The sequence below is a fragment of the Panthera uncia genome, chromosome B1, assembly GCF_023721935.1.
Source record: "Panthera uncia isolate 11264 chromosome B1, Puncia_PCG_1.0, whole genome shotgun sequence".
In the NCBI taxonomy this organism is placed as follows: Eukaryota; Metazoa; Chordata; class Mammalia; order Carnivora; family Felidae; genus Panthera; species Panthera uncia.
Genome location: NC_064811.1, coordinates 39,433,276 through 39,505,364, shown reverse-complemented (window position 1 = coordinate 39,505,364; position 72,089 = coordinate 39,433,276). Strand labels below are relative to the sequence as shown.

Below are 72,089 nucleotides of genomic sequence, written 5' to 3'. Positions count from 1 at the left end.
TTGACAATAAATTTCATATATTGAAAAAAAAATAAAATAAAACGGGTAATAGATCTATTTTCTTTTCCCTACAGTGTCAAAGAATGCTTATTGCACAGTTGGGTAAAGAAAAGTGACACATTTTGAAGATTTCATATCTTTTCCGAGTTAAATTCTCAAACAATTTCTTTTGTGTATAGTTGACATTATATTCGTTTCAGGTAGACAGCATAGTGATTCAACGTCTCTGTATGTTATGCTGTGCTCAGCACAAGTGCGGCTGCCATCTGTCACCATACATTGTTATTACCATATCACTGACAATATTTCATATGCTCCGCCTTTTATTCCTGTGACTTATTTATTCTACAACTGGAAGCCTGTATCTCCCACCCCCACCCCCGCTCTCCAGCAACCATCCATTTGTTCTCTGTATTTATAGGGCTTCTGTAAGAAACCTCATTTTGTCATAGGAAATTCCTCCAGTACCTCTCTAGAAGACGGCTTGCTTTTCTCCTAAGAACAAGAGGAGGCAAACACTAGAGAGCCAAGCGTCACCTCCAACTCCCATTATTTCTGAAGCCCGGGGTTTTAGATTCAAGATAAAAATAACCACGGTCATAATTAAATCTTAATTCCTCGGGCGCTGTTCGTAGGAATGATTGGAAATGTGTCTTGATCATTGTGAGCGGTTCAGAATTAGCGTAGGAAGAAGGGTGTGGCAGAAGGCACACGTGTTGTCATCGTGAGGTTTCGCGCTGGGAGTCTGTCGTCTGATATCGCCCTACCCTGCGTCGTGGTTCTGCGTTAGGATTCCCAGTAGATTGTAAGTTGCCGTGTGGCAGCAGTTGTGACTTTTAAGTCCTAGTTCCCTGTTCCAAGAATGATGTATTTGAGTGTCAGTGGTACTTGGTCCGTGCACTGAAATGATGAGCATCCAACGCGAGAATGGCCAACTTTGGTAATTCAAGTGGTGGTCTCGGAAATACTTGTGTGAGATCCCCTGGTGTTTCTGAGACTATCAGACCCTTTTTCCTCATGATCTGGGAGGCGAGACAGGGCTCCCACTGCTGAGATCTTAGGTCAAATAAGATAACGCAGACGTTACGTGCAAGAGGGCGCGAGACTATCAAACCAGCAAAAGCCAAGGCCGGGGGCAAGATTAATGTTATGGCAACAGAACAGGACATCCAAATGCTGAAGAGTTAGGATTGACCACAGGGCATCCCGCCGTCACGATCACTGCCATGCAGGGAGACGGAGTTCAGAGACGGAGTGAGTCCAGAGAGGAGTCCTTCCTGGAGGTGTGATGGCAGCCGCCAGCTCTCCTATGAGCAATCATTGGTGGTGGTAGGCAAGCTCTATTCCTTTTAACACTTCATCAGAGCGTGAGATACTCAGAAACAGAAGTAACTGGAGATAACACGTATGTAACTGAGGTGCCAGATAATGGGTGAATTTGGAATGTCTTTTTGTTTTTAATGTTTATTCACTTTTGAGAAAGGGAGAGACAGTGGGTGAGCAGGGGAGGGGCAGGCAGAGAGGGAGACACAGAATCCGAAGCAGGCTCCAGGCTCCGAGCTGGCAGCACAGAGCCCGATGTGGGCCTGGAACTCGCCAACCATGAGATCGTGACCTGAGCCAAAGTGGGAGGCTTAACCAACTGAGCCACCCAGCTGCCCTGAATTTGGAATGTTTTTAGACAGAGATTCATCGTTCTTTGTCTAGCAAAAGAAAAAATTTCTTAAAAAAAAAAAAAAGAAAGAAAAAATTTCTTTAAAGAAGTCACAGAACTTCTCTTAGAAGGGAACCCTGTTTTGTAAACAATGGTAGTATTTGTTCTTGTGAGGAGTTCTCTGTGGATAGCTTAGTTTGGGGTGAGACAGCGCAACAAACAACTCTGCATAACAAATGAACAGGCAGGTTAGGGCTTGGTCGCCGAGGAGAGCCCTAAACAAGAAAAGACAGGAGCTCAAAGGAGCGAGGGAAGCTCTGAAACAGACGGAATCTGCAGGCCAAGCGCAAAATATGTTCAGTGTAAATACTCATCGGGCAAGAGTAGCCAAAGGGCTTTTTTTGTTTGCTTTAGTAAACTTTTTACTGAAGTACAATACATGGTTGTCCTATTGTGTGGGTAACATGCTCCACCCACAATCAAACTCACAGGACCCGATAGCATTTCATTCAGCACTATGTCTGCTCAGTTTTTAAGATGGATTAAGGGCAGGGAAGAGCATGCGCAGCCCTTCTGTTTCTTTTGTTCTTTTTTTAAGCTTATTTATTTTTGAGAGAGAGAGAGAGAGAGAGAGACATGCGGAGCATGAGCAGGGGAGGGGCAGAGAGAGAGGGAGACACAGAATCCGAAGCAGGCTCCAGGCTCTGAGCTGTCAGCACAGAGCCCGACGTGGGGCTTGAACTCCTGAACAGTGAGATCATGACGCTTAACTGACTGAGCCACCCAGGTGCCCCACAGCCCTTCTGTTTCAAGGGGGGGGGGGCCTATCAACTGCTTGTGTGCATAGATGCTTGGGTCCCTCCTCACCCACCTAGAGAGTATGATTGCTGGTGATAAGGTATGTGGAGTTTGTCCTTAGGCAAAGAAGGTTCTATCTCGGTTTCCCATCTGTCATGTAGGCCTACAATTCTCAGGTTTCCCAGCCCACGTGCTTTCTCACAGAGCAGAGATTTTCGCAGCATACAAAACACATGTCTGTCCCTGGGACCCAACATTCCAAATGTATCTTGGGACATATTGAAGGCACTGTGCCATTCATTTGCCATCCAAGTGCTGGGAGAACGCAAACCTAAAATCCAGACAGATCTAGGTCTGGGATAAAAAGAGTACAGGTCTGCTGTTAACACCTTGTTCACATACATAAGGTACACAAGTCATGTGTACATGGCTTAGTTTTCATAAAGTGAATATATCCGTGTAACTAGCACTCAGATGAAGAAATGGTACATTCCAGAATTTCAGAATCCATTCTCATTCCCTATTCGAGTCATTCATCCAGCAGTAATCAATATCCTGATTTCCAACACTGTGGATTGGTAGGGGCTTTCTGGAATTTTATGTAAATGGAATCCTATGATATGTACTCTCTTGTGCCTGGCTTCTTCCACTCAATATGTTCATTTTCCCCATCCATGTTGTGTGTAGTTGTGTTTCATCAATTCGTATTTCTGTATAGTCTCCCACTGTATAATTATACTGCTGATTATTTGTTCTACTCTTGATGGACTTTTGGGTTGTTTCCAGTTTGGCTCTTAGGGTCGGTGCTGCTATGAACATTATCCTACATGTCTTACAGTAAAAATATGTATGTGTATCTGTTCTGTGGATGCCTAAGGGTGGAGTTGCAGGACCAACAAGTATGTGTATGTTCAGCTTTTGGAAATAGTGCCAAGCAGCGTTCTAAATGCACATTACCAAGGACACAACCAGCCGCTGTGTATGAACGTTCTAGTCGCTTCACACCCTCAACGGTATTTGGAGTTGTCTTATTACAACGGCCAAAGGATTTGTATGGGCAAGGACGTCTCCTCTTAACTTTTGTTTGTTGAGCCGCAGTAATCTCAGCCCCCTACTCTTTGTGGTCAGCATAGCAGGATGCCCTGTGCACAGCCGAAAGTAAATAGTATTTGAGGGGCTGGAAGTGATTTGGGGTGATACAAAAGGATAATATTAGAGATGAAATGCAGAGAAGGGGAATTTGATAGAAGCAAGAACTTGTATCTGGAGATATTTTGAAAGATCTGGGTGTCTCACCATGTGTGGGATGAATACGTACACACACACACACACACACACACACACACATTTCTTTCCAGGGAGTGGGGGTCTTATTAAATGGAAGTCCATGATTTGATGAGAAATTTCATAGGTTTGTCTAAATAAGTTTGGGTGTAGGCATCAGAGCCAGATGCATTGCTTGACCTGGAGAGAAACTGGAAAAAAGAAGGGGAGGAGAGAAGCAGATCAAAAAGCTAGAGGGAGGAGGACATTGCCTGATGGCAGTAAGAGACTTGGGGGAGCAGGAACATTTGTTTTCTTATGTTTGTCCTACCCCTATCCCTATAACCCCAGCTATTCCTTAAAGTCAATTGGCCTCATGAAGGCTGTTTGGATTTTAGTGTGTGTGTGTGTGTGTGTGTGTGTGTGTGTATTTCGCATGGTGCAGGGCAGGGACCATATGGAACATGCCTGGGAAGAAGAAACTGGGAGGCAGAAGAAACTCTAAGCATATAAGCCTGCAGAGAATTTGTCTAAATCTTGGGAAAGACTTTGGTTGTGTACAGTTGTACAACAGCTACACTGAGGATTTAACTTGGTTTTGAAGATAAAAAGAACCCCCCCTAACATCTGGGCTACAGACATGTGACTTCATAGCAATCTGGGTAACTGGCAGAATCAAGGAGTTCTTCTCTGGTTGACAGCTGCGTTAGCGGAAAAATCCAATATAAATGGTATGGGAAACAGAAGGGAATGTGTAACAGAAGAGTATCAGCCAGTGACACAATGGAAGAAGGAAAGTACGGACCAGGGCGGAGCCATGTCCCTGAGCCACGCCCAGAGAAGAACTGGATGTTAAACAGAGGACCTCATAACACACACACATGTTCACACATAGCCACTGTAAATACACTGCCCAACACTCAGTGTAAGAAGCATAACATTATTTTTCTGAATCAAATTAAGCCTGATTTGGGGTCTCTCCCTTGCTGTGGTTGGTGAGAAATGTCTTATGTGAGAAGACACTGTGCCTGACTCCCCAAGGCAGTATGGGAACCGTGGAAGCTTATGTACTACATGGAAAATAGAGGTGAGGGGTAGGCATGGAGGGAGGGCTGTCCTGAGCCCTACGTGTTCAGTGGTTCCTCTTTCAGGTTGTAGCTGTCCCTGGTCCTCTGCTTCTGTCAGGCATACAGATTCCCCTTGTAGGAGTCCTCCCTGCTCACATGGGCTCGGCCACAGAGAACCTCAGCCCCGCTCTCTACGGGGGCCATTTTCATTAGTGCTCAGCTCCCTCCATATCGTGTGGCCACTCCCCCATTCTCAGCACTGCAGAGCTTGGGCCTTGACTATTAGAGAAAAGATATTTTAACATGTGTTAAAACAGTAAGGAAGACTTTATTCAAGACTATTGCGATAGGGAAGAGAGACGGAATTCAACTCCAAATACAGCAAAGACAGTTGGGACGTACAGCCAGAGTGAGGGGCTCAGTAGATGGACAGTTACCAAATGGAGATATCAGGGGTAGATATCAGGGGTAGATATCAGGGGGATTCTTGCTAAACTGGCTTGACAGGATTCTTACTAAGGGTAGACCATGGATGGGCCCGATGATGAGGCCTAGACAAGAAGAGGGCTCAGAGGAGCTGGACTGAAGTTTGGTCAAGGAGGAACTCTGTTGCCACCTAACACATTAGCCCCAGTGTTGGGAATTCAGCCTCTCAGTCCCAGAACAGCCCATTTCCATACCTCATCTCTAGGGGCCAGCTTCTTCTTCCTCTCCTTTTGTTCCATCTGGCGTAATGGCCCTCATTGGATCTAAGCCTCAAATGCTATTTACTTTCATCCCAGGAAGTCTGGGTGTCCTATGGAGCACATGCCTTTAGAATCACAATCCTGTCTCTTTCTCCTGGGATGAGAGTCGGGGAGCAAGAACTTTCCTATAGGAAACCAACCAAAACAAAACCAGAACATGAATGCCTTACACCAGTCGGTTGCCTTTCCCCCCTTGCTCCCTTGCCCATATTGTCCTGCTCTGTCTTTGTGTCTGCCCTGAATTGTGTTTCCTGGGAAGCTTCTTCTAAACACGACAGAACTTAGGATAAAGTTGGGGGATGATATACTTTCCAGGCTTCCTAAGGACTATGTGGTTTGGGCAAGGGGCAGACTTCCCAGCTGTCTCTACAAAGTCTTCTTCATCCTGACCATAGTTTTTCTAGGCCTAGTATTCTTCCTCTAGTTTAGCGTTTCTCAGTCTCAGTGCTACGGACATTTTGGGCTGGATAATTCTTTTTTTTTTTTTTAAGTTTATTTATTGAGGGGCAGGAAGGGCAGAGAGAGAAGGGGACAGAGAACCCCAAGCAGGGCTCAAACCCACGAATTATGAGATCATGACCCGAGCCGAAATCAAGAGTCAGACACTTAACTGCCTGAGCCACTCAGGTGCCCCAGGACTGGATAATTCTTTATTGTAGAAAGATATGTTGTGTCTTGGTAGGGTATTCAGTGGCATCCTTGCCCTCTACTCACTATGCCAGCAGCACACCCCAGCCCCAATTGTATGACAACAAAAAAATGTCTCAGGAACTTTGCCAAATGACCCCTGAGGGGCAGAATAGCCCTTGGTTGAGAACCACTGATCTAGTTACAAAAGCTTCTTGACCTGGGATTAAAGAGATCCATAAACTTGAGCAACAACAACAACAAATCACACATTTATTTTTATGGATCTTTAACTAAAAGTCAGTATATTCTGTAATTCCAAATACAGGTAAAACAAAACAACAACAGAATCCAGTATTTTATATTAGCAGTTTCTGTGACTTTGTTGCATTGTGAAAAACTGTTATTTTCATATCATGTGACAGTTGTTTCAGCTTTTTGGGGGAGAAAAATCTACGTTTATCACTACTTCAAAGACATGAAACTTTTAGAACTGCCACTAGATCTTTTCATTTTACTAAATAAAAAAAAGACATATTACTTAAGGCACACGTGTCTTTAAAATATTTTGATACCTTTTTTCAAGATGATTACTTACCTTATTCTCTATATTTTTGTTTTATGCATTTAAGGGCCTTATTCTGAGAAGGGGTATATAAAGGCTTCACCAGATTTCCAAAGTGATCTGTAACATGAAAAAAATTAAGAACCTCCATGTTGAACAGAACTTCTGAATCTGGAAAGGTCTTTGTTGGACTACACCAATGAACAGCTGCTTATTGTGGTATTAACAGAAACCCCTTGAGGATTTAGTGTGGCCAATGCTGCAGGCAGATTCTCCAATGGAAGATCCATCCAGGCCCTTTCCATCCTCAGAGCCATCTCTGTGTCTTGTCCCCTTTGCCGGGGATGGCCCTCAGTTCTGGTTTGCACGGCCTCTCTTTCACCCACCTTCTACCCCCATGGTGAGTGTGATGTGGGTGCAATGAGTCTGACCCCACGTTTGGCAGCAGAGAGGGAGGCTGGATGATAATCAGACCCTCCAACCGGCATGGAGTCCAACCCCAGATGGGTATTCCTGGCTCTCTTCTCCTCCGGAGCTCCCACACCTAGCTAGCTGGAGGGAGAGAAGGGGATGAGTCAAGTCTCGCGGGATGCCAGGGTGGCTCCATTCCACTTCCAAAACAAGAAGGCAGAAAAAAAAAAGCCAAATTCAGATAAACATTTTTGACCATCACCCCTGGTAGGGAGGTGCTACTGGCATCTAGTGACTAGGGACCAATGATGTTGGGAAACATCTTATAATACACAGCACATTCCCTCACAAGGGAAGAATTATCCAGCCCTAGGTCAATAGTGCTGAGGTTGAATCAGGTATTATTGGACCATATGACTGTTAAGTCGAGGGGTGCAGAAATTCACCCTGTGATTATAGTTCCAGCTCCTTTTCTTGGTCCTTAGGCTGCCTCCTCTTCCTTCCCACTCCATCCTCAGATGAAAAGTGGCTGCTGTAGCCACATACCTCACCTTGACACTTCATATCATCCAAAGGGAGAAGACATCTTTGTCCCAGCATTCGTACCAGAGTCCTGATATTCTCTCTTACTGGATCAGAGCCACATACTTCCTTGAACAAATCTCGGCAGGCTCGGGTATGGAATGCTTTGATTGGCTTAGCCTTGGTCACATGTTCTCACAGGAGCCAAGGATGGAACCCATTTACCCACAACCACTTGGAAATAGAAATGGTGAGCTCTAGAGAGGCAGGGAAGGGAGGGTAGTAACAGATGCTGGAATGATAATCAACAAATATGCACTGCTCTACTCTTCCTAATTCCTCTTGCTTTCTGGCCCTTTAGCATGTGATCTGCTATCTTTTCTAGTAACCAGTTGGAGGCATTCAACTATGATCCATGCTTCTTTAATGCAGATTAGCTCAAACATAATTAGTAAATTGGGGAATTTTTCTGTGTTAAGGTCCAGTTTTCTCCAGCACCTGAACGTTTTGGAAGTGATCTGGAGTAAGCTTTCTCACAATTAAAGAGAGAGCTTTAGCAATATATGAGGCTCTTAAGTAGAAGCTGAGGGGAACCTGGGTGGCTCAGTCAGTTAAGCATCAGACTCTTAATTTTGGCTCAGGTCATGATCTCACGGTTCACGAGATTGAGCCCCATTTGGGGCTCTGAGCTGGGCTGGAGCCTGCTTAAGATTCTCATTTTCTCTCTCTCAAAAGAAGAAGAAGGAGAAGGAGAAGGAGAAGGAGGAAGAGGGGGAAGGGAGGCAAGGGAGAAGAGGAGGGGGAAAGGGGGAGAGGGGAAGTAGAAAGGGGAAGGGGGGAGGGAGAGTGTACACATAATCAAGAAATGTCATGGACCACTGTACTCCCTTAACTGATTAAACCCCTTTAAAAATTTCTGGGCCAGGCAGAAACCTTGGAGTTGGCTTTTGGACAAGACTCCACCTCTTCCCCAGGTGGCCAGCCTCCTGAATAAAGCTCATATTCCTTTCTAATAAAAAACCTGTCTCTTGAGTATTGCCCTTTCCAGCTGTGGGCCTCTGAACCTGGGTTTCAGTAACATTTCCACACAATGGTGGATTGTTTTTCTTCTGGTTGTATTGTCTAACCTCAGGTAGTTATCAGTTCTTTTTGGTAGAGATCTCACCTTTTCCAGAAAAATTTGACGTACACATGATTTTCTATATCTCCCTTTCCCTACTTACGTAGAGAAAAATACATCACGTTAAAGACTGACACCATATTAATAGAAAAAAAGATGCCTGAATAAGTCCGTAGAAAAATATAAATTCACATAGATAGATAAATGTTTAATAGAGGCAGTAGAGTATCCTTGCGTCTATAGCAAGGATGGAAATTTCGCCACTCTACTGCCAGATGCAGGCAACCTGTAGCTAATTTACTTCCTCTGTAACTATCCTATTTTCCTCATGTTTTCCCACTTGCCAATGCTGGGAAAATCCAATTTAGCTTAATCTCGTAATTTCTGCCCAGGACAAAAAAATGAAAACATTCTTCATAAGTAAATAGGGTAGTCATTCAGATTTTGCCTTTCCATCTCTCTGTTTCTGCCAAGGTAGTATCTGGGTATAGAAGGGAGAGGGGTGACTTTATCCAGGGGCGATATTCAAAATATTTAACAACTGATTTGGCACAGGCACAGACCAATCAGAAGCTGACTGGCAGTAATCAGTCCAACCCTTCCAATGCAGACTGTGACCATCAGCCCCTGCAAGGTGACCTTGAAGTGGTGACGTGACTGGGAGGGCTGCTTGGATTGGAACAGGGTTCCTGGCACCTCTGGTCTCAACAATATTTCTTATCAACCTACTTGGCTGGCTCACCCTGCTGGCATTTGCAGACCAAGTTGGTGGCTGTGTGGGTTGGTCTCTCCCGACTTGATCAGGGCACAGAAGCCCTTCCTGGCTGACTCGACCTCACCCCAGGGCTTGCTGGCACTGTAGGCTCCACCATAGCTTCCACTTGTCCTTGGGCTGGGCTGCTGGTGCAGCTGGTCATCCAGCTTCTCATATGGTGGGCGCCATGACAGCATTTCCGGTGCTTGATTCAGCTTCTTCCCACTCCCAACTCGAGCACATATGGAAACTTCTGAGTCCCAAACATATCATAAGGGGACTGAGCATAGCTCAGAAAATGTTCTTCACTTCTTCAGTGTTCTTCTATCTCCGTTCTTCTCAAACTTTAATGTACATACAGTCGCCTGCAGACTTTGTTAAAATGCAGATTCTGATTCAGTAGGTCCTAAGTGGGACCTTACATTCTGCATTTTTAAAGCTCCCAGCTGATGTCAAAGGTGCAGATCCTTGGAGATATCCTTCCTCCCAGGTGACTTTTGCATCCCCATACCCAGCAGGCTAACAGGATTCAGAGAGAAGGAAATTGACTTGTGGGTAAGTACAGGTATTTTGAAAATATCCCCATGACATGCGGCAACAGACAACTTCATAGTTGATGCTGTGGGTTAATCTTCCAAAAGGCAGCTACAATCCTTTGTTCTTCTTTTTATGCAAAGTTGAAATACTCAGCTTTCAAGGCTCGCTTGCAGCAAGCGTGCGTACACAGAAAATTTCACATAATGAAATGCAGCCAGAAGCACCTGAGGGGAGCTTCCCTTCCCAAATAAAAAGCTGAGACTCACCAGAAAGAGAACTCTTTTCCTCTTCCCTGTTGGAGCGTGGCTTTGAGACCTGAGGGAAACAGACACAAAGAGGAGGGCCCATAGATAGGGTTGCTGGATAAAATATAGGCTGTCCAGTTAAGTTTAAATTTCCGGTAAGCAACAAATAAGTTTTTAGAGTTAAGTGCTGTGGTCACCGCTCCTGTGGTGGTCAGCCCCAGAAGTGGATGGAGACCCATCCCAAATTTGGCTCAGAGGTTGAGACTGTTGACACCAAATACATAGCAAGAAGGTACGAAAGGTTTATGACTCACAAAATGAGGGTTTCTGCAGACATCTGCTGGGCATATCCCCAGGGGATCCAGATGGGGCGACTGCCTTGGAGTTTCGTGGTGATGAGGGGTAGGGCTGAGATGAGGGGGCTGCGGGTGCGGAGTTTGAACTCCCAGCTGGTACCAGGGAGGGAGCAGACAGCCTTTCTTATCAGCTTGCTCAGGTGTGGGGCAGAAAGGACCTTGAAAGCTGTTGGCAAGCATCAAACTTGGAGTTAGATTGTTGCAGTGAGTATTTCCAAATATTGCATGCGACGTACTTATACTAAATGTATTTGTCAGAAATTCAAATTTAACTGCTTGTCTTGTATTTTTGTTGTTGCTGTTAAATCTGGCGGGCCTCTCCGAGGAGCAGAAAGAATGGCCTGGGTCCCTCCTAGGATTGTGGGGCTACTGCTCCAACTTGGAATGGCCCACTTCCAGACTGCTTGTTATATGACACGAATGAGCCCCCATTTATTTAAGCCACTATTAGCTGTTCAATGACTTGAAGCCAAGCCCAGTCCTAAATGATGCTGACTCTTCTGTTGGCAGCTATTGAACTATGTACTTCTCCTTAGGTATGGATTATGTAACTTATTGCAAAGATTGTTGAAACCTGTCTAAGGAATTGAAAACAACCATAGAATATGCAGATGTTATATTTCAGCACTCAAAAAAAAAAAAAAAACAAACAACAAAACAACTGTGAAATTGGGATGTGACTTCTAATAGGTGGGGCCTTAGATTTAGATCTAGGTGGTGCTCAGCCCTGGCTGCATATTAAAGTCATCTGGGGAGCTTTTAACAAACACTGCTGCCTCTATCCACCCTCAGAAGTTTTATTTAATTGGTCTGGGGCTGCGCCCAGGCATGATAATTTTAAAAAGCTCCCTCAGTGAATGTAATGTGCAACCAGGGCCAAAAATCATTGCACCGGATAAAATACTTCATGTATGTGTAGACACGTTCAGTCTGCATCAACGCTTCTTATGAAGTTTTTTAAAAGTTGGAACAAAGATGTCCCCTCAATGCCTGATGACTAAGCTGTCCCCTTGCTAACTTGACAAATGCTTTAGCTAACCTGCCCGCCAGCCATCAGAATAGCTATGCTATTCATAGCTAAGGAGAGTGGAGGAAATACAGTGCCTTTTTACAAGGTGCCAGAAACCCAAGGCAGGGAGCTTGGTAGCATCTCCTCGCTTGATTTCAACCCTAGCGGGTCGCTGGAGAAGAATTTAAAAGGTGCCAGAAACGGGTGGGATTCTCCTCTGTACATCTCCCTGAAGGGGGCCACCCTACATGCTGAATTCCATGAAACCCCAGGAAAGAGCCAGAGGTTCGAATGTTTAAAAAAAAATTTTTTTTTTAACCTTTATTCATTTTTGAGACAGAGAGAGACAGAGCATGAACGGGGGAGGGTCAGAGAGAGGGAGACATAGAATCGGAAACAGGCTCCAGGCTCCGAGCCGTCAGCACAGAGCCCGACTCGGGGCTCGAACTCACGGAACCGTGAGATCACGACCTGAGCCGAAGTCGGCTGCTTAACCGACTGAGCCACCCAGGTGCCCCTCGAATATTTTAAAAAGGAGTTTGTTGTTTGTTGTGGAGCCTGCTCCTTAAATGGCGGAGATGAGAGTCAGCTGAGCTTACCTCTGACTTTGAAGCAAGCCTCGCTTTCTTGTCTGCTTGGTAGCAAAATTGAACGTGTTTCTGCGTGGCTACAGATATTAGATCTCATCCTTGATGTCTCATTCACCATTCTGGAGTTATGGCCTTTCAGAGACATTGGACTCTAGTTAATCTCATTCTGCTGGACTGTAAATCGTCCCGATGTTATGAAAATAGATCATGTGCTCATATTGTGGGTACCTGCTTCAGCCAGCCCCAGCTACGCCGAACTGTGCGGGCAAAACAAGCGTAACACTTGATCCTGTTTGACCAGTTCCTCCAAGCTTTTTATTTTTCCTTTTGCCTCGGGCTAATCTTCAATCAGCAGGCACCTCCCCATAAGGGGACCTGCGCTGTGTGACTTAAATTGCATTGAATTCCTTAAGTCTGTCTGATTCTAAACCAGTTTGGTTCTCACAGTAAGACAACATCATGGTGCCGTTGATGTTGACTCTCCTTTCTGCCTGTGTAAACTTAACCGGGCAGCTTCCCTTTGCTGAGTCTGTCTCAGCTTTCTGGAAAGATTGAATCGCCGCATTACAAAGTCTCCACACTATGGTCCTGAAAGCAGTCTCTCCAAACTGGTGGACAGACTTGCCCTTTTTTTCTGTGCATGCAAGACTACTCAGAAGGAATTAAGTTCAAGTAAGGTGACAGGGGTAAATAAAACCCAATTCTACCAATAGGAATTTTTCTGTCTCCTCTAAGGCTTGCCCATTATAACCCAGCTTTATAGTTTCATGAGTTAAGGAGAAGAGTAATCTCTTTTATTCCAATGTCTTTTATTTAAAACTCTTGCAGTGATACGATGAGATGTTAGTGGTAAAAACAAAGGCAAAAGTTAATTGATAGAGGGAGAGACTTTCTAAGTCAGAGGGCTATTTTGCCCATTCCTGGTCTAGGAAACAATCTGTTTTATTGAGCTTAGACTGTGGATGTCTTTGAGTGTACTATCCGGACGTTTGTTAAGTACACTTAACTCTAGGAGGAGCCGCATGTCATTGCCCCGAATCTCTTCTAGGGGAGATCCAGAGGCTTTCTCCATTGGGACGAATTTGCTTTCTATGGTCCGTGAGTCCCTGGAGAAGGCATTTGCAAAGCAGTCCACGAGCTTTTGGGCCGGGATGAGTTGATGGCTGTTTAGTGGCAGCCAGGAATTACGGACTGGATCACGGAAGGCAGAAAATGGAAGGGGATTCTGGGAACAGGGTATTCAGACCATGGCTCCTTTATCTATACTACCAACTCTATCTGCTTCCTCGCCGCCTCCCCCAAGTAGTTCCTGGGGCTTATTCAGGACTGAGTGGGAGGGAGGTCCACATGGTCTTATGAGTGTCCCAGTACAGGAAACTGGTGTCAGGACTCGCCTTCTGAGGGCCAGAAAAGCTCTTGAGGCTGGTAGAGCTTGGCCTGCAAAAATTCTACTCTCTTCTCAGCCACAGGGGATGTTCTACATAAAAAGAAACTAAAATGCCTTCCAACTCAAAGATTTTCTCCTGTACCGATGGCATTTATAGAGATTCAGTTTTCCCTCCAGAAGAAGGGTTTGTCATGATTTGTAACTGAAGGGGTGAAAGGGTGGCTCAGGCAGTCAGCTCCCTCAAAAGGCTTTTTTGGTGTTTTTTTTTTTTTGTTTTTTTTTTTTGTTTGTTTTTTTGGCAACCAATCAAAGCTTTCAGTTGGGAAAAATATGTTGCTCATTGTTATAAATGAAATTTAATCCTCTTTGTAACCTATGCTTACCTCTTAGAGGCTTCCTGCATACGGCAGCCAGGAGGCTGAAATGTTTAAGCACAGACACAGCTTGCTGTGAAAAATGGGTTCTAACTGCTTCTATACATGGCATACTCCACCAAGCCCTCCTTAGGATCTCTTACAGTCAGTGGATTGAGTACTTTGAGGTGTTGGTAACCATGTGATTTAAGGAATTGCGTATTGTTTCTTTGTTTATACAATGGCGGGGAAGGGGGGGGCAGAGGATACTGTAAAAAGAGGCCTTTTATATCCTAGACAATTCATTTCCATAGAAACAACTGAGAGAGTTGTCCTCAAACATGAGTTCAAATCCAAACAGGGCAAATTGATAAAGTCATAGTGATGTGGTCAATGCATGTAAAAATATTTTTGTAAGTAAACTCTATCCCAAACCTGGGGCTCAAACTCATGATGCAGGGATCAAGAGTTACTTGCTCTTTGGACTGAGCCAGCCAGACACCCCCGTGAAGCGAAGATTTAGTCCTACAGGGGCCAGAAGGAAATTTGCTCAGGGTTTGTAAATGCAACTTGTAGTGTAACGCAATGGTACCAAATATTTTTATAATGCTTTCTCCCTCTTCCTCTGTTTCTTTAATTTGCTGAGTTTGCAAGTGTGAACTTAATATAATGCAATGCTACTAAGTATTTTTAAAATGCTTTCTCTTTTTAAATTGCTGACCTGAGCAATTTCATTATACTGACTGCTTTGTACTCCTATCTTGTTCAATACAGTTATTGAAAGATAAGACAGTTTCTCCTACCTTTGGTTCAGGTGTCAAATCAATTATACAGGAAATGGTCTTATGGAGAGCCTTCTAAAAAACAGACTTCAATTTCAAGGAAAATGAGAAAGCAAAGTTAACCTAAGTGCAGATTTTTCTTTTAACCTCAAAACTTGGGAAAAAAAAAAGTCTCAAATCTAAATGGGGGTATTTTTGCCATTAACATATACTTAACTTCAATTAACTACAAATTGAAGTCTAACAAACATAATTAAAATGCATTTTATTTCAAATGAAAAATATACAGAAACATTAACATTTGTAAACTTTCTGAAATGAACAGTACGTATAAACATTTGAAAAACAGAAAATTTCAGGGCTATAGAGTTTATTCAAAATATTTGAGAACATTTCATATATATTCAGACAAATTACTTTTCCACAAAATTTTGTTAGAATGTGAGCAGTGCACTTAGTTCAGTTTTAGTGGCTCTAAGAAAAAATATTTTTGTTGGAATAATTTTGTATTGGTGTTGAGATAGTATAATGATGGAATTCATTTTCATTTGGATTATGTAGAACAAGATAATGTGACACAAATTAAGAAAAGTTGAAGAATGTATGAGAATTGGCAATGAATGGTACTTAACTATCTGGTAATACGACTCCAACAATCAAAATGTTGATTCAGAGAGAACTAAATTCTATTAAATGCCTCATACATCAGGCACAATGCAGAGTGCTTTCCAAGTATTTCATTTAATACTCTTAAAAGACAAAGGCATTAATTTAATTTTATGCTGCTAAATCTAAAGGGTCTTATGAACATTCTGCAATCTGAACTAAAAGTCACTAACCATTGCCTAAGAATAAAATTAGGAGTCAAAAAATAAAATGAAACTATTACATTTTCAGAATTATGGAAAGCTTTCAATTTGGCTGCATGAAGACAGCTCTGTAATCCTTAATGACCCATGTGCCGATAGTTATATAATTAATCTTAAGATATCTATGTGAGATAAAGTATAAATATGAAGATATATACATACATGAAACTACCAGTCAAGACTAACATAGTCTGAATATAGGCTTCCAGCATTTTATTCCTTCTTAGACAATATCTTCCTATTTGGGAAAAATTATTCTTAGTTTTAGATTGGCAATAACATTTTAGTTTTTTGATGCAAGTGCCCACCAGGGATTATTTAAGAGTTTTTAAAATATTTCAATGGTTCTCAACACACTTCAACTTATTAAATCTTTCTCAGCCTTTCTCCTGGGTGTATGTGCAATACCAGTTCATTTTCCAATCCAAGATCCACGTGAGTTCTTGTGTTCCAAAAATCTTTAGCCTGGGCACAATACACCAAGGGCAAAGCTTTGTAACAGGTGGCATTAAGAAATACCTGACACTGAATTTCACTAGAGCAGAGAACCACCATAGCCTCGGGGTGGATGTCTTTCATTTCCTCACTAAGAAAGTGTCCTAGAGAAACCAATACAGTTTTTCAACAGGGGGGAAAAAACTTTAAAAGAATTTTTACAATTTTTAAACACGACCTTTTCAGAAAATACTTTTCCTGCGAACTTCTGTTCATAGCTTATACATCTGATCTACATTTAAAGTGAAACAGCAATCAACAGAGTAAACACGTACTTGATCTGAGGTATCAACCCATGTGTCTTCCATGGATTATCAGTTTTCAAAAATCAGAACGCACTGAGTTGCACTCAACACTGAAAAGTGCTGAAGAGAAGGTGACGGCCCTTTACAACTTCGCAGTCCTCTCTGGACATTCCTGGGAACATTAGTCATAGCTAATAGAACTGGGAAATGCTGAAGTCCGTCTAATAGAATTCTAAATAATAGAACTTATCATTATGACCCAGAGTAGACTTGACCTAGATTACGAACAAATGAAACATTCTGTTGGAACAGAAAAATCCAATCAACCTGAAGGGTTTTTGTTCTTTTTTTTCCCCCCTCTAATATCGTAACTTTTTAGTTAGGATTTTTGTTTTGTTTTGGATGGAAATAAGTTTAGTCTAGAAATAGGTAATTTCTTTCCCATGAAATCAATGAGTGATAAGATACCTGTCCATATACATTAAAGGCTACCAAAAATGTTGTTCCTGCTGTGTGCTTAGAGACAGGAAAATTGGGTGTAAGTTTTAATAAGCAAAAGGTATTTTCCTGTAGTAGTCCCTGAGGTCTTAATATTTTGTTTTCTAGGAAGTTAACTTCCTTTCCTAGTCTCCCAAAACACTTGTCAACAAAATGTATGGAAAACATGGTCAGGATGAAATTCAACAGAAAAAGACAGTCTGCCACTTATTGTGGTAGGATATGTATATTTTTGTAAAGATTAGTAACTAATTATAATTTTCTTGATAAGGATGAAAGTGCCAAATTTCAAGGGAATAATTACGATAACTCATTCAGGTTTTTACAAAGATTTTTCTAGTTGTTTCCAAAAGCCTACCCTTTGGGAATCAGACAGTTGAGAAAAACCTAAGTGTACAATATAATATTAAAATAATGTGCCAATTTACATTTATAGACTTTACAAAAGTCTCTATGTCAACAGGGAAAATGACCTTTGGGATAATAGTAAGAGAAAGGGACAACATGAATATAAGGAACTCCAAAGCTTAAATCATTTGGTCTTCTCCAGAAACTCAATTTTGTCTCACGTTGTTCAGGTTTGAGTTAAAAGAACCCTTGAAACGAATCGTTTGCATTTGTTTTTGTGAAAAGAGAAAACACTGTTTCACTTAAGTATTTCTCTCCTTCCTCTATTCTCCCCTTTTGAATTGGTAGTAAGTTTTTATGATCTGCTAATAAATTACAATTCATAAGCTCTTCACGGACTGTGTCTTGTGCATTCTAACCCACCAAGGAGCGGATTTCCAAAGCAGGCCTATTTTTTCTTCCGCATTCCCCTCTTCATCTAGTTTAGAAAGAAAGAAGGTATGGAAGGGGCGGGGGGAGCATCAGTGATCTCGCGTCTCAGTTTTAATAATTTGAAACGATGACTCATCAGAGAATGATGGCTGATGTTCTGCTTATCAGCACATAGCTAAGTTTATCTATGAATTACTACGAACAGCAGCCAAAGAAATGAAGAGCCACCTGGCACAGCCAAATATATTGCGACCAGAAGAGTAACTCAGAGACCCATGTAACTCTTGAACTTCTTTTGTGCTCAGGGAATGTTTCAAGTTTGTAGAAATGAAAAACACTGGAAGTCCTCTGGAGGAGGATCCAAACCTTGGTTTTCAAATTTGATGGCTAAAATCGAGGCTTTTTGGGGGGGTGGGGGGAGGCTCACATCTAAACTATTAGTTAGAACTTTAAAAACGTCAGCTTTCCTAATAGTTCTTCTAAGAATTAGGTATTTCTTGTCCTCTCCAAGTGTCTTACATTGGCTAAAGTTTGGGGTTTCTAGAGACTTTGATCGTCAATCCTGCTAAACAAAGTAATGTCATCATTGTATCCTGGGGTTGAATATTCTGTGTGCTCCAGTAAGACGTATTTGTCTTCACTGCCATTCAGCGAGAGGACTTCTTTCTGTGTGGTGGATGTCAGGTCATTCCAGGTAATGTCAGTGTTTTTAAAAGCATGTAGAAGAAAGATGCCATTGATGATGGTGAAGAACCCACTCAGGGTCCCGATGATATCTCCAGCTTTCATGCCATACCATTCTTGGAATAAGATGGCGGAGCAAGTTACTACCATGGACGTGAAGAACACATAATAAATGGGAGTCACAAGAGATGTGTTAAAGGTGTCCAGTGCCTTGTTGAGATAGTTAATCTGTGTCGTCACCGAAAGCACGAGTACACCTAACAAAACAAAGACCAGTGGGTGCTTATAAACCGGCTTCCATTCCAATAGTTCCTTAATGGCAATTCCCAGGCCCTTGACAGAAGAAACTGAAAATGCTCCAATCAATGAACAGATTGAAATGTAGACCAATATATTGGTCTGTCCCTTCCTGGGAGCCACGATCAAAATCAGCACCAACGAGATCACAGTTATGATCACAGCAAAGGAAATAAATCCTGTTTGGAAGAAAAAAAGAATTAGAATTCAGAAAATGCTGATAGGATCATATCTTTATGAAAGCTTGTTAGGAGTGTAGGAGCATAGGTGTTTCAGAAAGGGAAGCAAGATTAAAATAACAAAACCAAAACAACATTTTACTGCATGGCTCTCAATATTTTACAATGGACTATGACAAACATATCTTTTGAATTTCATAGCTAACACTATGGGGCATGGCAGCTATTGTCTGACTGACTTTTTATTTTCAGAGGGGGAAAGTAGCCAAAATTGGGGTTGGAATATATGCCTTTTGCCTCTCCTATCCCCATCTCCTCCTTTCAGGTATAGAGAGGAAGCATGGACAGAACAATAAGTTGTGTCACCTTTACAGAAGACTTGTAATACAGTCAAACCTTACAGTATCTCACAACCCACCATGAGGCTTGCAGCCTTTTACAGTATTATCCCAAATTCACTTGATGAGGAGAGAAAATGGAACCGAATCTCTGAGTAAGAGTTTCTTTTGGTTGAATCACAGACCTGGGTCTCTCAATTTCATTTCCATTTCATGCAAAGAAGTGACTTCCTCTTCTTGTGGGGCATGGATAACCATCACAGTTGACCCCAATATACTTAATATGCAGCCTATTTTGCCATGAATGTTCAGTTGCTCATTTAAAAAATAGGAAGACAATATCGCACTGTTAGGAGAAGAAAAACAAAATCACTCGTTCAATTAGCTTTTGATCCCATAGCAGCTCAGAGGTCACACTGTGGTATGTTGCACCCTGTATCCCAGTCACCAATCAACTGATCTCAATATGCTACATGACGCTGAAAAACCTGATTAATTTTAAAACTCAGAAATGATGGTCAGTCAAATCTGCTTAATTGCTTTTGTACCTGAAGAGTTTTCAGGGACATTCTATATCCGTGTAATCTTCCTATGAGAAGTCATTTTCAATTTCCCCATCTTCTCCTATAATGCCAAACAACATAGAAGATCTTTTACATCATACTGGCTCGATACATTTAGGAGATCTGTGCTCACGAAAGCTTCAAAGACAGATACATGCCTAAAGAAGAATCACTCTGCTCAGGGCTGACGTTTGGCTAGTATGCACAAGTACAACCATATGGGTTGTCAAAATATTGAAATATTTCCCTACCGGCTGCTACCGCCCTGATACTTCCACTTATCCAATAGTCCCACTGCTTTGGTTGTCATGGCCTCCGGAAGTCCTGTCAGCCTCACCACAGACACCACACAGTGGATCCCGATGCTCCACCAGCAGGTCTGTTGTGATTCCTGCACACCAGCCTTCCCTTGACGCCCTGGCACTCCCATCAGGGTTGTACCTGCACCAATTTGCACGCAAGACCGTGGCACCGTTACTCGGTGCCTTCTTAGAGTCGTGGTCATGTGGCCACTCGTGAGGACTGCAGCCTCAGCCAAAACACTGCTGCTACTACTGATTACCGCTCCTTGCACAGACAGTGTTCTAGTGCTCTCTGTGTACTGACTCATTTACTTCTCACAACAGTCCTACAAAGAAGGTGAAAAGAAATGGGTAGGCCTAGCCGTAAGCTTTCGACTAGAGGTGGATAGATAAAAGGAACAGACAAGCGCAACAAAACTGTGGCTTAACTGTAAGAGTTCACGTGCCCGTTGAGCACATTCATCTGGGATCATGATAAAGACCAACTCAGAAAAATGAGATGGACATTCTAGGAACATGAAAATTACCCGTTTCCATTACTAAAAGAAACTCAGAGGTCTCCAAACATAACCATCCTGCAAATAATGTAAGACTTTAAGTGAGAGTTGAAGTTTAACCCAAACACTCTGCTTTTAGACCCTCTGATAATTGTGGTCATTAACCACTACGACAACAGAAAGGACTAAAAGGGCCGTGGCAATGTGTTCAGGTGAGAGAGAGAAAAAAATCCCCTAGGCTTCACTGAATCACTGTGACATTGTGAATGTCACAAACATAACACGTGATTATTTTATGTTAGCAAGAAATTGGGCCCCCTCTCATATTTTTCTAAATAACAACAATAACATAATTTATTTCTCATTTCTATTGCGCTGGATTGTGTCTTCTCAAATTAGTTGCGGGATATTTTGTTTTGAGATATGCCTAGCAATATATTTCTTGTGGTTTAAGCTCATCATGCTACTGACATCTCTACAGAAGCCAAGCTCATTTCTCACATACCTTACGAGCACACTCAGAGCACCCAGCGGGGTGACCAAGGTGGCCGGTGCAAAAGCATAAGCTGCAAAATTCGCCGCTTCTCCGGCTCCCACTGGAAAGCAAGCCGTAGTATTCATATGAGAGATGGACTTGTCAGAAGAGACAAACCAAGGACACAAACAAAATGGTAGACTTCTATGCCAAGGGTACTGACAGATCTACCTAAAAGGAACAATTTAACTTTTTTAATGGAGGTTGGGGGGAGGATTGGTATTAAGGGATGCAGATAAACTGTAAATACCTGGTGATATGAACTCAGTGCAAAAAGTGGTAACAGATGAATACACATTTTAAGCGACTTCCAATAGGGATTTTAGTTACGTCACTACCAAGAACATATTCGGTCACTCTGATAAAATCTAATTAGAGGTAGCTTTAACCTAAGCAAAGAATTTTTCTATTTGTTTAACAATACCTACTGTTACGCAAATGAACAAAAAGCAATGTGGCAAATTAGAGTGCTTTGCAGAGATCTACTGACCGGGCAGGGGATAGCCAGAAATGCCTACCACAGGCCCAGGTAGCCAGGGGTGTCTGAGTTGCACAAGATCCAAAAACACTTTAACAGGATCTTAGAAGCTCGAGGAGATCCAGAGGGCTGTTTTAAAGTCATAAGGATGTGCTCCTGCAATCTTTCTCTCATCTGAGGAACTCTAGATCTCTGTGAAATCATTTCTATAGTGAGGGGAAATCCCTCTAAGAACTACACTCTTGTCTGGGAGCCAGATTATTCTTATGGGTCACATGTGAACATTTGCCAACAGAAGCCAGTATTTCACAAGGGCAAACTAAGCCAAGAAAACACTTACATTGTAGACAGAGCTTCTGGAACAGATAAAAGACACCAGAATACTTTTTATTTGTCCATCTGGCTGCTATGTCCCCGGCCTTCCCCCTCTCCACCCCAGCCAAAACTTCAGGAGTACTCAGCTTTAGGGAAACTATCATAAAACACATAGAAAATTCCAGAACAGATAAATTAGGAGACTGCTCTTCTAGGAAGAGGCATGGCAGTTTTCTTCAAAAATTAAGCTTTCTTGAATACTTGATATTATTTATATTTGTATCTCTTATAGACAGCTTTCCAGGAAAATATTAATTTCATAATTGAAATGCTGTATGGTTGTCAATAGATAAAATCTCTAATGTTGTAGACATCTGCTTTTCTCTCTTCAAAACTAGCATGAACTTTGTACATGATGAGAATAAAATTGTAAATGTAGCCACATAACATTCTCCTTATATTTTCATCCTACTGTGTGGGTAGAGGGGTGGGGAGACACAAGTAGGAGAGAGAGAGAAGGAGAAAAAAAGAATCCAAATCTCTGAAGTCTCCCCAGTATGTCCTGGTCAACTTTTGTTCAAATGAAGTAAGAAAACAGAACTGAAAGGGCTATAGACACATTTAAATGGTTTTTATTTATCATCTTTTTAGATTCTAACACTAAAGGAAAGTTATCCAATTCCTTTGCATAGGAGGCCCACACAAGTACTGAAATGTGTTGGTTGGTATTGGAAAATAAATGGAAGTTTTTTTGTTTTTTTGTTTTTAATATGAAATTTATTGTCAAATTGGATTCCATACAACACCCAGTGCTCATCCCAACAGGTACCCTCCTCAATACCCATCAGTTTATTCTCAGTTTTTAAGAGTCTCTTATTTTTTGCCTCCTTCCCTCTCTAACCTCTTTTTTTTTTTTTTTCCCCTCCTCCACGGTCTTCTGTTAAGTTTCTCAGGATCCACATAAGAGTGAAAACATATGGTATCTGTCTCTTTCTGTATGACTTATTTCACTTAGCATAACACTCTCCAGTTCCATCCACATTGCTACAAAAGGCCACATATCATTCATTCTCATTGCCACGTAGTACTCCATTGTGTATATAAACCACAATTTCTTTATCCATTCATCAGTTAATGGACATTTAGGCTCTTTCCATAATTTGGCTATTGTTGAGAGTGCTGCTATAAACACTGGGGTACAAGTGCCCCTATGCATCAGTACTCCTGTATCCCTTGGGTAAATTCCTAGCAGTGCTATTGCTGGGTCATAGGGTAGGTCTATTTTTAATTTTTTGAGGAACCTCCACACTGTTTTCCAGAGTGGCTGCACCAGTTTGCATTCCCACCAACAGTGCAAGAGGGTTCCTGCTTCTCCACATCCTCGCCAGCATCTGTAGTCTCCTGATTTGTTCATTTTAGCCACTCTGACTGGCATGAGGTGGTATCTGAGTGTGGTTTTGATTTGTATTTCCCTGATGAGGAGCAACGTTCAGCATCTTTTCATGTGCCTGTTGGCCATCTGGATGTTTTCTTTAGAGAAGTATCTATTCATGATTTCTGCCCATTTCTTCCCTGGATTATTTGTTTTTGGGGTGTGGAGTTTGGTGAGCTCTTTATAGATCTTGGATACTAGCCCTTTGTCCAATATGTCATTTGCAAATATCTTTTCCCATTCCGTTGGTTGCCTTCTAGTTTTGTTGATTGTTTCCTTTGCAGTGCAGAAGATTTTTATCTTGATGAGGTCCCAGTAGTTCATTTTTGCTTTTAATTCCCTTGCCTTTGTGTATGTGTCAAGTAAGAAATTGCTGTTGCTGAGGTCAGAGAGGGTTTTGATGGTTTTCCTGCTTTCTCCTCTAGGGTTTTGATGGTTTCCTGTCTCACGTTCAGGTCCTTTATCCATTTTTGAGTTTATTTTTGTAAATGGTGTAAGAAAGTGGTCTAGTTTCATTCTTCTGCATGCTGCTGTCCAGCTCTCCCAGCACCATTTGTTAGAGACTGTCTTTTTTCCATTGGATATTCTTTCCTGCTTTGTCAAAGATTAGTTGGCCATACTTTTGTGGGTCTAATTCTGGGGTTTCTATTCTATTCCATTGGTCTATGTGTCTGTTTTTGTGCCAATACCATGCTGTCTTGATGATTATAGCTATGTAGTAGAGGCTAAAGACTGGGATTGTGATGCCTCCCACTTTGGTTGTCTTCAAAATTACTTTCGCTATTTGGGGCCTTTTGTGGTTCCATACAAATTTTAGGATTGCTTGTTCTAGCTTTGAGAAGAATACTGCAATTTTGATTGGGATTTCATTGAATGTGTAGATTTTTTTGGGTAGTATTGACATTTTAACAATATTTATTCTTGAATCCATGAGCATGGAATGCTTTTCCATTTCGTTGTGTCGTCTTTAATTTCCTTCATAAGCTTTCTATAGTTTTCAGCATACAGATCTTTTACATCTTTGGTTAGGTTTATTCCTAGGTATTTTATGCTTCTTGGTATAATTGTGAATGGGATCAGTTTCTTTATTTGTCTTTCTGTTGCTTCATCGTTAGTGTATAAGAATGCAACTGATTTCTGTACATTGATTTTGTATCCTGCAGCTTTGCTGAATTCATGTATCAGTTCTAGCAGACTTTTGGTGGAGTCTATCGGATTTTCCATGTATAATATCATGTCACCTGCATAAAGTGAAAGCGTGATTTCATCGCTGCCAATTTTGATGCCTTGATTTCCTTTTGTTGTCTGACTGCTGATGCTAGAACTTCCAACACTATGTTAAACAACAGCGGTGAGAGTGGACATCCCTGTCGTGTTCCTGATCTCAGGGAGAAACCTCTCAGTTTTTCCCCATTGAGGATGATATTAGCTGTGGGCTTTTCATAAATGGCTTTTATGATGTTTAAGTATGTTTCTTCTATTCTGACTTTCTCGAGGGTTTTTTATTAAGAAAGGATGCTGAATTTTGTCAAATGATTTTTCTGCATCGATTGACAGGATCATATGGTTCTTATCTTCTCTTTTATTAATGTGATGTATCACATTGATTGATTTGCAAATGTTGAAACAGCCCTGCAGCCCAGGAATGAATCCCATTTGATCATGGTGAATAATTATTTTTATATGCTGTTGAATTCGATTTGCTAGTATCTTATTGAGAAGTTTTGCATCTATATTCATCAGGGATATGGGCCTGTAGTTCTCTTTTTTTGTGCTGGGTCTCTGTCTGGTTTAGGAATCAAAGTAATGCTGGCTTCATAGAATGAGTCTGGAAGTTTTCCTTCCCATTCTATTTTTTTGGAACAGCTTGAGAAGGATAGGTATTATCTCTGCTTTAAATGTCTGGTAGAATTCCCCTGGGAAGCTGTCTGATCCTGGACTCTTATTTGTTGGGAGATTTTTGATAACCGATTCAATTTCTTCGCTGGTTATGGGTCTGTTCAAGTTTTCTATTTCTTCCTGTTTGAGTTTTGTAAGTATGTGGGTGTTTAGGAATTTGTCCATTTCTTCCAGGTTGTCCAGTTTGTTGGCATATAATTTTTCATAGTATTCCCTGATAATTGCTTGTATTTCTGAGGGATTGGTTTTAATAATTCCATTTTGATTCATGATTTTATCTATATGGGTCATCTCCCTTTTCTTTTTGAGAAGCCTGGCTAGAGGTTTATCAATTTTGTTTATTTTTTCAAAACACCAACTCTTGGTTTCGTTGATCTGCTCTACAGTTTTTTTTAGATTCTATATTCTTTATTTCTGCTCTGATCTTTATTATTTCTCTTCTTCTGCTGGGTTTAGGCTGTCTTTGCTGTTCTGCTTCTATTTCCTTTAGGTGTGCTGCTAGATTTTGTATTTGGGATTTTTCTTGTTTCTTGAGATAGGCCTGGATTGCAATGTATTTTCCTCTCAGGACTGCCTTCGCTGCATCCCAAAGCATTTGGATTGTTGTATTTTCATTTTCATTTGTTTCCATATATTTTTAAATTTCTTCTCCAAATGCCTGGTTGACCCACTCATTCTTTAGTAGGGTGTTCTTTAACCTCCATGCTTTTGGAGGTTTTCCAGACTTTTTCCTGTGGTTGATTTCAAGCTTCGTAGCATTGTGGTCTGAAAGTGTGCATGGTATGATCTCAGTTCTTTTATACTTATGAAGGGCTGTTTTGTGACCCAGTATGTGATCTATATTGGAGAATGTTTCATGTGCATTCGAGAAGAAAGTATATTCTGTTGCTTTGGGATGCAGAGTTCTAAATATATCTGTCAAGTCCATCTGATCCAATGTATCATTCAGGGCCCTTGTTTCTTTATTGATCCTGTGTCTAGATGATCTATCCATTGTTGTCACTGGAGTATTAAAGCCCCTGCAATTACCACATTCTTATCAATAAGGTTGCTTATGTTTGTGAGTAATTGTTTTATATATTTGGGGGCTCCCATATTCAGCACATAGACATTTATAATTGTTAGCTCTTCCTGATGGATAGACCCTGTGATTATTATATAATGCCCTTCTTCATCTCTTGTTACAGCCTTTAATTTAAAGTCTAGCTTGTCTGATATAAGTATGGCTACTCCAGCTTTCTTCTGACTTCCAGTAGCATGATAGATAGTTCTCCTTCTCCTCACTTTCAATCTGAAGGTGTCCTCAGGTCTAAAATGAGTCTCTTGTAGACAGCAAATAGATGGGTCTTGTTTTTTTTTATCCATTCTGATACTCTATGTCTTTTGGTTGGAGCATTTAGTCCATTTACATTCAGTGTTATTACAGAAAGATATGGGTTTGGAGTCATTGTGATGTCTGTGAGTTTCATGCTTGTAGTGGTGTCTCTGGTACTTTGTGGTCCTTGGAACATTTCACTCACAGAGTCCCCCTTAGTATCTCTTGTAGGGCTGGTTTAGTGGTGATGAATTCCTTCAGTTTTTGTTTGTTTGGGAAGACCTTTATCTCTCCTATGCTGAATGACAGACTTGCTGGGTAAAGGATTCTTGGCTGCATATTTTTTTTCTGTTTATCACATTGAAGATTTCCTGCCATTCCTTTCTGGCCTGCCAAGTTTCAGTAGATAGGTAGTAGTAGTAGTAGATAGTCTTATTGGTCTCCCTTTATATGTTAGAGCATGTTTATCCCTAGCTGCTTTCAGAATTCTCTCTTTATCCTTGTATTTTTCCAGTTTCACTATGATATGTCGTGCAGAAGATTGATTCAAGGTACGTCTGAATTGAGTTCTCTGTGTCTCTTGGATTTCAATGCCTTTCTCCTTCCCCATATCAGGGAAGTTCTCAGCTATGATTTGTTCAAGTACACCTTCAGCCCCTTTTTCTCTCTCTTCAGCTCTTCTGGAATTTCTATTATACGGATGTTGTTCCGTTTGATTACATCACTTAGTTCTCTAATTCTCCCCTCATACTCCTGGATTTTTTTATCTCTCTTTTTCTCAGCTTCCTTTTTTTTCCATAACTTTATCTTCTAATTCACCTATTCTCTCCTCTGCCTCTTCAATCTGAGCTGTGGTTGCCTCCATTTTATTTTGCACCTCATTTATAGCATTTTTTAGCTCCTCCTGACTATTTCTTAGTCCCTTGATCTCTGTAGCAATAGATTCTCTGCTGTCCTCTATACTTTTTTTCAAGCCCAGCGATTAATTTTATGACTATTATTCTAAATTCTTGTTCCGTTATATTGCTTAAATCGTTTTTGATTGATTCATTAGCTGTTGCTACTTCCTGGAGTTTCTTTTGAGAATTCTTTCATTTCCTCATTTTGGATAGTCCCTTGGGTGGCGCAGAACTGCAGGGCACTTTCCCTGTGCTGTCTGGAGTAACTTATGTTGGTGGGCGGGTCTGCAGTCAGACCTGATGTCCGTCCCCCGCCCACTGCTGGGGCCACAGTCAGACTGGTGTGTACCTTATTTTCCCCTCTCCCAGGGTCAGGACTCACTGTGGATGGTGTGGCCCCCGTCTGGGCTACTTGCACACTGCCAGGCTTGTGGTGATGCTTTGATGGGATCTGGCGTATTAGCTGGGATGGATCTGCAAGGTGCACAGGGGCGGGAGGGGAAGGCTTAGCTCGCTTTGCTGTTGGTGGTCCCCTGTAGGAGGGGCCCTGCAGCACCAGGAGGGAGGCAGACCTGTCAGAGGGATGGATCCACAGAAGCACAGCGTTGGGTGTTTGCGCAGTGCAAGCAAGTTCAGTGACAGAAACTGGTTCCCTTTGGGATTTCGGCTGGGGGATGGGAGAGAGAGAGATGGTGCTTGCCAGTGCCTTTGTTCTCCACTGAGCTGAGCTCTGTCTTCTGGGGCTCAATAACTCTCTTTCCCGATGTCCTCTCGCCCTCGCTGCTCTCCGAGGGCAGAGCTGTTCACTTTTAACATTCCACATGTTAAGTCCTGCTGGCTGTCAGAACTCATGGAGTCCGGCCCTTCCGCCTTTGCAAGCCAGACTTTGGGGGCTCTGCCTTGCCGGGCGGGCCGCCCCTCCGTCCCCTCCCCGCCCCCCCCCACCAGTCCGTGTAGCATGCACTGCCTCTCCACCCTTCCTACCCTCTCCCGTGGGCCTCTTGTCTACGCTTGGCTCCAGAGAGTCCGTTCTGCTAGTCTGGTGGTTTTCTGGGTTATTTAGGCAGATGTGGGTGGAATCTAAATGATCAGCAGGACGCAGTGAGCCCACCATCCTCCTACACTGCTATCTTCTCGGTCCAGGTCTAATAAATGGAAGTTTAAGGCTTCTTTCTGCAGAGGGAGATGACGAGCAGGAGGTATGAAACTACAGTTTATGAGCTCCTATCTTTGGAAGTTTTAGGGTTGGGATTTCAGAGGGGTTAGGGGAGGAGATAGAAATCTGCAAACGTGTCTGTGAGCATGAACACTGCCTTCTATTTGCACAGCATATGAGCATCTACAAGGTGCTCTCCCATCCAACAGTCTCATGTAGTTCTCAGAGTAAGTCTGGGGGGAGGGGAGTGCTGACAGCCTTCATCTTCTTTCCATTCCTTCCATGCTTAGCACCCAGAGGGGACTTTAATTTGCCCATGTTTTGGGCCTGACCAGGAAAATGCGGCCATTCGTTAGTCAACATGCAGCTAGAACAGTCACAGATTTGAATTAGGAGCAGGGAAATGTGGGAAGAAGGCATTTTCCTCAATTATTCTGGGGAATAAAATATAACAGAAGGGGAAGCTTGTGATAAAATATAGTAGTTCAGATGTTAACTTTTTTCTATGACAGTATTGAGAACATGGGGGTGCAGGGAGAGAAGAGGAAAAATTAATTCTAAATATATATGACTTACTTTGTATGTAAGACAATATATTATACCCACACGAAAATTTCTAGACTTTTATGCCATCCTTACCAAGAAGATAAACTAATCATTTTTGAGCAATCCCATGTAATTTATTTATCATTTTACAAGCATGCACTATTCTCAGCAGTAAGGACTTACTTGAGAGTAATCCTGCCCACCAGAGCCATTCCTTGAGGTAAGAATGTCCACCTTGTCCTAAGAAAATAAGAACAATTAAAATTTAGTTCGGAACTGGAGGAAGAAGTTCAAAAGAACTGACTGCTGGGAAAAGTAATGGAAAATGGTTGGAAGAGGCAAGATGTAAGGCCAACTCAGCATAGCTAGTCTTTAGCTTATTGGTCACTTCTAAAGATCTTCTATTGCTTTTGATTATGTCACTTTTGATTTTTATAGAAAGTAAGTTTTTACATTTGCAAGAAAATCTTATTTAATCATTATGTTTAGTGTATTTATGCCTGCCAGAGATGTGGACATAGACTCTAAATACTTTGCTTCACCCACAGTTAAAATTAAAGACAGAAACTGTATATTGTAAATTACATCAGTACCTAATGAGGACCTAGAAGGGAAGAAGATGGTTAACATACAAGCTTTTGAGACTTTGGATAGTCAATCAGAGAACAAGTATTAGCCAGTAGGACTCTCCTTATTCTTCACCTTGGCATCATGGAACTGAGTTTCTCTCTAGTTTACTGAAAAGGATAAAAAGCTTTCCTGAGATATTCAAAGAGTTATCTTTTCTTTACTATAATCTGTGACCTAAAGTCATTGCTATGTTTGCTATAGAAAATGGAATTTTCTCACCAATTCAACATACTTAATCCTGTGTCTTTGACCTGATTTTGTTGCAATTAAATGAAACAGAGTATATTAGCTGTGAAGATTATCTTGCAAGGTAGTTTATTTATTTAGGATTTTCTTCTTATAAAATGTGCAAGTGATTAAACTGGAATATTACAATATGATTTCATAATCTATCTTTAAAAAACTTAATAATATATTGCAAATATTTTTCTCATGTCCTTATTTAACAGCTTAATATTACTTCAAAATCTGGCATATCATTATTTACTTAACCTGTGTGCAACTACACACACACACACACACACACACACACACCGAGTTTCTAGTTTTGTTCTCATTACATAAAACCTTTAAATAAATATCCTGTTATGTAACTATAGGTGTCATTCTTGTTCACTTCTTAGGCTACATGTCCAGAAGTGAAATTATTAGGTTTTAAGACATTAACATTTTTTTTTTAATTTTTTTTTTTTCCAACGTTTTTTATTTTATTTTTGGGACAGAGAGAGACAGAGCATGAACGGGGGAGGGGCAGAGAGAGAGGGAGACACAGAATCGGAAACAGGCTCCAGGCTCCGAGCCATCAGCCCAGAGCCTGACGCGGGGCTCGAACTCACGGACCGCGAGATCGTGACCTGGCTGAAGTCGGACGCTTAACCGACTGCGCCACCCAGGCGCCCCTAAGACATTAACATTTTTAAGCTTTACCAAATTTCTCTTAGGAAAGTTTGTACCCATATATGCTGCCTCCAGCAATGTTTGGGAGGACTATTTATTTTCCAAATTCCCTTACCAGCATAAGGCCTTTTAACGAAAAAACAAAATCTTGTTAAAATGGTAGACAACAACCCAGGAGCTCATTGTTATATAGTTGGTGTCTCTTTGGGTACTAGTGAAATAATATTTACTTCTATCTGTTTATTGACCACTTGCATTTCTTGTTTTGTGAGTTTCTTATTTATGTACTTTGCCTATTTTACCTTAGGGTACTAATCTTTTTCTTATCACCTATAGTCACTCTTTATATATTATGGATCTTAATATCCTTCGTCTGTCATATATTTTGGAAACATGCCCCCCCCCCCATGTCATTTGGTTTTTAGTTTCAGTTAAGGTGTTTCCATGTAGGATTTTTTAAAAAATCAATTTAGGTAATCTCTTCTTTCATATAGAATAGCTTCTTCCTTTACCTGTATGGTTAGAAAGACCTTCTTTTAGGTTTTTTGAAAAAAATCATTTCATTTTAAATAGCTGAATAGTATGAAGTAAAACTCTTACATTTTTCTCCTCTAATTTTTGCCGATTGTCTCAACACTTTTAAAAAAATGTTTATTTATTTTGAGAGAGAGGGAGAGAGTGCATGCATCCACTCTCATGCAAGCTGGGGTAGGGCAAAAAGAGAGGGAGAGAGAGAATCCCAAGCAGGCTCTGCATGCTGTCAGTGCAGCGCCTGATGCGGGGCTCAGTCTCACTAACCGTGAGATCATGACGTCGTCATGAGTCGTGAGTCGTATGCTTAATCTACTGAGCCTTCCAGGTGCCCCATTAACACTTTTGATTGAATAAGTCATCCTTTCTCCAGTGAATTGAAATGCCACTTTAAAAAATCATGTATTAAATTGTTATACGTACTTGGGTCCCTTTATAAGTTTTCAATTATCTTTCATTTTTTTGTCTATCTTTTTTAGTGCCAGTACCAAACTGTTTTAATTACTATAGCATTATAGTATGTTTTATTTCTGATGGTGCAAATCTCCAATAGTACTTTTATGAACTTATTTGTGCAATTTGTAGTCATTTTTCCATATGAACCTTAGAATATTATTTAGCTCTTCTATGATATTCTTGATAAGAATAGAAATTCATGGTTAATGGAGGGTAGTCAAGCTAAGTTACTTAGCATGTGAAATATCACTATAGTAACAGCAACCTAATTCTGCTATCCATTTACTGATTTAACAAATACTTATTGGGTGTCAAACACTATGCTAGGGAAGGTTCCTGCTCTTGTGAATCTACTATCAATAAACAAGTAAATAAACATTAAATGTACAGTGACAGATTTTTTAGGTACAATGAAAGAAACCCTTAGGGCAATGATAGAGAGTAACAGGGTGGGATGAAGGTGGTAAGGGACATCTCCCAGAGAGGAAGACCAGGGAAGGTGATGATATTTAAGCTGAAGTCCGAAGGATGAGTCAGCCAAATGAAAAGCAGGGAGAAGAGTGTTCCGTGCAAAAGGAAAAGACCTTGAGGTGGCAAAGAACTTGGTCTATTCCAGGAACCAGAGAAAAGTAAGGGATAGGGACAGTAGCGGAAGATAAAGCTGCAGAGTCTGCAAGGGCCAGTTTACGCAGGAGGTCAAAGACTGTGGAAAGGTGTCTGGATTTTATTCTGAGTGCAAAGAAAAGCCACTGACATGTGTTAAGCAGGAAAGCAGCATCTGACCTTGAACACTGAAATCACACACAACAGCTATGAAAGAAGAATTCATTCCACACTCTCAACCTCTGGAAACAAGAATTTTAGTTTTACCCTGAAGGAGACACAGCAGGCTCAATCCTGGACACCACAGAGGAGATTTGCTAAGCATAGAGACAGGGAATAAGATAGAGACAGTAAAATATTACTGCTGTAGCACTAAGGTCTTACAATAGGATTATTTCTGCAGAAACTTGAATTCTCTAGTTGCATCCGTTTCTTACCAGCTCTGGTAATGCCCTTCTTTGCCAGTTGCAAGAGGCCCTTCTTTTTCAGTATGAAGCTGGAGCCAATAAAAATACTGGAACTTACTGCCAGCATTAGGCCTACATACAGACTGTATCTGTTTTCTACATTTGCAGAAATGATCAAGTTGCTTATGCTGGAATTCAGGTCCCTGTAGCTGGAATTCAGGTCCCTGTAGAGGACAGGAGAAGCCAGCAGTCGTGACACATTTGTGATCTCACACCAGGCCTGGGAGGAGTTTGCACAGACGAGAGATAGCATGTAGCCTGGAAAAAAGGAAAGAAGGAAATGTCAACAAACACAAAAGGGAGATACATTAATGTTTACCCCTTTTCTGTAAAAAGAGAGAGAAACCCAAGTGGATGGTACTGAAACCCTGTTTCTTACTGCATGAAGGGAAGTCTCCGGGAGGTGGTTCCTAGTCCTGTGGACACGTTCCGTTTGACTCACACAGGTTCTTAAAAATGTTTTGAAATTGCTTAGTTGTCATCATTTAAAAATGAGAGATTTCACCTGAAAGTGTGACTTCATCTTATAAATTGGAGAATCTGGACAACACTTGCTTGGTTCTTCGTTCTAGCAAAACAGCAACATGACTTGCGCTCATTAATCCATCACTGTCCCCCACACGCACCTCACTCCTCATGATCAGCATGGCTCCTGGAGAGCAGTGTTTATGATGCCTGGGCATAGGGACGGGCAGGGGAATCCATCGGTCAGAATGTTATAGGAAATGCAGCTAACCCATTCTGTGGGGTGTGAACTGTGCCTTTCAGAAAACGTATTTAAAAGTGGGTTTAGGGTTCTGTACTACTTTCCCTGAAGAGAATGATTTTTCAGGTCTACTCCTCTCCCTTCTCCTAAATTAAATAGAATCTAATAAAAAAATGAATTAAACCTCAGTAAGCTTTTCTTAGAATGGGATTCAAATAAACATGTAAATCTACTGAGCCAGACCCAGTATTAGAAGTGCCTTGGAATTTGAAAGCTAAACGCAAAAACACAAATGAACCCACGATAGACAATGTAAGAAACTTTTATTTATTTTTTATTTATTTTTAAATGATTGTTTTTGAGAGAGAGAGACAGAAAGCACCTGCACATGAGTGAGGGTGGGGTGGAGAGACAGGGGACAGAGGATCCCAAGCAGGCTCCAGGCTGACAGCAGAGGGCCCAATGTAGGGATCCAACTCATGAGCCAAAGTAGGACAGCCAACCGTCTGAGCCACCCAGCTGCCCCTGTAAAAAACTTTTAATCTGTTCTCCACTTGAAAAGCTAGCTGCGAACAAAGTGACATTGTGACTAGATTTTCTGACTCTCTTCTAACTTTTTTCCTTTTATTTTTATTTTATTTTAAGTATCGTTAACATACAGTATTATGTTAGTTTCATTTTTGTCTTTAAAAAGCATATTTTTTCCATTATAACAAAGAAGGCAAAGCTAAATGAATCAACTAAAATATTAGAGTTCAATGAAAAAAATTAGTTTTACATCTCAATTTTTTTTTTTTTTTTTTTTTTTTTACATCTCAGAAATCTTAAGAAGGCAAAACAGTTTGACCAAATGGTGTCTTAGGGATAAAACTTTGGTAACTGTATTAATGCCTCTTTGACATTATGCAGTTATCTGAATTTACCACTTACAAAGTTAAGAAACAACTATAAAATTCAGGCCTTAAAAAGGTAAAATAATTGAATTCAAGCCTTTCATGATTATTATTTCACTTATTTCTTATCATTTGAAAATGAATAAACTGTTTCAAAGATACAGCATAAATTCTAAGTCAAAATTGCTAAATATTCTAAGAAGAATTCTATGGCTATAGGTATAGTCTATAACATTGAGGAATTTTCAGGCAGGTTGTTTTAATAAGAATTGCTACAAATTTTCAAACAAGCTAGCCCTTAGCAATCTTGTTCCAGTCACTGTTCATCTCATCTAAACCTCAAGAATAGAAAATGATTTTCATAGTAAGAGTTTCCATTCCATTAATTCCTGAGAGAGGAAACATCTGACTTGACTTTCCAGTGAATTCCATGGCTGCAGTGGTGTTACTTACTATGTAATTAACATAACCATTCCAAAACTTCATCTGGGAAAACAGTGTGGGCAGGTCTCATTCCAGTGAAACAATATTCTTTCTAAGCTGTTGACACAGCAAAATGTTTCCGACATTTTAGGGGGGTGTGGGGGCAGAAGGCAATAAGGGAAAGCAAATAATCTTTGTTGTATTTTGTAAGTTCTTATTGTGAACAGTAGATATTAATGTGCAAGTTTTATGGCAGGAACAATAATAAAAATCTTGTCTAGTTTCTGACCTTCGAGAAATGGCTTTATGTTTTGAGTGCATGTTGATGAGAGGAGCCTACATCAGATGTGACTGAAGGAGGAAGTGGGGGGGTGAAGGGTGGGTTGGTGGGTGTGGTGGTGTAGGGCAGAAGGAGACAGATGGGTGAAGTACAATGTGTGGGCAGAGAGCCTGTGGAGTATTTCAGAGGGATCAGATATCTGAGTTGGCTTCTGAAGATTCTAGTAAACAAAGTAAGTTTAATCTAAACTTTATTCAACACAGAGAAAATCTATTACGTTCATTATATTTTATTTTTTAAATGTTTATTTTTGAGAGTGAGAGGGAGTGAGAGAGAGAGAGAGAGAGAGAGAGCACACGTGTGCAAGCGGGGGAGGGACAGAAAGAGAGGGAGACACAGAATCTGAAGCAGACTCCAGGCTCTGAGCTGTCAGCACAGAGCAGCAACATCGGGCTGGAACCTACAAACCGAACTGAGGAATCATGACCTGAGCCAAAGTCAGATGTTTAATCAACTGAGCCACCCAGGCACCCATCGTTATATTTTATTTTAATAGACACTATAATACCCTCTAAAATGATGGAACCAATTCATACTCCTACAAGCAGGGAGCATGCACTAATTCTTTGGTACTGTTATTATTAATTTGTGTAAATATTGAGTAATTAATATTTAGAAAATATGTGTCAGTTATAAAGAAAAATAATTCAATATGCATCAATGTGTCAACCACCCAATTTAAGAAATAAAACATTATCTCTATCATTATCTCTGACTTCCTGCAAAAGATCCCTATTCTTTACCAAAAAAAAAAAAAAAAAAAGATTTCCCTTATATGACTATATCTTTAAAAAATAAATTATTTAGTTTTACTTCTTGCACCTTATAAAATATAGTCATACAGTAGGTTCTTTGGGGACTTGCTTGTTTTTGAGATTTATCAGTGTTGGTGCACCTGGCTTTAGGGTTTGTTTTTGCCTAGTTGTACTGAATTTCATTGTATGATTATCTCACAATTTTTCTATTTTACAGTTGGTGGACATTTGGGTAATGTACAACATTTTTGCTCTCCAAAGAGTACTGCTAACATTCTTAGTTATGTTGAAACATATAATTAATGATATCTGACAATTTTTGACCCCATGAAAATAGCAGTTTCATATTGTTGAACTTGATATGTATGTTCTATGTACAAGTGTGAAAGTTCACTTATACACATACAACTTAAAAATTTAAAAACAAAGTTAAATTGTCTGTAGGATTGTATACCTTTCCTCACCTTGAGCTCTGTTGCTATCTATAAACATGGACAAGTTAAGTATTCACTCTTGACTTCAATTTCCTCATCTCTAAAATGAGGGAGTTTCACTCAATGATTCTGAAGATGCCTTCTATGATTTGTGATTTGATCATAAGCTATCTTTGTTCCCAGAGTAATTTACTTACAATCCCAGTGGCTCATAAATGTTGCTGATACACCAGCTTTAAATTCACAGACACTTGGAGTTGAAAGACATTTTAAAGAAACCGATGCCAAGATTATTAAGTGACTTGCCAAAGCCATGTAATTGCCTAAATCACAGCCAAGTATTTGGCTGGCCAATTTCCAGGCCAGTATTCTTATTTCAGAAAAGTAAAAACATAAAGTAAAAATAAAGCCAGTTGAAAGTTATTAATGTTTATACAAAGATGAAATACTTTGAATAATTTTTTTCAGGTACAATTTGCCTATGGAGAGTAATAATTAAAATTGTCCAGTTTATTACATACAGTAGGAAGTTGGTTCCTAAGAAGTCAGTGATTGCGTAAAACTGCATTTTTAATCACTACAAGATATTTCCAGTTTGAGGAAATCATTGTCTCACCATCTATATTATGTGTTAGTTTGGCTTATTATTCAGCAAATATTTACTCCCTCATACCTCCTGATGTGGGCAGAGCATTCTTCCCCTGAGGTCAGGCTGAAAGTGAGTTGGTGGTCAATGGGACAACAGCAGAGGTGATATGAAGACAGGATTCAAATGCACTTATGTGCTTAGGTTTACTCTCTTTTAACCTCTGTATTGGTCAGGAATAGAGCTTCCCTAAGGAGCGGCTGCCCCTTCAGCCTGAGCCCCAGAATGAAAATACATGGAGCAGATCTAAGTTCATCCCACAGGAAGGAGCCAAGCCTGCACGGACATGTAGCCTGATGCAGAGACACCCAAGTGAACACAGGTTAGTTCAATCAACCATCAGCTGATCTACAGACACATTGGCAAGAGTATATGATTGTTGTTTTCAGCCGTTGAGTTTGGGGCTATATATTACATAGCAATAGCTGACTGATACACTTGTCTATTCCTATTAGCATACAAAAATAAATAAATAAATGAATCTCTTTATATTCCCTACAATTTATTCTCCAAATATCAGCCAGTGTGAATCAGATTATGTCATTCCTCTGCTTAATTTCCCTCCCCCACCCCATGACTTTTCATTGTTATTATAACAAAATCTAAACTTCTCATCCTGGACTCTTTAAAAGCTTTACATGCTCTGACATTATATTGCATCTCTCTCTCTCATTCATTCTCTGAAATAACACTAGCTGTCTTTTCAATCATTAATTCAACAGTTATTGAGTATCTACTGTCCGTGAGGCATTTTCTAGAAGCTGGGGATACAATGATGAATAACATAGAATTCCTGCTCTCATGTTTATTCTAATGAGGGGAAACAAACAAGTAAACTAATAACTACATATGTTGAGTTCCATGGAAAGCAGTAAAATTAGCATAAAGGAATTTTTTTTTAATGAAGTGGACAAACCTCTCTGCTATGTATAAATGCAACAGCAATCTTGAGGCAGTGATGCGCTTGAGGCTGACTGGGATGACGGAAGGGAGATGGCAAGAGATGAGGTGAAAGTGTGGTAGGGGGCAACATCAGGTGAAATGAGTCTTTAGATTAGTAGGTCCAAACTTGTCATTCTCCCTGTAAAATTCTACAATGGCTTCCTTTCTCCAAAATCCCCACCATAGTCTACCAGGGCGTACAGGATGCTGCCTCCTGTTATCTCTCCAACCACATTCCCTGCAATTTTTTTTTTTGGTCCTGTTTCTTTCATAAACTAAATTCCTTCTCACCTTAAAGCTTTGTGACGTGTGCCTTAGCCTGGGTAGTGGCTGGCAAGCTAACTACTCCTCATTGAGCTCTTACTTGAAAATGGGACTTCCTTAGAAAGGCCTTCCTGCCTACCCACTCTAAAGAAACTTCTCACTTTCCATCATATCACCTTACTGCCCATGAAACAAACTTCTTCTCACAGTTTCATTATGGCTTTATAACAGCCTTGTAAATTCATGTATCTATTTCTTTTTTAAAAATTATTTCTTTTTTTGTTTAATGTTATTTATTTTTGAGAGAGCGAGTGAGCAAGCAGGGGAGGGGCAGAGAGAGAGGGAGACAGAGAATCACAAGCAGACTCCACACTGTTGGTGTGGAGATTGACGCAGGGCTCAAACTCATGAACCATGAAATCATGACCTGAATAAAAAATCAAGAGTGGGATGCTCAACCGACTGAGCCATCCAGGCACCGCTTTCTATTTACTCAACAAAATAATTGTTGAACACCTACCATGCAAGGCATTATGTTAGGTATTCATTTATTCAACACTTTGCAAATTCTTATTAAGCAATTCCTGTGTTCCAGGCCCTGCTCTAAGAACAGGGGAGATAGTGATCAACAAAACAGGTGAACAGGTCTCTGTTCCCCTGAAGCTGACTGACAACTTTAGTGAGAGAGAACTATCAGACAGGAACAAGGGGAGCAGAATAGGAATGAGAAATAATTTAGAGAAAATTTGGCACAGAATAAGAATGAGAAATTATTTTGTGCAGATATGGAAAGCAAGTCATAGTAATATATCTACATATAAACTCCATTAAGGCTGGGTACGAAGACCATGATTTCAATTAACCAAAGTAAAATTGAGAAGACACTCTTGATGAAAGAAAAAAAATTAACCGAGATCTTACCACCATCGGTGTGTTTGGAAGCCAAGTACTGTAGGAGGACTGTTGTCCATCAAATCTCCTACATAACCCGCTGCTCTTTTCACACCTTACAATCTGTATATTACTAAAGTTACTAAAGCACTAAAGATAAAATCCTCCAGAAATTAAAAAAAGGCTTATTAAAGAATGAAGATGTAGGAAAGGAACTTAAAGGACAATATTGCAATAAGGTACATTTATATCAGACAGCAAAAGGAAACAAAAGGCATCCAAATTGGTAAGGAAGAAGTAAAACTTTCACTATTTGCAGATGACATGATACTGTATATAGAAAGCTCCAAAGACTCTACCAAAGAAACTACTAGAACTGATAATCAAATTCATTCAGTGAGGTCGTAGGATACAAAATCAACATACAGAAATCTGTTGTATTTCTACACACCAATAATGAAGCAGCAAAAAGAGAAATCAAGAAAAGAATCCCATTTACAATTGTACCAAAATAGTAAGATGCCAGGAATAAACCTAAGCAAAGAGGGGAAAGATCTGTACTCTGAAAACTGTAAAACACTGATGAAAGAAATTTAAAAGGACACAAAGAAATGGAAAGACATTGCATGCTCGTGGATTAGAAGAACAAAGATTGTTAAAATGTCAATCCTACCCAAAGCACCCTACACATTTAATGCAATCTCTATCAAAATACCAACACCATTTTTTAAGAACTAGAACAATCCTAAAATTTGTATGGAACCACAAAAGACCCCAAATAGCCAAAGTAACCTTGAAAAAGCAAAGCAAAGCAAAGCAAAGCAAAGCTAGAGGTATCACAGTTCTGGACTTCAAGTTATACTGCAAAGTTATAGTGATCAAAACAGTATGGTGCTGGCACAAAAACAGACACATAGTCAATAGAACAGAATAGAAACCCAGAAATAAATGCACAATTATATAGTTAATTAGTTTTTGACAAACCCGGAAAAATATGCGATGGGAAAAAGACTGTCTCTTCAACAAATGGTGTTGGGAAAACTGGATCACTTTCTTACCCATACACAAAAATAAATTCAAAATGGATTAAAACCCCAAATGTGAGCTGTGAAACCATAAAAATCTTAGAAAAGAACACAAGTAGTAACTTCTTTGACATTGGTCATAGAAAGTTCTTTCTAGATATGTCTTCTGAGGCAAGGGAAAGAAAAGCAAAAATAAACTATTGGGACTTCATTAAAATAAAAATCTGCACAGCAAAATAAACAGTCAAAAAAACTAAAAGATAACCTACAGAAGGGCACCTGGGTGGCTCAGTCATTGAAGCAACTGACTCTTGATTTAGGCTCAGGTCATGATCTCATGCTCCTGAGATGGAGCCCCACATTGAGTTCCACACTGAGCATGGAGCCTGCTTGGGATTCTCTCTCTCTCTTTCCCTCTCTCCCTCCCTCTCACTATCCCTCCCTCACTCAGCATGAGCATGCACGCTCTCTCTTTCAAAATAAATAAATAAACATTAAAAAAGAACAACCTACAGAATGAGGGATGATATTTGCAATGACATATCTGATTAAGGGCTAGTATCCAAAATATATAAAGAACTTATAAAACTCAACACTCCCCAAACAAATAATCCAATTAAAAAACAGGCAGAAGACATGAACAGATACTTCTCCAAAGAAGATACACAGATCATCAACAGATACATGAAAAGATGTTCATTATCACTTACCATCAGGGAAATGCAAATTAAAACTACAATGAGATATCAGAACTGTCAGAATGGCTAAAATCAACAACATAAGCAACAACAGGTGTTGGTGAGGATGTGGAGAAAAAGAAACCCTTATGTACTGTTGGTGGGAATGCAAACAGGTGCAGCCACTGTGAAAAATTGTTTAAATGTTTATTTTTGAGAGAGAGAGAGAGAGAGAGAGACAGTGTGTGAGTGGGGGAGGGGCAGAGAGAGGGAGACACAGAATCTGAAGCAGGCTCCAGGCTCCCAGCTGTCAGCACAAAGCCCGACGTGGGGCTTGAATTCATGGACCATGAGATCATGACCTGAGCCAAAGTTGGATGCTTAACCAACTGACACACCCAGGCGCCCCCACTTGGTGAAATTTTGAGAAATGTTTATAACATAGAGTTTTTTTAGAGTAAGATTTCAGAATCATTAAAATGAATACCACTGCATCCAACAGAGCCAGAAAATGGGGTCGGGCACCTGCAGAAAAACAAAGGCCCAAATAATTTTGTGCCTGGTTTGATCGCTAATTATGAAACATTATTCAATTGGCTGGGCCTTGGTTTCTGTATCTGTAAAAAGGAGAAAATGACTACGTAATAAAATTCATAGAATTTAATTATGCGTGAAGATAAACTGATACATCTTTATGCAAACCTGTTTTGAAAATTTGAGATTATATACACGAATACGGGACATATCCTAATCAGTACAAGAGAGATACAGCCAGTCCTCAAAGAATACAGTTCCTTAATTTCTTCTTCTCAGAACCATGACAAACTGAATTAGCCCTAAAAACCATCTATGTCATTTTTTTATTCTGCTAGCCGGCTGCACCCTGGAAAAGTGGTCCACTTGGTAAAAACTTTGAAAACCATTGGGTCCTCTCTATCTCCAGCTTATTGTCCCTACTGCCAAACCAGCTCAGAATTCTCAAGCAGAGGCCCTGGAATATATGATTTGTCCTCCTTACAGCCCAGTCTTTCTGTCCTTTGTTTCCTTTATCACCTTCTACAGTCCCATGGTACACAATCTTCATGCAGTTGGTGCTTCATAGGTGACAGGTATATTTCTTACATTCTATTTTCATGGTGTCATATTTTCATAGTAATAAGCCCCTATTGGCTGTTGGACTGAAATTGAGATCTGTGGAATATGTGACATAATATCAAAAACCTAAATATAAAAAAAAAACCTTCATATGTATTATTTATTTACTTATGTACTTACTTACTTACTTATTATTTATAGAAAATTTTGGCTTAGAAGGTTTTTTGAAGCGTCTATGGTTTTAAGAGTCAAAACCAAGACATGGGGTCAACTTTTTCTTCATGGAAGTCCAAATGGAATATTCTAACCTCAGATCTCATGATGGACTCTTTGTCATTCAGGCCTCAGCTCAAATACAACTTTTTCTAAGGGGTCTTCCCTGAGTCCCCAATCTAAACACCCCCTACTCTCTCAAGACATTATCCATGACACTTACCACTCTTGTAATGTCCTTTTTTATTCATTTGTTTCTTGCATAGTATCAGCCTTGTACACAGTAAGCTGCATGCAAGGCTTTAACTAGAGTCTAGGCTTAAAAACTGAGAACAAACTGAAGGTTGATGGGGGGTGGGAGGGAGGATAGAGTAGGTGATGGGTACTGAAGAGGGCATCTTTTGGGATGAGCACTGGGTGTTGTATGGAAACTAATTTGACAATAAATTTCATATAATAACAATAAATAAATAAACACATAAAAAAATAACTAGAGTCTAGCACTAGACTGTCTTGTGAATCCCTTCATACCAGCACCTAGGTCAGTGCCTGGCACATGGGACTTTTGTTATTTGGATGACTGACTGACTAAATGAATGAATGAAAAATTGAGACTCTACTCCATTTCAGGCCCTGAACTGTGTGTTTCCTATGTAATCTCACAACTGTAAACTGTATGAATTATTCCCAATTTATTGATGAAGACTCAAGGAGGTTAAGTCATAGCGCAGAAGACTCATGCCAGAGCCTAATCTTTTCCCACCATTGACAAGGATTCTGATTTCTCTTGTCTTTCCCATACAAATATAATTCATCACAGGTATTAAGCATTGAGCTTGAGTATTTCTTGTTGGAACTAAAGGCATGAGCAAAGCAGGAAAAACACCTGTTCCTAGAGCAAGTGTAATTCACATACCCTTCTTACTTACAGATCCTTGGGTAAACAAGGGTGGATGTGTTATTAACAGTCTGACTTACTGGTTTAGGAATTATTCAGACAAAGGTCACACAACCTGACTATCTAGGAAATAATTCCAGATCCAGCTGCTTTAGTAACCACTTCCAAAATCTCACCTTTTGAGTAATTCCTGAATTGTTCAGGCGTTTTCTCTTTGTGTCCCTTCTCTCTCTTGCCGGGCATAGTTTTGATTAGCTCAGTGTCTCCCCCTCCAATTCCCCCCACCCAACGTCTTTTTAGTTCAAACTTCCCACATCAAAGATACTCACTCCGGAGGAGCCCAGAGGAGAGAAAAACCGGGAAATGCTCAGCAACTTTGGGAAGGTATTCTTACCACGCCCTTCAATCCTCCCCCTTCCTGTCCATACCAGGTAATTTAGAAATCCGCGTTCCCCTAGACACCTTGAAAGCTGTCACGTTGGTTGAGGCACACCCTTCCTGTCCTGTGGCATGCCCTCAGGTATTCCGGTCCCTACTTCTGTCCCAGCTCACACGCGCCTTCTGTACTGAGACTTGAGAAAGCCTGCCAGTGTTGTAAACAGCTGGCAAAGGGCAAGTGGCGTCCTCGCCCAGCGATTTTTCAGGATTCGAGTGGGGGCCGAAACCCCAGCAGTAACAAGCCTACAAATCACTGCGCCCGGTTCCCGGTCTCCTCTTCTGTTGGGCTCTCGCCTTATGCAGCCAAGAGGTGGCTGCACAGCGAGCCAGACGCGAGGCTAGCAGGGTTGCAGAAGTGTTCATCTCGAAGACAGAGGAGAGAGGTGGACGGCCCAGGCGGGTCCGGCGCCCTCCCCCGAGGTCCAGGGCGCCTGACCTTCCACCGTGTGTGACCCTCTCGGAGCCAGCGCAGGACGCCACACCAGACTCCCGTCCCGTCCCCGGGCACGTCCTCTGCCCACCGGGTGACTTCGACCGCGGACTCTGGAAGAGTCTTTCTCAGACGAGACTCGAGAATCTTCCCACAGCACCCTGAATTTCCCCGTCCCGACACTCGGCACGCTGTAATTTACGTGGGTCTGCCTCCTGGACCAGAGGGAGAGCCAAGTTTATGTCTTTTTCGACTCAGGCTTTCCCAGAGCCTGGCTTATTATAAGCACCAATAAATATTTATTGACTGGCTGACTGGCTCAAAGACCGAATGCCTAAACTCAAGAATGAATGCGTTACGAGCGGGTGTATTCGTGTCTCTTCCCCACAAGTACCCGGGACCGCCCACCCGGTCTCATCACTACCCAGATGCCAGATCCCTCGGCTCGGGGACAGACACTCACCTTCCCGGCAGGGCTCTCCAGGCGGCAGCCTCACCTGTGCCCCCATGGCCCCCAGACGGGGCTTCCCGGAGCAGGCGTCGCTCCTCCTCCACCTGGGCCTCTCCTCCTCCCCCTGGACCCGCGATGGGGCGGAGCTGCAGGGTCTGGAACTGGCGCTCACTGACTCCGCCCCCGGGCAGCCTCAGCCAATGTGACTGGAGCCTCCTCGCGAGCCACGCCCCCGAGGTATGAGGCTGGGAGCAGGCTCCTAGCTTGCAGATCCTGGTCCCTGTGGCTGGCGGGAACGCCACCTGCCGCTGTGGTCGGAGGGTGGGGCCGCGCAGCCGGGAAGCACAGACACACCTCACAGGGTAAAGACGTCTCTGGGAGCGTGGAGGCCGCCGAGCCAACTCTCCCGGAATTTAGTGGAGAAAAGGCTGTGCGGAGGGCCCCTTCTGGCCGCCTAGGCGATACAAATGTCTTCTTGAGGGCCCTGCTTCGGACGTTAGAGGCTTTGTAAGGAAGTTGCTGGCCACTGGGATTCTGCTCTAATCACCATGCTAAAGTTGATTCTAGTAGATTTTGCCCTGTGGTGCTATCAAATTCTCCCTGCGGTCCCTCGGCTACAAACTCCTGGTCCCCCCAACACCGTTTTCTAAGTCGTGTAGTTATTTGCAATAAACGCTAAGGAAGAAGCAATGTTCGAACTGAAAAGACTTATTCTCACAAAATAGTAATAGCTAACATTTATGATAATCTTGTTTTACCGTGCATGTGTATACATTAACTCATTATATCTCACAACCTAGTCTATTAATGCCTAGTTTTTACTGATGAGGGATCGGATGCAAAGAGCGAAGTTAAGTAACTTAACCAACTAGTTACTGGAAGGCTTGGTAGCAGGTCATTATGCAACACCAAATGGATATAATTCCTGCTAGATCCCTCACCACAGAAATGGGGTGCCTCTGTGCTCGGGGACTTCAGCAATGAAGAAAAGTCCTTTTTGTCTGCTCACCTTGCCTTTGCCCTAGGTAGTGTAAACAGCACTATTATTTTTATTGACTCAGACTTTTATAGCAGCGGCCTCAATCTTGCTTTTCTTGTTCTTAGGCTGATGAACGAAGAGTTAAGAACAATCAGTTTATCAATACAGGGCCCACACTTTCACATGTGGATGGCTTAGTGGAGAAGGAATAGCACAGGGAGGGGAATAGGGGAAAGTTGGAAGGGAAGGACATTTATGCCAAATTTGGAGAACAAGCCTTAAAGCTTAGATTTCTATTTAAACATATTGTTTTATATGTATTGGGGGTGCCTGGGTGGCTCAGTCAGTTAAGCTTTTGACTTCAGCTCAAGTCATGATCTCCAGTCTGTGAGTTTGAGCCCCACCTTGGGCTCTGTACTACCTAACAGCTCAGAGCCTGTCGCCTGCTTCGAATTCTGTCTCCATCGCTCTCTGCCCCTCCCCCACTCATGCTCTGGCCCTCAAAAATGAATAAATGTTAAAATTTTTTTTTTTTAATTTAAACATTTTGCTTGAACATAAGATTGAAAAATTTGCCTTTATTGATGATAATAGTAACTGTTATCTAGAGTATTACTTATTATTTATTTAACTAGCACCAATATAGCATTTATGTGAACAAGCACTATTCTAAGCATTTATAAATATTTGCTTTTTAAATGATCACAATGCATAGATACTATTATGAATCCCTACATTATAGATAAGGAAAGGGAGGCACATAGAAATTAAATAACTTGCTTATGGATATGTAACTGATAAGTGGTAGAGATGAGATGCTAACTAATTAAGTCTGGCTTTAGAACCTATGCTCTTAACCCATTTGCTCATTGGATATTTTTTGAAAAAAAAAAAGAACACTGAAAAATGTACCATTGAGTTTTCTTTTTTTTTTCTTTTAGAGAGAGAGAGAGAGAGAGAGAAATCATGTGAGGGAGGGAGAGGGGCAGAGGGGGAGACAGAGAGAGAGAGACAGAGAGAGAGAGAGAGAGAGAGAGAGAGAGAGAGAGAATCCTAAGTAGGCTCCATGCTCAGCGTGAAGCTGGACATGGGTATCGATCCCATGACCCTGGGATCATGACCTGAGGTGAAATCAAGTCGGTCCCTCAGCTGACTGAGCCACCCAAGTGTGCCCAAGATGATTTCTTATGAAAATCAAATCCAGTTTCTTATTTAAAAAAAAAAAAATGTTTATTTATTTATTTATTTTAAGAAAGAGAGTGAACAGGAAAGGGGCAGAGAGATAGGGAAAGAGAGAATCCCAAGCAGGCTCTGTGCGGTCAGTGCAGAGCCCCACCCTGGGCTCAATCTCCGGAACTGTGAGATTATGACCTGAGTCGAAATCAAGAGTTGGATGCCTAGCCAACTCAACCACCCAGGCGCCCCTCTCGTTTCTTATTAAGGTCTATTTTAGATAGGAGGCACTTTGCTGTACTTCTTGCTTTTCAGTTCTGAAAATAAGGAGAAAAACACTCAGAAAAAAAAATTTAACCTTATTAAAGATCCTTGTTTTCTCAGCTTAATTGTTGCCTAGCAGAACTTTATATTTTACTTCACTGCCTGTTTCCAGATGATTTTGGATTTATGCAGTTACAGCACCATGGGCTGTCCTGAGTGACATTAACTTTGGGGATTTTTATTCTCAACAAAAAACATGGTGTTTATGTAACCAAAAGAAGAACATCAAAAAAATCTCCAACTGGCTCACTGTACAACTCTGGGAAAATTCCTTTTCTGACTCAAAACTTAAGATAAGAAAATGAGATCCTCTAAAATGTCAGCTCCTGTGTTATTGGTTTTTGTTTTAAATTGAAAAAAAACCCCACTATTTTTAAATGTTTATTTATTTTTGAGAGAGACAGAGAAAGACAGAGACAGAGACAGAGGGTGAGCAGGGGAGGGGCAGAGAGGGAGGCACAGAATCTGAAGCAGGCTCCAGGCCCCCAGCTGTCAGCGTGGGCTGATGCGGGGATCGATATGAGGCTCAAACCCACAAACCAGGAGATCATGACCTGAGTAGAATTTGGACGCTCAACTGACTGAGCCACCCAGGCGCCCCTGTGTTACTGACCTTTGTGCTAAGTTGCTTAGACTCAGTAGTGGTGGTCAAAATAATGAGTCATCAGTAGAGCCTCAAGGCTTCCAGGGACAAGGACACAGGTTCTGTGAGCAGCAGGGGCTGAGAGGGTTCCTATCCTGTGAAGCTTTAACCTCTCAGCTGCTAAACTGTGGAGAGATCTGAGGTTTCTGGAGCAGGGAAGGCATGACAGGCCGGAAGAATGGTGTCCCTGCAGGGGGCTTGCAACTATCTGCAGTAATGTTGTGTCTTGCCTAGCACTGTGCCAAGCCTACAGCTGAGAATTCGTGGTCCCTTATTTTTTTTCTCAATTAGTCTATCTAGGAAGTTTTCAATTTTATTAATCATTCTAAGAACCAACTGCTACTTTTATTGGTTTTCTTTACTGATTTTTAAAATTTCATTGGCGGGTGCCTGGGTGGCTCAGTTGGTTAAGCGGCCGACTTTGGCTCAGGTCATGATCTCATGGTCCGTGAGTTCGAGCCCCGCGTCGGGCTCTGTGCTGACAGCTCAGAGCCTGGAGCCTGTTTCAGATTCTGCGTCTCCCTCTCTCTGACCCTCCCCTGTTCGTGCTCTGTCTCTCCCTGTCTCAAAAATAAATAAAACGTTAAAAAAAATTAAAAAAAAATAAAAATTCATTGGCTTCTGCTTTTATTATTATTATGTATTCATATTGTGTTTATTATATATATTTATTATTTTTACTTCTTTCCTTCTACACTGACTTTAATCTGCTGTTCCTCCCCTAGTTTCTAGGGTGGAAACATAGATCGTTTATTTTAAACCTTTATTCCTTCTAATTTAAGCATTTAAAACTAATTTGCCTCCAAATACTGGTTTAGCTGCATGCAGCAAATTTTGGTATGTTGTGTTTTTATCATTTAGTTCGAAGTATTAGTATGTATGTATTTATTTAATGTTTATTTTATTTTTGAGAGAGTGAGAGAGAGCAGGGAAGAGGCAGAGAGAGACGGAAACAGAGAATCTCAAGCAGGCTCTGAGCCGTCAGCTCAAAGCCTAATGTGCGGCTCAAACCCATAAACCTTGAGATCATGACCTGAGCTGAAATCAGGAGTCAGAGGCTCAACCAACTGAACCACCCAGGTGCCCCTTTAGTTCAAAGTATTTTAAAACTTTCCTAGTGATTTCTTCTTTGACCATGGGGTATTTAAGAGTGTGTTGCTTGATTTCCAAATATTTGGAGATTTTCCAGACATCCTTCTATTATTGATTTCTGATTTAATTCTGTTTTGGACACAATATATTCAGTATACTTACAGTCCTCTGAAATTTATTAAGATTTGGTTTATGGCTCAGCATACAGCCTATGTTGGTAAATGTTCCAAGTAAGATTAAAAAAGATTTTGTATTCTGAAGTTGTTGGGTATAGTGTTACATAAATGTCAATTAGGTTAAGTTGGTTGCTCAAAATCTAGTTTATTATGGCTTTTTACATTTGTTCTATCAATTACTGAGAAAGAAGTGTTAAAACCACCTGTAATTGTGAACTTGGCTATAAATTTAGTGATGTCACTTTTTGTTTTATGAATTTTTGAAGTATTGTCATTAGGTGCACATATAAGTAGGATTATTATGCTTTCTTAATAAGTTGACACTTTTATCATTATTAAATGTTCTTATTTATTTCTAGTAATACTTTTTTTAAATTTTATTTTTAATTTTTTAAAATTTACATCCAGATTAGTTAGCATATAGTGCAACAATGATTTCAGGAGTAGATTCCTTAATGCCCCTTACCCATTTAGCCCATCCCCCCTCCCACAACCCCTCCAGCAACCCTCAGTTTGTTTTCCATATTTAGGAGTCTCTTCTGTTTTGTCGCCCTCCCTGTTTTTATATTATTTTTGTTTCCCTTCCCTTATGTTCATCTGTTTTGTCTCTTAAAGTCCTCATATGAGTGAAGTCATATGATTTTTGTCTTTCTCTGACTGACTAATTTCACTTAGCATAATACCCTCCAGTCCCATCCACGTAGTTGCAAATGGCAAGATTTCATTCTTTCTGATTGCCGAGTAATACTCCATTGTGTGTGTGTGTGTGTGTGTGTGTGTGTGTGTATATATATATATATATATATATATATATATATATACCACATCTTCTTTCTCCATTCATCCATTGATGGACATTTGGGCTCTTTCCATACTTTGGCTATTGTCGATAGTGCTGCTATAAACATGCGGGTGCATGTGTCCCTTCGAAACAGCACACCTGTATCCCTAGGATAAATGCCTAGTAGTGCAATTGCTGGGTCATAGGGTAGTTCTATTTTTAGTTTTTTGAGGAACCTCCATACGGTTTTCCAGAGTGGCTGCACCAGCTTGCATTCCCACCAACAATGCAAAAGAGATCCTCTTTATCTGCATCCTTGCCAACATCTGTTTTTGCCTGAGTTGTTAATGTGAGCCATTCTGACAGGTGTAAGGTGGTATCTCATTGTGGTTTTGATTTGCATTTCCCTGATGATGAGTGATGTTGACCACTTTTTCATGTGTCGGTTGGCCATCTGGATGTCTTCTCTGGAGAAGTGTCTATTCATGTCTTTTGTCCATTTCTTCACTGGATTATTTGTTTTTTGGGTGTTGAGTTTGATAAGTTCTTTATAGATTTTGGATACTAACCCTTCATCTGATATGTCATTTGCAAATATCTTCTCCAATTCTTTCAGTTGCCTTTTAGTTTTGCTGATTGTTTCCTTTGCTGTGCAGAAGCTTTTAATTTTGATGAGGTCCCAGTAGTTCATTTTTGCTTTTGTTTCCCTTGCCTCCAGAGATGTGTTGAGTAAGAAGTTGCTGTGGCCAAGATCAAAGAGGTTTTTGCCTGCTTTCTGATGGAGGATTTTGATGGCTTCCTGTCTTGCATTGAGGTCTTTCATCCATTTTGAGTTTATTTTTGTGTATGGTGTAATAAAGTGGTCCAGGTTAATTTTTTTGCATGTCACTGTCCAGTTTTCCCAGCACCACTTGTTGAAGAGATTGTCTTTATTCTATTGGATATTCTTAACTGCTTTGTGTCAAAGATTATTTGGCCATATGTTTGTGGGTCCATTTCTGGGTTCTCTATTCTGTTCCATTGATCTGAGTGTGTGTTCTTGTGCCCATACCATACTGTCTTCAAAGCTTTGTAGTATAGCTTGAAGTCCAGGATTGTGATGCCTCCTGCTTTGGTTTTCTTTTTCAAGATTGCTTTGGCTCTTCGGGGTCTTTTCTGGTTCCCTACAAATTTTAGGATTGCTTGTTCTTGCTCTGTGAAGAATGCTGGTGTTATTTTGATAGGGATTGCGTTGAATATGTAGATTGCTTTGGGTAGTATCGACATTCTAACAATATTTGTTCTTCCTATCCAGGAGCATGGAATATTTTTCCATTTTTTTGTGTCTTCTTCAATTTCTTTCATAAGCTTTTGATAGTTTTCAGTGTATAGATTTTTACCTCTTTGGTTAGATTTATTCCTAGTTATTTTATGGTTTTTTGTGCAACTGTAAATGGGATTGATCCCTTGATTTCTCTTTCTGTCGCTTCACTGTTCGTGTATAAGAATGCAACCGATTTCTGTGCATTAATTTTATGTCCTGCAACTTTGCTGAATTCATGAATCAATTCTAGCAGTTTTTTCTAGTAATATTTTTTATTTGAATTTACTTTGTCTGATATTAATATAGCTAAACTATCTGTTTTATTACTAGAATTTACATGTTATATATTTTTCTGCCTCTTTATCTCTAACTTATTGTTAAATTTTTTTTTTAACTTTTAAGAGAGAGAGAGAGAGCGCACATGTACGAGTGGGAGAGAGGAACGGGGGGCGGAGAGAGAGAGAGAGAGAGAGAGAGAGAGAGAGAGAGACAAAGAAGCTCAAGCAGGTTCCACACTAAGCTCAGAGGAGGTATGTATGTATGCATGTATGTATGTATGTATGTATTTAGAGAAAGAGAGAGAGCATGCAGGTGGGGTGAGGGGGCAGAGGGAGAAAGAGAATCTCAAGCAGGCTCCACATTGTCAGCGTGGAACCCCTCTCGGGGCTCAATCTCATGACCCTGGGATCATGGCCCCAGCCAAAATCAAGACTTCGGCACTTAACCCACTGAGCCACCCAGGTGCCCGAAGAAATGTTTTAAATATAAAGATAAGTTAGAGGGTGCCTGGGTGGCTCAGTGGGTTAAGTGATATTGAGCCCCCCTGACAACGTGACTGCTTGAGATTCTGCTTGAGAGCCTGCTTGAGATTCTCTCTCTCCCCCTGTCCCTTCACCAGCTTGCATGTGCTCTTTCTCAAAGTAAATAAATAAACTTAAAAAAAAAACAAAACAACATTGTTTATAAATGACATAAAGATGCATCTTATTTTATTCTACCAAAGACTTGAGAAGACCCCTTTGCAAATTTCTGGAGCTTTTTCTCTGCACAACTTCCTTCTCACTGGTACTCTGTTTTGCATATTCTAGACACTTTGGTCTCCAAGATCGTAATTCAGACTCCTCAATTAAACAAGAGCATTGGGCTGTGCCTGATTTCCTTTTTCTCATGTCACAATTCTGAAATTGCCTCTGGGCAGGGTTCAACTCATTCCTCCCCCCCCCCCCCCCCCCCCCCCTGCTTCTCTCAAGTATCACACTCCTGTGCTGCCTGTTGCCCAGTATTTTGAAGATAGTTGTTTCATATCTTTTGTCCAGTTTGGAGTCAAGCTACTTTTTCATGAGCAAAAAACTAAGATCTATAGTATAGGTGATTTGTAGGAGCCAAATGCAATGTTTGAACATGATATTTAAATTTATTATTTCTTTCTGAATCTAAGTATCATATTATGAGTTGTGTTGACAAACAGTACAAAGATTGCTCACATAAGAAATTAACAAAATGATCTAAACTATACCATGACTCAAAAAGTATTATCTAACTTGAGTGCATTACTTACCTCGACTCTTAGCTTGTTGGGGGCTGTAACTGGGACCTGGTATCTGCTCTTGTTGCCTGAACCTGCTAACCCATAGCCACTATGCATGACTATATTTCCATTGACATTGGTCAGGCTGGTGTCCAGATTGGTAATGCTTGCTGGTAGCTCTATTGCCTGGAACACAGCATCCAACTCAATGGCCAGATGCTAAGTGACAAGACCATTGTGGGGAGGAGGAGATGACTCCTTTAACATTTGTGCAGTGAGACAGGTGCTGGAAAGCATGTGCCCAGGGCAGTGTTTGTAGACCTGGAACCCACAGTCATTGATGAAGTTTGCACTGGCACCTCCCACCAGGTTTTCCACCCAAAGTAGCTCATCACAGGTAAGGATAATGCTGCCTATAGCTACGCCCAAGGGAACTACACCACTGACAAGGAGAACATTGACCTTGTCTTGGACCGAATTGGTAAATTAGCTGGCCAGTGCCCAGGTCTTCAAGGCTTCTTGGTTTTCCACAGCTTTGGAGGGGGAACTGGCTCTGGGTTCATCTCCCTGATAATGGAACATCTGTTTGTCAATTATGGGAAGAAATTCAAGTTGGATTTCTCCATTTATCCAGCCCCTGAATTTTCCATAGCTGTAGTTGAGCCCTATAACTCCATTCTCACTACTCATACTACCCTGGAGCACTCTGATTGTGCCTTCATGGTAGACAATGAGGCCATATATGACATCTGCCATAGAAAGTGCAATATTGAACACCCAACCTACACTAACTTCATTGCCTTATTAGCCAGAGTGTGTTTCCATCACTGCTTCCCTCAGATTAGATGGAGCCCTGAATGTTGATCTGACAACATTCCAGACCAACCTGGTGCCCTATCCTCGCATCCACTTCCCCTACCCACAAATACTCCTGTCATCTCTGCTGAGAAAGCCTACAATGAACAGTTTTCTGTAGCAGAGATCAACAATGCATGCTTCGAACCAGCCAACCAGGTGAAATGTGCCCTTTGGCATGGTAACTACATGGCTTTCTGCCTGTTGTACCATGGCAATGTGTTCCCAAAGGTGTCAATGCTGCCATTGCCACCATCAAGACCAAGCATTCCATCCAGTTTGTGGGCTGGTGCAGCACTGGCTTCCAAGTTGGCATTAATTACCAGCCTGTGGTACGTGGTGGAGACCTGGCCAAAGTACAGAGAGTTGTGTGCATGCTGAGCAACATCACAGCCATTGCTGAGGTCTGATATTGTCCGGACCACAAGTTTGGCCTGATGTATGCCAAGCGTGCTTTTGTTCAGTGGTATACGGGTGAGAGTATGAAGGAAGGAGAGTTTTCTGAGACCTGTGAGGACACGGCTGCCCCTGAGAAGGATTATGAAGTGGGTGTGGATTTTGTTGAAGGAGAGAGTGAAGAAGAAGGGGAGGAATATTAATTACCATTCCTTTCAGCCCTGAAGCATGTCCCACTCAGAACTTCAGCTTCCACATTAGCTGAAAGCTTTCTGGTTAGATTGTCTTCACTTTTCACTGCAATCATGTCTTACTTTTCCTTGTGTACCTGTAAGATTTGTCCATCATACCTCAAAGTAAGAAAGAAAGAAAAAAAAAGTGTTATTTCATTTGGCCATACTGTCAATAGAACACAAATAATGTAAAATCTTGATTGTTATAAGGCACTTAGTAATTTTTCTGAAAAGGCAGGAAAATAAATTATGTGTAATATATAATAACTTATCATTTAGGTGTATCTTTATTTTATTACTGATATGAATATCCCTGGCCCATCAATAGACCAACCCAGACACGTGCAATAATTAAATCTAGTTGGGGGCGCCTGGGTGGCTCAGTCGGTTGGGTGTCCGACTTCGGCTCAGGTCATGATCTCGCGGTCCATGAGTTCGAGCCCTGCATCAGGCTCTGTGCTGACAGCTCAGAGCCTGGAGCCTGTTTCAGATTCTGTGTCTCCCTCTCTCTGACCCTCCCCCATTCATGCTCTGTCTCTCTCTGTCTCAAAAAAATAAATAAACGTTAAAAAAAATTAAAAAAAAATCTAGTTGTCTTTGAAATTTTGCCAAGTTTCAGTAACATTATAACAATCATTTTATAGATTTGATTTTTTTTCAAATTAAAAAAAATTTTTTTACATTTATTTATTTTTTTGAGGGAGTGAGACAGAGTGCGAGCTGGGGAGGGGCAGAGAGAGAAGGACACACAGAATCTGAAGCAGGCTCCAGGCTCTGAGCAAGCGTTCAGCACAGAACCCGATGCAGGGCTCGAACCCATGAACCATGAGACCATGCATGACCTGAGCTGAAGTCAGATGCTCAACCGACTGAGCTATCCAGGCGCCCCTATGGATTTGATTTTTGTTACAAAGGTATATTTTTCAAGGTGAAGACAAAACACATTTTATTTAATACTTCATTAACTTGATATTTAGGCATGTGGTATGTAGGCCTCTATTCTCTTTCCTCAGTCCTGCTGATGGTAGTGGTGGGCCTGTGGGAGAAGCAACCAAATTAAAAAAGTTAGGTACCAGGGGCGCCTGGGTGGCTTAAGCCAGATGGTTAAGCATCTGACTGGGCTCAGGTTGGCTCAGGTTGGCTCGGGTCACCTCAGGTCGGCTCTGGTCACCTCAGGTCAGCTCAGGTCACCTCAGGTCATGGTCTCATGGTTTGTGGGCTCGAGCCCCACATCGGGCTCTTTGCTGTCAGTGCAGAGCCAGCTTCGGATCCTCTGTTTCCTTTTCTCTCTGCCCCTCCCCTGCTCACACTCTCCCTCTCTCTCTCAAAAATAAAATAAGGAAAAAAACTTTAAAAAGAAAGTTAGGTGTCATATAGACGATTTGGTTTATCTGAGAAAGCTGAATCCAAAGCCAGTTGTGGGAAGGGCAATAAGCAACCATATTTCCACTGTAGAGTCTGCAAAAATCCTGACGTATTTAAAGCACAAAGTTAGAAAATATGAAATGTTTTCATATTTACCTAAAAGACTTAAAATCCTCTGGTACAACCATTCACTTTTCCAGGATAGATTCATTCCTACTCTGAATTCTTTGAGCCTTTCTATATCTAATTATGTCATTTACCTAGAAACTTGACACTGACAGTACTAATTAATAGTGAGCATCAGGAGCTATTTCTCAGTAAAATAATAACAATCTTAATAATTATATAATTGAGGACCTTATTTATGCCAGACATTGTGGGAAGTCTTAATGCGATTACCTCAAATTAGCATAACCTGATAAAAAGAATCCCTCCCATTCCGCTGATAAAACACAACATAAAGAAAATAAACATTTTCTTTATTTTAAATCGCATAATTATTTATGTGGGGATCTTGTAATTTCAGTTACTATAGAAGGAGGGTAGACAGGAGACACACAGTAATGAAAAGCACAGACAGTGCCTGCCACCATGGAATTCGTAGTTCTTGGAAGACACACATTAAACAATGAATTACATGACATTTAATGTATAGGGTTATAAACGTTGAAGAGACATCACTGACCACTCTGGCTAAAAGTCTTGGTGTGCTGGAAGACAGACTATGAAATATTTAATAATTTGGGGTCAAGAGCCAGGATCCCTCAAATCACATGATTTTTGAGATGAAAATACCAGAGTCAATGTCATGCAAATGAGCAGCTGTGGTTAGAGGCAGTTTAAATAGGATTATAAAGATTAGAGGGAGCTGACAAAGCAAGACTGGGAACCAAACTAAAAGTAGCCTACTAAAACAGATAATCCAATGTGGCTATGTTCTTTCCACCAGTCAAGGTTACTGCGGGTCCCAGGAAGAGAAATCCATTGATAGACTAGGTCAAGCTAATCACATTGGAGGGGGAAACAAAACAAAATAAAATCAAACACACTCTTACCCTTTTTAGCCTGAGTAAATTGGAAAAATATCCTAGTACGTATGTTTTATATATGAAAACAACATTCCTACTTACCTTCAACTTCAGCAGAGATAATTTTCCCCTGGCAGCCTTCCAGTCTAGCTCCTTTTCTTCCCAAATCTTAGGGCTCCTTGTAAGTGCTTCCTCAGCTCCTGAGCACCTTGTATTATAAGCATCTCTTCTTTTGCCTCTCTCCTGTGTACTGTCTCCAGGAAAAAGGCTTGTTTATTATGCCCCCAAACCTTAGAACAGTGCCCAGCACAGTGTGGTGCTTAGAAATTGCATGTTCAATGAACAAATAAACACTTGGACAAATTCTATGCCTTTATGAAGGATTATTATTTCACATTGTTAAGTGCTCCACACATAAAATACAGTTTTTTTATTAAAAAAAAAAAACGAATGGGGCGCCTGGGTGGCTCAGTCAGTTAAGCGTTCGACTTTTGGTTTTGGCTCAGATCATGATCTCACAGTTTGTGAGTTCAAGTCCTGCATCCGTGTTGAGCCTGCTTGGGATTCTCTGTCTCCCTCTCTCTCTCTGCCCCTCCCCTGCTCACCCTCTATCTCTCTTTCAAAATAAGTAAATAAATAAACTAAAAAAAAAATGAATTACTTATTTGGTCACACTTACTAGAATTATATAATAAATTATTTAGAAAGAAGGTATAAATAATAGCTCTACAGCTTTACATAAGGCAGTTGTTTAATGGCTGTGTGTACCTTGCTATCGAAGTCCCATTACAACATATGGAGGACAGGTGAGGCTTAAGCAAAATGCTTCAAAGCTCCCGCTTAGGTGCAGTCCGAGGGCTTAGAGGAAAGGGAAAGAGAGCGGGAGCACACATTTATTGCGTATACCAAACGGGTGTATGCGCTATAACCATGCTCCATTTATCTTCACAGAAACCTAATGGAGTAGGCATTACACTTTCATTTTACAGATAAGGGAATTGAAGCTCAGAAAGATGAAGTCATTTTCTCTACACAGCAACTACGCATTATCCCAAGAATCAGTAACATTCATTTCATCCTTAATTATAGTTTTGGAGTGGAAAGGTACAAGAAGGAAGTGTAAGAGTTGGTAAAAAGAAAGGTGCATTGAAGATAAAACAAATGAATCATTCCAAAGAGTAAAGAATTTTGTGTGGGGGGAAGGGGAGGGAGAGAGGAGAAAGAAGGAGAGGGAGAGGGACAGGGAGAGAGAGAGACATTTGATGAGGACAGAAGCAGGAAAATGTTTACCCTTTGCCCAGAAGGCTGACCTAAAGCCTGCATAGTTCGGATGAGGATCAAATATGTTCTGTTTGCTACATTCTTTAAGGGTCTCACCACTGCCTCACCAATAGTTAATATTGAACTGAGTGATAAGTGCCAGAGGAATCTTACAAAAGTAGTTTTAGGAGTAGAAATGCAAAGAAATTTGAAGACATTTTTGTAATCTGATACTCTCTGCATGCCTCCTTCCCTTTGGTTACTAAGTAAGTATATAACCACCAACCTCACACAGCGAAAAGTCTTGTCCCTGTACTACTTAAATAAACTTACTAAGTTGAGCCATAAATGTCTCAAGAATTGTTTGTGATTGTTGCCCTCAATGACCTCACGTTAAGATTCATTGGGGCAAGAGCTATTTTATAATTATAACAAATTCTATGAAGTTTCATGATGTCAACCAGGAGTTAAGCTGGCAGGAGGAAGAAAGGTTTGTTAGAATGATTGTTCCAACTATTTAGTTCATTAAGTCATTTGATAAAGTTTCAAGTAAGAAACAATCCATAAGAAAATGAATATTCTGTGGAGATATATGGGAACAAATTCCCAATCTGGTCATCTTGTTTTATTTTTAGGTATATTTATTTTAGTTATGTCTTTCACATGTGAGATAGGATTAGAAAAAGATTGCTCTAATTAAACCTAGTATATTTCTTAACCAAAACATGCATTTTTAACTTTTAAAAGAAACCAGGCAGGGGCACCTGGGTGGCTCAGTTGGTTGAGTGTCTGACTTTTGATTTTGGCTCGAGTCATGATCACAGGGCTTTGGGATCAAGCCCCCTGTCAGGCTCAGTGCTGAGTGTGGATCTTGCTTAAGTTTCTCTCTCTCTCTCCTCCTGCTCCTCTCCCCCACTTGCTCTCTCTCTCAAAAAAAATTTTTTTAATTAAACAATAACGAAACCAGGCAAATTTATTTCATTATAAATGAAGCTTAATTCTGCTATTTGTCTTTTAAAAATTAGAATACTAGCCACTGTCAAGTGTTTACTATGCTTTTGGGACTGTAAAACAAATTCTTCATATTAATATAGTTCCTTTTAATCCTTATAACAAATCTATCAGATATTATCATGTCCATTCCATGAATACTGAAACTGGGGCCCAGAAGGTTCACTTACCATGCTCCAAGTCCCAGAACTAGTGAACCATGGAGCTGAGATGCAAACTCAGGCCTGGGACTCTAATCCTCTGCACTTAAATCTAGCACAGTGTCATAGAAACCACCTTCCCCCAAAATGGGGGAACAATAATTGGCATAAGACAGGCAGAGGCAAAGTCAACACTAGCGTTAAGACTGAAAGAGTCTTGGGGCGCCTGGGTGGCTCAGTCAGTTAAGCGTCCGACTTCCGCTCAGGTCATGATCTCGCCATCCATGAGTTCGGGCCCCTGGGCAGGCTCTGTGCTGACAGCTCAGAGCCTGGAGCCTGTTTCAGATTCTGTGTCTCCCTCTCTCTCTGCCCCTCCCCCACTCACACTCTGTCTCTGAAAAATGAATAAACCTTAAAAAAATTTTTAAAAAAAGGCTGAAAGAGTCTTCTGTATTAGACAAGGAGTAGCAATTTTCTGAAAACCCTTAGTCCCAAGAAGTAAGATCTAGCTGAGAATATGAAGAAAGTCCACAAAGGGTCTGACTCCTTTCCTGAATGATAGATCCAAACTGGCTGATTAAGACATTTAAAATATTTCAAGGAGAAAATTTCTTAGATGTGAAGGGCAGACCGATAATACAAAAACTGATAGTTAAAAACTATAATTTTTGAGCACTTACCTGCAGATAAAATGCTAAGGGGTTTACAGTGCATGCAAATAATAGTGTTTTCTCATATGCAATGCTTTTCGCTGTTGCTGTTAGAGACACATTGGTGATACGGGTGACCTGATTTGATTTTAGTGCTCATACCTTCCAGATATTAGGGCAGTGTGGTGCTCTGGAGTCAGATAGGACTTGCTGCAGGCTTGACAGATAAAAAACAGAACACCCAGTTAAATTCTAATTTCCGAGAAACATCAAATAATTTTTTAGTATAAGTCTGTCTCAAGTAATATGTGGGATATACTTATATTGTATTTTTATTTGCTGAATCTGGGAACCCTATCAGGGTGTAAATTCCAGCTAACTCTGACACAATACTAGCTATTTTGTCCCTGAGGAAATTACTTCACCTCCCAGCCTTCCTTTCTTCCTCTGTAAAATGAAGTTGATACAGTACCTACCCCACAGGATTGTTAAGTTTTAAAACATTTATTTACCACTGAGAAAAGTTAAATTCCTTTCTGTCTTGAGAATTTCCCTTTGTGGGTCTCTTCATTACTTACTATCCTTTATATGGGTGATTTTAACATTTATTACCATTTCATGCTTTTTGAAATGTTTACAATTAATTTCACTGAGATGGGTTTGAGATACTGCCTTATTATTCAAAGAAGGGGCTTATTTTCCTAAGGAGATTATATAACTCTACTTAAAGAGACTGACCCAATAACATTTTAGCATAAAACTAAATTGTGACCAAAGTGGCTACATTGATTAGTTTGGAGGAAGTTTATAACAGAGTGGATTTATCAAACACACCCATTCTAGCAGTTTAAAGGGTTTGTTTTTAACTACAAGATGGCAAACACGTAAGTTAAAATAGTATATTTGGTAACACATTGATTGAAAAATTGAAGGAAGTCAATGAATTACAAATGATAATCTTTTACTTAATGTTGTGAGGTCAAACAGGTAAACAGATTTCTGGAAATTATACTGGCAATACAAATTGGAAGTAATAAGAATGGTAATACACTTTAATCTAGTAATCTCATTTCTAAGAAAATAGTAATCACAAGTATATATAATGATTTAAAAATAAAAACATTCACTCAAAATGGATGAAAGACCTAACTGTGAGACAGGAAACTATAAAAATACTAGAGGAGACAGGGTGTCTGGGTAGCTCAGTAGGTTGAACATCCGACTTCGGCTCAGGTCATGGTCTCGTGGTTTGTGAGTTCGAGCCCGTGTTTGGCTCTGTGCTGACAGCTCATAGCCTGGAGCCTGCTTTGGATTCTGTGTCTCCTCTGCTCTCTGCCCCTCCCCTGCTCATGCTCTGTCTCTCTGTCTCTCAATTATAAAGAAATGTTAAAAAATTTTTTTTAAAAATGCTAGAGGAGAAAGCAGGCAAAAACCTCTTTGACCTGGCCCGCAGCAACTTCTTACTCAACACCTCTCCAGAGGCAAGGGAAACAAAAGCAAAAATGAACTATTGGGATCTAATCAAGATAAAAAGCTTCTGCACAGCAAAGGAAACAATCAGCAAAACTAAAAGCAACCAACGGAATGGGAGAAGATATTTGCAAATGACATATCAGATAAAAGGCTAGTATCCAAAATCTATAAAGAACTTATCAAATTCAACACCAAGAAATATAAACAATCCAGTGAAGAAATGGGCAAAAGACACAAATGGACACTTTTCCAAAGAAGACATCCAGATGGCTAACAGACACATGAAGAAATGCTCAACATCACTCATCATCAGATAAATACAAATCAAAACCACAATGAGATACCACCTCATACCAGTAAGAATGGCTAACGTTAACAACTCAGGCAACGACAGATGCTGGTGAGGATGCAGAGAAAGAGGGATTCTTTTTCATTGCTGGTAGGAATGCAAACTGGTGCAGGCACTCTGGAAAGCAGTATGGAAGTTCCTCAAAAATTAAAAATAGAACTACCCTACTACCTACCAATTGCACTACTAGATATTTATCCAAAGGATACAAGTGTGCTGTTTCAAAGGGACACATGCACCCCAATGTTTATAGCAGTGCTATCGACAATAGCCAAAGTATGGAAAGAGCCCAAACATCCATCAACAGATTCAACAGATGAATGGATAAAGAATATGTGGTATATATACGTATACACACACACACACACATACACACACTGGAGTACTACTTGGCAATGAAAAAGAATGGAATCTTGCCATTTGCAACTATGTGGATGGGATTAGAGGGTGTTATGCTATGCGAAATTAGTCAGAGAAAGACAAATGTCATAAGACTTCACTTATATATGGAATTTAAGATGCAAAACAAATGAACATAAGGGAAGGGAAGCAAAAATAATATAAAAACAGGGTGGGGGACAAAACATAAAAGACTCCTAAATATAGAGAACAAACTGAGGGTTTTTGGAGGGGTTGTGGTTGGAGGGCTGGGCTAAATGGGCAAGGGACATTAAGGAAGACACTTGTTGGGGTGGGTGTTGTATGTAGGGGATGAATTACTGGATTCTACTCCTGAAATCATTATTGCACTATATGCTAACTAACTTGGATGTAAATTAAAAAAAAAAATAAATAAGTAAAATAAAATAAAAATATAATAAAATAAAATAAAATATAAATATTTTAAAATAAAATAAAAAAATAAAATAAATAAAATAAAAATAAAATAAAATAAAATAAATAAATGAAATAATATAAAATAAAATAAAATAAAAATAAAGACATTCACTTTGAAAAATTTAGACTAGAGGAAATATGCCCAATGAAAGGGAAATCAGTCAATAAATTATGGAATAATGGAAGATAAAATATTATGCAGTCTTCTAAAGGATGCTGTAGGACATACTTAGTAACATAAAAATGACAATAATATAATATTAAAGAAAACCAGAATGATTTTATATAAAAACTATCTATATGAATGTCTAAATGAAAATGTTAATATTGATTATGGTAACAATAGGAGTAGGGTAAGAATATATTTCAGTATTTTTTCTTCCTTTCTATAATATCCAAATCTTATGAAACATGTTATTTTATGATTAGAAATTAAATATTATTTAAAAAATCCTGAAACCCAAAAGTCAACTTTCCAAAAGAAAAAGAGTACTCAGTACTGGACTCATTTTCTCTGCTAAGCATCGTGGGGTATTTCCCCTTTTGGGAGCCTTGAAGTCCGTTGGGTGCTGAGGCCATTTAACTGAAACAATAAACATTACTGGGTTGTTCGATGGCTAATTAGTCAGCAGGACAAATAGTTCAAGCACTGGAAAAAGAATGATGTATTTTTGGAGCTGATAGTTTGAAATGAAAGCAGTTTTGCTAAATAGAGACAGTATTTATTTCATGCTGTTCTATTTTCAGTCAAAAGCCAAAGTTTTGTAACCGTGTAAACTGTCAAATGTCGCACTAAAAATTCTTAAGGAAATTTATTTTGGGGTCATTAGAATAACATTTAGATGCTAACTGGCATATCTTAATGTTTTTTCATAGCTGAAGTATGAATTACTCTTTCAGGCAAGTTCAGACTTACCCTATTTTTATCTCTTGCCCAGGTATATTTCACACGTGCAATTATTTCACAAAATACACAATAAACAGATCAATGAATAAATAAATGCACCCTATTTACAGTTTAATAGTTTTTAATATGATGACACTGTATTTAGAAATGTAATCATACTTTGTAAAAACCTAAACAATTCTTTCAAGAATTCACCCTGGATGAATTGATAGTGTCATTTTAATAAAATCCATTAGGCAGTATTACCTTTGGCTAACTTTACTTTCAGATTTGTTAAGAGGTGTATGCAGTTCTGAGAAACCCCCTTTTATCCCTCACTCTTATACATATTAATGAGCTCCAGCTCCAGCTAAGGATAATGGTGATTTGGTTGCTGTTATTTTCATCCGTATATAAATCCGCAAATCCAATACCGACTCATGAAAATCCTCCTTTGGCAATGCCACAGAATTGTTTCTTTCTTTGGGAATGATTAAGAAAACTAGCCGTTTTCACATGTTTAAAGAAAGGAAAAAGATCTGTATATTTATTATTTAAAAAAAATTAGGACCTGGCTTTTGACAATGTCAAGATTTGCACTATCTCCCTGTTTGTTTTGGATATACTACTGACTTCTGTTTCTAGAAGACACAGATACATTGCTTAAGCAACCAAAGGTAAGAACCCAGTAGTAATTACTGTTGTATTTTCACATATGTTTACACCTCTGTTTTGATTTATTAAAGTATCAGCATTTGCTTTGTTTTCTGTTACGTGCTTTCTATTTATAGCAACGATTGCTTGTATCTTTATTGACTTCTCTGTAGTTTTGTCAGATAAATGAATATTACACTAAAATACATTTTTAGTTAAAAGTAATAATAAATAAATACCTGGTAATATGATCTGTTAATCGGAATATCACAACAGTAAATACTACCTGCTTTTTGCAAATTTCAAGTTCATTTTTAGAAGTCAGAAACAATAACTTTGGAAGATGTGTCTTTTTTCAAAGGAAGTGTTTTATGCCGGGTTTTCTTTCTCTTTAAAATGTTTGAAGATTGAGCACCATTAAATTCGTATATATCTTAATAAAAAATTAATTCCTGAAAACATGAGCTTCAACTCATTGAGAGCTTCTTAAGTGTTAGATACTTCTAAGCATTATTATAGCAACCTGCACACTTCCTTTTAGAGATAAATAAGTGTTCTAAGGAGATTAAGAGGGTTCCTCAAGGTAAAATATTACTATCATGTGATGGAGACAGAACTGAAATCACCTTGCCTTCTTTTAATTCTCCATGATAGTCAGTATATTTTAATTAGACTTTTAAAAACTATTATTATTTACTGTCATGTTTTATTTTTATAAATTTAAAAACTACTCTTTATCATTTTTATTATGCCAAGAATACAAGATTATAAATACTTGTCATTTCATTATGTATTACAAAGCGAGGTGTTGTTAAACTAAGCTTTTAAAATGTTCTTATTAATAAACACACGGCTTCTGACATTTTGGTTTTTTTCATTTATATAACCCTTAATTGATTCATTTAATTACATTCATTGTTTTGCTTAACATTCTTTCCATAAACATCTTTCACTCATGTCTTTGTTAGATCAAGCAGGCAAACGAAACAGGATGGTGTGTGTGTGTGGGGGGGGGAGGGAAGCATCAGAGAGAAACTGTAAATAAAAGACCTAATAGTTATTGATTACACTTTATATATCATAGAGGGTACACCCTCTTTTCTGTACACTTGGAATGTTTATAAATTGGTCACAAAATGATCTCGGTAAGGCAAAAAAGCATACAGGCTATAATCTCTGCCAACAAAGTTAGAAATTAATAAGTAAAGTTTATATTAAAGACCCTACCCTTAGGAATAAAAAAAATACTGAGGGTAAACTTGGGGGTGGGGGAAGAATCATCAAAAACTTCTTTAATTGAAGATAGAAAAACAGCAATTATAGATTTTCCTTTTCATGGAGGTAATTTTTTAGGCTGTGATGTTAATATGTGTAAAAGATCTGGATAAAATAGATTATTTTCTATAAAAACAAATGTCTACATTGAATTTAGGAAGTAAAAATTCAATTGATGAAAAATTATGGGCAAAAGTGAAAAGAGTCCAAGAACTTCTTCCAAAAAAAAGCCACTTGTAACTTACAAATTTTTACTCAATAATTTGTTCAACAAATGTTTAATTAGTACCTATTATGTGAAAGGCATTGTCTTAGCCAGAAACTTTGGTTTGTTTCTTACTGTGTCCTCATCAATAGGTCTAAGGAATAAATCCACATAATGCCAGAACCTTTCACCTTGGGTAAAAGTACACAAGAACTTGGATAGCATATTTTAAGTTTTGGCTATGGCACTAACCAAACTTCCCACAGCTACATCCCCTTAAAGGAGAAATGTAATGTACCTTCCCTTCAGCAGATAACCGTTGTGCGAAGATTTTGAACTATGCTGTGAACTATGCTAATCTAGGCAAAAAAAGTATACAGGCTACATTCTCTGTCCACTCTACATGTGGGACAAATAGTTATAATTATGCCTAATTGTTCTCACATGAACAAACGTTCCATGGTACACAAATTTAGCTTTAATTCATATAGTTTTAGTTGATAAAAAGGTAACTGATAAAATTCAACATCTATTTTTGATATGATAGCAAATTAATAATAAAATAAAACTCTTTAACATAATAAATAATTTATCCGAAATCAACGGGCAAAAATAGGAGAAGCTCCAAAGTCTGAAATAAAACAAGGAGTGCCAGGGTATCTATTATTTAACATTGTTCAGTGACTTGTATTCAACACAATAAGACAAGAAAAATAAATAAATACAGTTTTCAGAGATAAAATTATCATTACCTATGGATGATACAATTGTCTACTCAGAGTACTCCAAAGGATCAATTTAAGACTATTAAAACTAATAAAAATGTCAATAAGATAATAGGCTACAAAATAAATATGTAAATTAATAGTTCCTAGTCAATACAATAAAAATAGATCTTATTTACAAATACAAATTTAACTATGTATAATGCATTTAATAGGAAATGTACATGCTTATTTAAAGGAAATAATAAAGACTTGGGGCGCTTGGCTAGCTCAGTTGGAAAAGCATGATACTCTTGATCTCGGGGTTGTGAGTTCGAGCCCCATGTTGGATGTAGAGATTACTTAAAAATAAAATTTAAAAAAAAGAAAGAAAATTATAAAGACTTACAAAGTAGATTTTTAAAGCCATCGATAAATGAGATGTCCCTTGTCATGTGATTTTATTTTCTTATTATTTTTTTAATGTTTATGAGTGAGAGAGAGAGAGAGAGACAGAGAGCAAGCAGGGGAGGGGCAGAGAGAGAGAGAGGGAGACACAGAATCTGAAGCAGGCTCCAGGCTCTGAGCTGTCAGCACAGAGCCCGATGCAGGGCTTGAACTCACAAACCTCAAGATCGTGACCTGAGCCGAAGTTGGCCCCTTAACTGACTGAGCCACCCAAGTGCCCCCCTTGTCATGTAATTTTAAAAGTTTTAATATATTAAGCATGTTGATTCTCCCAAAATTAGTTCATACATTTAATGAAATATCTTTTTAAAACATATTGTGTTCCAGGGAACATTATTCTAAAGGCAACTGGGAATAATAAATGTACACATTGTAGTGACGTAGAAATAGTTATTTAAGTGCAGTCTTTAACATGATAATGGGGTGTAGGTGTTTATTACCTCTACATGTAGTGTAGATGTGGTGTTTGTGCAATACAATAAGTAATGAAAGTAAAACAATTTTTTTGGTTGTTTATTATGAGCCAGATATTATGTAAAGTGCTGCAGACATAAAAATCAGAGCTCACTGGTACCTGTTCTCAAGGCTGGTGGGAAAGACACCGCTGTAAAGGGATCATCATAAAAGATCCACACTCTGATAATAAGTGCTCCCCATTATCTGAGTGCTCAGGGGAACCACACACACCCAGGCATCTTCTTCCAGCCATTAGAAATATTTGCTCTTTTCTTCTTTCTTTACCTTTTTCACATGCTGTTTGCTCTGCCAAGAACGCTCATTTCCTCTCCTGTCTGGCAAACTACTCATCCTTCAAAATCCAGGTGCATATCCCCTGCTTTGGAAAACTTTTTGTGAATCTCCCTGCTGTATGGTGTTGCACACGCACAAAATTGTCCCACTGGATTTTTATTACGTACCTGGTTCTCTTACTAACTTTTCTTGGCCCGGAAGCCTGTCTTCATCAACAACCATCCTCTTTTGTTTCTCGCCTTCGCAACTCAGCGAGTTACGCGGTGCTGCTGTTTACACGGCCTGTGCTCACCAAATGTTGAGAAGCAAAAATATTGAGTGCAGATTGGATTACGTTCTGTGCAAATGGTTTGCAAGTAAAAATGTCAGTAGTCTTAAGGTGTTTCTTTTGGGTACAGGTATAAATTTGTAAAAAAAACAGGAAAAAAATTATCCTAAATTTCAAATACTCATTGTGACTGACAAAATCTCCATATAATTAGAGTCCAGGGGACCTCAAGTGCTGAGTTCTAAGTATTTTTTGACTTCTATGTTTCCTCACTTTTGTTATTTCCATAAAGTTTGTATTTGTGTTGTCCCAGGGCATATACAGAGAAAAAGGAAGTTCTCTGTCCTTAAGTAGCTTAGAGAATATTGGAAAAGTGGGACATTCACATGCAACCATAGATGTACATACCAAGAAGTAAATGCTTAGGGCTAAAGAAATGATTTAATATATAGTCTCTCTCTGTCTCTCTCTCCCTCTCTCTCTCTTCATCTCTCTCTCTCCCTCTCTCTTTATGTATAATATATATAATTCATAATTTATTAATATATTTATTAATTTTGGGGGGGTCAGTTTTTAGAATTCTGACTGCTTTCTGATTTAAAGGAGAAAGTAGAAAGATAACACATTAAAGCCTCCGACCATTGCAAAAAATTCCTTGTTCTTACCCTTGATCGGTAGAATGTATTGATTTTAAAGAAAACTTTCTTCAATGATATAGGGTTTTGCAATACCCCGATGTCATAATATATATGACTTTATAGTTAAAATCAATTCTTTAAATTTATTTGAAAGATCTCTAGTCAGTGGGAATGTAGGAGTGAACAAGACACAATTTTTTGCTCTAATGCGCTTACATTTTCTGACATTTAAACCACTCTCTATCACTGTGTTTTCTTGTAAAATGTTTTAGCCAAAAAAAAGGGAATATTGGAAGATGTATTTATTTGGTTACTTGCTGGTTTTGTTCATTGGCTTTTGATCAATCAAGATTTTATTCTATGATGGTCACTCTATAAATTTTTTGTGGATTTTGAAGGGGATGGTAATGATAATAATAATTACGGCCTCCTTGGTGAAATTGTTTCTTCCTGAGAAAGAATCGTGTTTTCTTCATAAGTTCGTAACAAGTGACTTAGCAAGCCTGTCGGGTCCCAATGTTTGTTAAAGGCAGATAGAACAACAGTGTTGTGCCAGCTCTGTTTTCGTTTTCATGGGAATTACAGGTTGTTTATAATCCTATAAAGATAATTATTAAATAGTTGCTCTGACCAATTTGACCTCTTAAAGTGATAGTTCAAGGGGGAAGGGTTTAAAGAAAGATTATTTTAATCATTTAACTCTCTTTGTCTCCATGAGAAAGTTGATGGTCACTTCTCTGAGCTTGGGGATTACATAACAATATCATCAATTTGCACTTATATAGCCCTTCAATATTGCTTTCGAGGTATTTATGTGAGTTTTTTCATTAGCCCCCCATAGAGAATCAATCATTACCATGGACAGGGCAGGTATTATCATCTCCACTTTACAGCAGAGGCGACTGAAGCTCAGAGAGATCTCTCTGCCAAGATCTCACCGGCAATTTGGGGAAAAGCTGGGGCCAGAACCAACATCTTTGCCAAGCAGGTAGTGGCTGTTTCCAGGCACTGGCTGCCTGTCTCTGGTACAGCCAGCAAAGCCTGTTCTGGATGGTTACACAACTCTGGGAGGATTATTAAATATTAAGCAACAACCTTAACTCTGCAACTGAATACTGAGACTGGGCAAGGACTGGGAAACATTATTTTAAAGAAAAAGTGCTGACACTAATTATTCTTGTTATGAAACAAAATTCCATTTAAGAATACTACCTTTTTTCCCATTAAAAACATAAATTAGGGGGCGCTTGGGTGGCTCAGTCGGTTAAGCGTCCGACTTCAGCTCAGGTCACGATCTCGCGGTCGGTGAGTTCGAGCCCGCATCCGGCTCTGGGCTGATGGCTCAGAGCCTGGAGCCTGCTTCCGATTCTGTGTCTCCCTCTCTCTCTGCCCCTCCCCCGTTCATGCTCTGTCTCTCTCTGTCTCAAAAATAATAAAATAAACATTAAAAAAAAATAAAAAAAAAAAATAAAAATAAAAAATAAATAAAAAAAAAATTAGGAGAAAATGCAGAAGCGCGCAAAGAAGAAAGTAAAAACGCTAATGATCTCACCACTGAAAACATGTTTAACGTTTAAGTGCTTACCCTTTGTATGCACATATACACAATTTTTAATAAAATGGGATGATATTATAAATATTGCTGAACAATCTGTTTTTTCCTGCTTGACACAGTAGCGTGAACATTTTTACAAGTTGTTACGTTATACTCTTTAGAGAAAAAAATATCAAAATTTATCCTTTTATTATTAAGTTAATACATGCCTATTGTATAAAACTTGAATAATACAGAGAACAATAGAGAGTGCTCCAAAACTGTTGTTTACAGTGTAGTGCATATAGTTCTGCACTCTTCTATGAGGCTGAATTTTACTGGTTGCCTCGGCAGATGAGAGTGCCTTCTTTAGAAAAGCTTTGCCCTGTTGGAGAAGGGCACATCATTTATTTTAGAAGGTACATATTTTACTTATTAGAGCCAATATAACAATGTCCGAAAAACAAACACATCATTTATGATAATCATTTGGAACATTCACAAAGAAATCTACTCCAGAAAGCACCAGCACACAGCAATCCTTATACAAGCTGAATCATCCTTGGCCCTCTTCAAATAATTAGGTGGTGTGGGTGCTCTGACCTGCTTAATATGTAACTATCCTCTTTTAAAGATAATGTTTTTGGGTGCCGGGGGGGGGTGCTTAGTCAGTTGAGCATCTGACTCTTGATTTTGACTCAGGGCATGATTCCAGGGTCATGGGATCAAGCCCCTCGTTGGGCTCCACACTGGTCATGGAGCCTGCTTAAGATTCTCTCTCCCTCTCCCTCTGCTCTGCCCCTGTGTGCCCACATGCTCTCTTTTCCTTTCTCTCAAAAAAAGAAAAGTAAAGATGATTATTCAAAGTCTGTGTACTATGCCGGCCTTGCAAAATGAATTTCTCAGGTCAGTTTTCAATTTTATCCAGAAGTGGTATAAAAGTGCTTGGGTGACATAATACAGCCCATTATGGATCACGACATAGTAGAGATAATAGTTAACTGAGATTAGAGGAGTCAGTTTGCTTTGTAAGCCATATACCGGTAAACACGTATTGCTATGTAATTGAAGGGACTTACAGATTAGTAAAGTACACAAATGACATTAGTTGATGGCAGAATTTTATGTTTATTTTAGCAAAGTAAAGTACAATTAATAGAGAATCGGGGTGCATATTCACTTAGGGGATAGTAATAATGTCTGATGCCTAGCAGCCATTTATTAAACACATGTTCCATGTTGAATGGGTGAAAGAATCCAACTGAAGAAAAATTAGCCAAGAATATGAACATCTAATTCACAAAGAAGAAATCCAAATGACCAATGGACACATGTGACTTTTGCCACTTTACTAGTAAATGCAAATCAAAAAAGTTTTTACTCATCAAATTGGGGAAAACCTTAAAATTTGGCGGCAGGAAGGGTTGGTGAGGATGTTGGGATATAGCACATTTGTATAGGGTTGGCAGGATACATAAAATGATATTCCACTTCGGGCAGTGATCTGGCTGGCTCTAATAACCTAAAACTAGAATTAGCCATTCCATATTTGGATATGTACATACGAACCACTCTCGCACATGTGTCTAAGGAGACATGCAGAGGAATTTTAATTTTGCTACAGCGCTGCTCACAATCGCAAAACACTAGAAAGAACCAATCTTTGGTGATTAGAGAGAAGAAATACACATAGAGAAAAGGAGCACAATACGATACACGTAGACTGCAATATTTACAAACAATATTATAAAAGGAAAAAGCTCTGTATATTAGCATACTTTTCAAAACATAATTTTGAGTGAAAAAAGCAAGTTGCAAAATTATACACAGGTGAAGCTTTACATGCTTAAACAACATGTCCAAAACTATACACTGATGGATGCATATGTAGGCATGCGGTAGGAAGGAGAATGGTCTGGAAGAACACACCCCAAATTTACAGTAGTGGTTGCTTCTGGGAGGTAGGGAACGGGACAGTAAGAACAGCACTGGGAGGTGGCAATTTCTTAAAGGGCTGTAACTTTAGGCATAAAGTTTTATTGTTTTTCACTTACCATAAAAGGTGTGGATGCAAATTTGACAAAAGGCAAAAGGTAATGATAATTCTCGGTGGTAGAACTATGGATGATATCACTTTTGTACTGTTTTGCATTTTGAAATAAGGGTCACTACGTGTATCCACTAAGTACCTAATTTATATGATACAAAATTTAAAAAGTACAAAATATTCCCTCTTCCTCTCCTGTCATCTAGTCCCATCCATAGTTCCCCTTCTTAGAGGAAGGTAATCACTGGTACCAATTTCTTGGGGCATCTCTCCCTCTGTCTACACATGTGCACGCACGTGCACACACACACACACACACACACAGGAAATTATATATCCTTTTTCCCTGCACATGGTACTATATTATATCTTTGAGGACTTTCAATACCTGTTCATATAGAAGTGTCTTCTTATTAAAAAATTATTTTTAATGTTTATTTATTTTTGAGAGAGAGAGAGAGCATGAGCAGGGGAGAGGCAGAGACAGAGGGAGACACAGAATCTGAAGCAGGCTCCAGGCTTGAACTGTCAGCACACAGCCTGATATGGGGCTCAAACACACGAGCAGCGAGATCATGACCTGAGCTGAAGTTGGGCGCTTAACCAACTGAGCCACCCAGGTGCCCCTCTTTGGGCTTCTTTTTTACAGCATCTGGCAGAGAACTTTGTATACAGTACTTATTTATTGAATTGGACATAGACATTAATTGCTTGTTATGTACATATTCAATTTCATTTCATTTTCTACTTATTCATTGCTAACATACAGAAAGAAAATGAAACTTTTACATTGATTTTTATCCTGAGACCTTGCCAAGTTTACTAATTTGTTCAATTTCCTTTTTTGTAGA

At 39.8% G+C, this 72,089-nt stretch overlaps 1 protein-coding gene and 1 pseudogene across 1 annotated transcript; one reads left to right on the top strand and one right to left on the bottom strand.

The window, feature by feature from the left end:
- Positions 1-15,837: 15,837 nt before the first annotated feature.
- NIPAL1 (NIPA like domain containing 1) lies at positions 15,838-44,302 on the bottom strand. Its single transcript, XM_049632027.1, has 6 exons — positions 44,226-44,302; positions 32,663-32,950; positions 29,292-29,348; positions 21,039-21,129; positions 19,357-19,517; positions 15,838-18,833 (listed from the first exon to the last, which is right to left on the bottom strand). Exons 1-6 carry the CDS (start codon positions 44,269-44,271, stop codon positions 18,214-18,216), a joined length of 1,263 nt encoding a protein of 420 aa, XP_049487984.1. The 5' UTR covers positions 44,272-44,302; the 3' UTR covers positions 15,838-18,213.
- An 8,021-nt stretch (positions 44,303-52,323) lies between these two features.
- On the top strand, positions 52,324-53,758 carry LOC125923610 (tubulin alpha-1B chain-like; annotated as a pseudogene).
- The last annotated feature ends 18,331 nt before the right edge of the window (positions 53,759-72,089 follow it).

Coding starts and splice junctions, on each gene's coding strand:
- NIPAL1 (XM_049632027.1), bottom strand. CDS start 44,271: ATGGGGGCACAGGTGAGGCTGCCGCCTGGAGAGCCCTGCCGGGAAG. Junction 32,951..44,225: donor TGGAGAGCCCTGCCGGGAAG/GTGAGTGTCTGT, acceptor CCTTTTTTCCAG/GCTACATGCTATCTCTCGTC. Junction 18,834..19,356: donor AATGAAATTGAGAGACCCAG/GTCTGTGATTCA, acceptor TCTTCCAAACAG/GATTTATTTCCTTTGCTGTG.